Source organism: Syngnathoides biaculeatus, chromosome 8, assembly GCF_019802595.1.
Source record: "Syngnathoides biaculeatus isolate LvHL_M chromosome 8, ASM1980259v1, whole genome shotgun sequence".
NCBI classification, from domain to species: domain Eukaryota; kingdom Metazoa; phylum Chordata; class Actinopteri; order Syngnathiformes; family Syngnathidae; genus Syngnathoides; species Syngnathoides biaculeatus.
The window spans coordinates 29,539,085-29,611,173 of NC_084647.1; the positions used below are offsets into that span (position 1 = coordinate 29,539,085).

General features: G+C 41.7%; 1 long non-coding RNA gene across 1 annotated transcript; it reads left to right on the forward strand.

The window, feature by feature from the left end:
- Positions 1-5,742: 5,742 nt before the first annotated feature.
- On the forward strand, positions 5,743-46,505 carry LOC133504357 (uncharacterized). The gene is made up of 3 exons (XR_009795936.1): positions 5,743-5,825; positions 8,073-8,114; positions 46,384-46,505. It is a non-coding gene; the product is annotated as an uncharacterized LOC133504357 (long non-coding RNA).
- The last annotated feature ends 25,584 nt before the right edge of the window (positions 46,506-72,089 follow it).

The following is a 72,089-nucleotide window of genomic DNA, read 5'->3' on the forward strand; positions in this document are numbered from 1 at the left end:
TTGACATTTTGGAGCAATACTTGGAAGAAAAGTGAGTGACCCAGATATATAAAACTAATTTGTATTAAATGTGCAACAGTTAAGATTAGGGTGCATTTTAGTGGGGAGTGGGAGGGTGGCAAATGTGGGGGTTCACCTTGCTGACTACCAGCACGTGTTGAGACTTTTGTGCCCAAGTACATGTTTCAGGAAATTTGCAAAACAGTTGAAGATACAAAACATGAGGAGGACACAGTTGCACATTATACTGCAATACACATGGGTGTAGTGGGTGTATCGCATATACGCACACACACAGCAGGCCTGTCCACAAAGAGAGTTAGTTATCATTATTATATTTATTTCCAATATAGGTTGACAAGTGAGCATAGTGGGCAACTGGTTAGCGTTAGCACATCTACCTCACAGTTGTGAGGACTGGGGTTCAAATCTTGGCCTCAGGCGTTGTGGCATTTTAATGTTCTGTGTGCGATTTTTCTGGAAATGGTTGGTTGCACTTTATTCTTCAAACCAACGTACGAGCTTATGACAAAAAAAAAGCTAAATCTTTACTGTAGCAACTTTACATCATGATAAATTGAGTTAAAATTCACGTAAACATTGCCTTACAGTATCGGAAACGCTAGCCTTGTTGCTCACCACTGGATATTGGAAAAGGAATCAGTCTTTTATAGAATTTGGTTCCATCCATTAAAAGGAAAAAAAAAATCCAGTGTCATGTGAAGTCTTTTGTGCCAAAATCCCAAGTCCTGGTGCATACACTTCAAAATAAACAACTTTAAGCTTAAAACAAAAAACTTGGACAACCATATGAACCATTTGATGTGATAGGATAGTCACATATGACTATTTTAGGTGCGTTATATTTAACTTTTAGCTGAAGCAATTGATAAATATTAAGTTAATAGGGTTAATTCCACACACGTTGCCTTTAAGTTCAAAGGTTTAATATTGTCCGGGTTACAAAGAACCCCATTTCAAAGGTTAATTTTAGTCTATGCTGTGAGCTACAAAAAATGGATGTTCATTATTTAGACTACCTTTATTTAAACCATGCAGACTTTTTTTTTTACCTACCATCTAAAAGAATTGGAATAAGGAACAGGAATCACTCAAATTCAAATAATGGCCAACCCTCCTTAGAACCAATCACTAAAACGTCTGTTTTATCCTGGTTAAACTGGAGAACGTTTTCTGACATATAAAATGGAGTTGAAAAAGAGTATCCCTTGGACTAGTGTCATCAGGAGACACAGAAATGTAAAATTGTGTATCATTAGCACAACTATGGAAGCTCACTCTGTCCCTCCCGATGACACTGTGAAGTGGGAGCATATAGAAATTGAATAATAAAGGGTTTAAAACTAATGCCTGAGGTGCACCACGTTACTTCATGGACTTTCACAGTATATGTACCTAAATTTACTATAAGTTCATTCAGTGATATAAGATAAAAAACATTTGTGTACAGCACCATAGAAGCCGGGAAGATATTTCAGTCTAAAAAACGGTGCGGTCTCCTGTATCAAAAAGCAGTGCTGAGATCCAGCAGGACTATCCGTCCACCCATTTTCTTAGTCGCTTATCCTCATAAGGATCGCGTGAGTGCTGGAGCTGATCCCAGATGTCAATCAGCCAATCACAGGGCACATAGAGACAAACAGCAGCACTCACAATCACACCGAGGGTCAATTCAGAGTGTCCAATTAATGTTGCATGTTTTTGGGTTGTGGGAGGAAACTGTAATGCCCGGAGAAAACCCATGCAGGCACGGGGAGAACGTGCAAACTCCATACAGGCGGTGCCAATATTGAACTGGATCTCAGAACTGTGAGGCCAGCGCTTTTCAGCTGCTCCACTGTGCCGACCCAGCAGAACTCACACCATGAATATGTGATGGTCAGGTTTTCCTTTAAAATCCCTCATATGAAAACTTGTCTGAAAACCAGACTGATCGTTTGAAAAAGATATAAAAATTTGCTTTAAAAAAAACGGTTAAATTGAATAAACTTTTGCTTATAAAAGGAATGTTTGATACTGATCAACAATTGCCAAGCTTGTTAAAATCTAAATGGCTCATATTACCACTGCTGTTTTGAAGGGAATGTGCTTATCTGAAGATAGCAGTTTATAATATTTAAAAAGCTCCTTTCAATACCCTCCAACCACTGTTTTTAAAAGAGATGACATAATAGGGTCAACAAAACATGGTGGGCTTCATTGAGAACTTTGTCCACCTCCTCAGCACTAACCAGGGCAAAACTGGCCGGGGGGCGCTGTCGAGCAGCGAAACAAGATGGCGGCATAAAATCGAGGCTCCGCTCAACTCCGCATAAAAACATATAACTACCCGAATACAAGTGTAAGAGTGACTTTGAAAAATGTCTGAGACCACATCAATGACCAGTGCTTAAAGCTATGGCCGGACTCGTGGCACGCAAAAGCCAAAATCTAATCAGCAGCACGGAGAAGAGCACGAGGAGGCCTGTGAAAGCGTGGCAGACATGGCGGCTGTGGTAACGGAGCTAAAAGCCCTCCACTCGGATCTAACAGGGCTAAAAACCCTCCGCTCAGATCTTGTTTTCAAGTTTGACACCACAAACTGTCATTTGAAAGACATGAACAACTCTATCAACGCTTTGGAGCAAAGCATGGTTGAGATCAGGAACAACGTAGCCTCCAACACAGCGCGTGCAATTGAAGCCGAGGAGTGTATATCATCCCTGGAAGATGATTTGGAGGTGACTAAAGCAGAGCTAGCTACTGCTGCCAAACGCATCGCTCTTTTAGAAACCAAGGCGGATGATTTAGAGAACTGGAGGCGCCGCAAAAACCTTCGTCTGTTTGGCCTACGTGAAAATGCTGAAATGAATCGGTCCTTGTTGGAGTTTGTGGAGCACGAGTTACCAACATGGTTGGAACTAGGCGATGACAGGAGCTTAACTCTTGAGCGTGTACACCGGACTCTGACGCGGCCAAAACCAGGGCAAAGTAGAGCTGTAATCATTCGATTTCTGAAGTTTCAAGACTGACAATTTGTTCTACGCACCGCTAGGCAGATCAACATTACCCATGAAGAAAAGTAGCTCACATTTGCACCAGATTTGTCGGTCGAAACCATGCGCCAACGCAACGAGTTCAACGTGGTGAGATAGAAGTTTGTGGAGAAAGGGCTTTACCGTGGATTCCAGATTTACCCTTGGAAATTGAGAGTCCTACATGAAGGAAGAATACAGCTGTCTGCCACGCCTAGAGAAGCTGATAACTTTTATCAGAAAATCACTTGAACGTTATGGTCAGATTCATGAGACACTCTTATGTCAGACCTTTATAAGTTGTGCCCCTTTACCGGTTTTTGGTTTAGCTTATATAGTTATTGCTTAGTGTGTGCTTGGTCAAAATTGGTCATTTTTAGTTAGTTTGACCCATTACTTTTTCTTTTGATTTTATTCATTTATTTATTCTCGTGGAGGGGGAAAAAGAGTAGTAAGTTTCGTGTATGCTAGATTTGCTATCATATTATGTATTTATTTTTTTGTCGGGTTGTGTGGATGCCACCATTTATGTTTCTTTACGTTTTTCATTTGCTTGAATAGTTTTACCACTCCTCCTTAAGGTGGATTGGTGATAATCCCCATATCTGTTTTATTTAGAGTAAGGTGGCTTGGAAATGTACTATATGCATCATACAATAATTATGCACGGGGTGTTTTAATTCTTATTCACAAAACTATAACATTACAAATCACTAATACAATTCAGGATCCAGCAGGGTGATATGTGATAATCGAGGGTACTATTTTCTCTCTCGCATTAAATTTGGTATGTGTATATGGTCCAAATGAGGACAATCCTAAATTTTTTGAAGACCTTTTTCTCACAATTTCTGCTTTACATGGCTCAGTTATAATTGGTGGTGAGTTTAATTGCACATTAAATCCTGTGTTGGATCGTAATACAGGTTTAGATCCAAGTAAAGCGAAAACAAGGACAATTTTAAAACAATATAGTGATAATTTAAATTTAGATGAAATTTGGAGATATTTTAATCCTTCTAAAATTGAATTTTCATGTTATTCAGACTCCCAGAAATTTCAATCGCGCATTGATTAACTTTGTCTCTCAAAACCTTCTGTCAAGGGTTAAAAACTGCTGGTATGACAATATAGTGATTAGCGACCATGCACCAATATCTATGAATATTCAAATAGACAAACTTTGTCACTGCCCCTGCAATCGGCGATTTAAGTCTATATGGCTGCCGAATGAGAACTTTGTTTCCTTCATAAAAAGTAAAATGAATATATTTTTTGAAATTAATACAGATCAAACAGGAGCCTGTACAAGATGGGAAGCATTCAAAGCTTACATTCGAGGAGAAATTATTAGTTATACAAGTTCCAAATCTAAACAACAAAAAGCAGAGATGTGTGATTTAGAGAAGCAAATAAAGGAGTTAGAAAATGATTTAGATCAGGGAGATGATCCACTTAAACATAAAGAATTGCTATTTTTAAGAAGTAAATATAATAAATTATCTACAGATAAAGCGGCAAAAAGTTTATTATGGCTTAAGCAGCGTTATTACGCTCAAGGTGAAAAAGCGGGTAAAGTTTTGACTTGGAGGATTAGGAAATTACAAACAGAACGGGGAATTAATAGCATAAGGACATCTAATGGAGATTTGACTGTTTACCCTCAAGAAATTAATAGTACTTTCAGGGATTTATATGAACAATTGTATAAATCTGAGATACAACAGACTTCGTTTGAGAGGGATGCATTTCTTGATTCACTTGTATTTCCAGTGCTATAAGAGGAGGCAAAGCAAAACTTAGATAACCATTTGACAGAAGAAGAAATTTCTGCTGCCATTCGAAGTATTAACACTAATCGTGCTCCTGGGCCCGATGGACTGACTATAGAATTTTATAAAGCATTTCAAAAACAATTACTGACTCCACTGACGGACATGTATAAAGAATCATATAATAAGGAGACTCTTCCTCCTACATTGAGACTTGCGCTGATTACCCTGATCCTCAAACCTAATAAGCCTTCCACAGAATGTTCCTCGTACAGACCAATAAGCTTGATGGGGTGCGATACAAAAATACTTTGCAAAGCCCTGGCAATACGATTGGATCAGTATATACCTAGTTTAATACATAATGATCAAAACGGTTTTGTTAAAAAACGTCAAAGATTTCACAATATTTGAAGAGTTTTGAAAATATTACATGAAAAGGCAGAGTGTAAAGACACAGCACTGCTGTCGTTGGATGCACATCAGGCCTTTGACAGAATTAAATGGTCATTTTTATTTAATAATCTACCGCAGTTTGGATTTGGCAATAATTTCCTTATATGGTTAAAAATTTTATGTACAAACCTTACTGCTAGTATTATCACTAACAGTATTTCTCCTAAACCAATTGTTTTGGAAAGTTCCACACGCCAGGGCTGTCCTCTTTCCCCAATGTTGTTCATTTTTGTCTTAGAACCCCTGGCCATGTCAATTTGTATGGATAGAGGCTTGACGGGCATCCAAATTGGTGATCAAGATCACGGAATCTCTTTATCTCTCTTTATGCTGATGACGTCATTGTCATGCTCCTGGCTTCCTGCCCAGGCTGGGCGTGGCTAGCCAAATAGTCAGCGCACACCTGCACCTTGTCCCATCTGATGCCTCCCAGTATATATAGGACCCGGACGACGACTTGTCCTCCGCCAGATCGTTGTGCTTGATCCCTCGTTCGCCCACTCCTGTTTGCCTGACTTCTGCTCTCCGTGTACCGACCCACTCCTGTCCACTGACCACCCTCGTAAGCCTGCTGTACTATTACTTCTGATTGTTTGGACTGTCTGCCTGATCCCAGACCTTGGACCGAATAAAGGTTTCCTCTGCACTGTCTGCTTGTCTCTGGAGTCGTGCATTTGGGTCCACCCTTGAGCCCCGTTCATGACAGGCATTCTCTTTTTGACTAAGTTATCCACGAGCCTTCCAAATTCATTGGAGCAAATTAAAAAGTTTGGTAGTTTTTCAGGTTATGTGATTAATGATACAAAGTCATCCATTTTATTTTTAAGTACTGAAGAGAGACTTAATACTGTGGTTAACACTCCTTTTTTGAAAGCAAGAGATGGATTTACTTATTTGGGGGTCAATATTTCCCTTGATGTTAACAATATAGTTCAGGTTAATTATGACCCTTTAATCTTGGAGGTACAACAGTTATTAGACAGGTGGGTGATTATGCCAATTTCAATGTTGGGACGTATAAACATAATTAAAATGAGCGTTTTGCTGAAAATTTTATATTTTTTTCAAACCATACCTCTTCCATTACCTGACATCTTTTTCACTAGACTCAACAGAATGCTCCTGAATTTTATTTGGAACAATAAGAAAGCCAGATTAAGACTACGGATGCTTTATGAAACTGAAGGGTTACAATTTCCAAACTTTAAATGGTATTACTGGTCTGCTCAGCTATGTATTATTTTTCAAGATCACCATCACCCTCTTGGGTAAAAATAGAGCAAGCAACAGTACCACACCTTCTTTTAAAGTATTATTTATATTCTGCTGAGAATAGAGTATTAAAACGGCAGACCAAGAATCCATTTTTGAAAAACACTATAGATATCTGGTTTAAATCACACAAACTTATAGGGGACACTCCTTTACTTTCACGCTTTTCTCCCATAAGGGGTAATGCGACTTCTAAAGCTGGAGGAGCAGATGGGGGTTTTAAATTATGTGCAAATAATGGTATAAAATCAATAGGTGACCTTCATGTAAACGGTGAAATGTTCACATTCATTCAAAAATGTTCTATTCCCAATAAGCATTTTTTCAAATATCTGCAGTTAAAACACTTTATGTCAGCACAAATCAAAAACATAATGTATGAGCCCCTTTGTCCAGTTTAGAAGATATTGTCCAGTCAGGTTTGCATGGATGTAAGCAGATATCTATGTTCCATAAATCTCTAGTCTCTCGATACAGAATCAAGTAAAAATAGATTGGAGGCATGGAAACTAGATATTAAAGAAAATGTTGAAGCAATTGATTGGGAACATGCATGTCTTAAAGCACAAAAACGTACAATAAATACTAGAATGAGGCTATTACAATACAAATGGCTGATGAGGACTTATGTGACTCATGTTAAACTTCATCAGTGGACCCCTGACATTCCAGACACATGTAGTAAGTGCTCTAATGACAAGGGTACTTTAATATCATTGTTTATGGGATTGTTGGAAAATCAAAGATTATTGGAAATCTATTGTTCAGACAATTTCGATAATAGTTGGAATTCAGGTTCCTCATTGCGCAACACTCTATCTTGGGTATATATCCCAAGGATTTTGCTATTAATAAAAAGAAGGCCACGCTTATAGACTTTGGTCTCCTGCAGACCAGGAGAACAATTGCATTATTTTTTAAAAAAAGTGGATGTGCCTCCAATAAAAGTATGGATGTTGGAAATGGCATCTTGTGTTGCACTGGAAAGACTTACGTACATTACGAAAGGAAGAGCTCAGGAATTTGAGGACATATGGAGACACTTAGTTTTTGAAAAAAATTTGAATTATTTGTGATTTGTGTGCTTTTTACACTATTATGTCTGTGCATACTGTTTTTTTTATTTTTTGTTCTACTGTTATTGTGTTTTTGTAAAATTATAAAATCTAAAAAATATATTGTTTAAAAAAAACAGGTCAAAACTGTTTCCTCTGTGAAAGACAATCACTGACCTATTTAAAACAGTATCGTAACTAATCTGATGGTATCCATCTTTTTTTCTAGTCTGTGAAATCCTCACCAAGAGAGTTTGTTGGGGTGAAAGGCAAACTGTTAGAATCAGGATTACAAAGATAGTTAATAGTGGAAAATAACACTAGTTGTTTTTGTGATCACTGATCATTTCGGAGAAATGTGCATTCCCTGACAGTTTCACAGCATTGTTGTAGAATTTTAGGTGGTCACAGTGTATTTGGTAGTTAACTGAGCATTTATTCTTTCTCCATTTTCTCTCCACGACACTGCTGACCCAACTGAGTATGCTGTTGAAGTCATGAAGCAGAAAATCCACACGGAGCAGGTAAGATGGGATAGAGAACATTTGGTTTAAGCAGTAGCAAAGCTCACAACCAGTTCCCAAGTAAAAGGGTGTTTCGCTGCACTTTCACACATGAAAAAAAAAAAGTTATATGACAAAACACACACACATTAGCGGTCAGACACAGCCACTTCAAAAACAGAAAACAAAAATATGGACAGTCCATGGGAACTAATCAAATCCAAGTTGTGTCCGCTGTGACGTATTGGCTGCACAACATGATTAAAAAAATATAGTAGGTTTAAAAAGTCAAGTGGATCCAAAATGATACCCAGGTGTAGAATTAAATCCCCAGTTAAAACAATTATGTCATACTTACAATGAATGAAATTCAGATAATTGTCATTAAAACCAGAATACTACTATGAAGGTATGTTTTCTGTCATGCATAAAAGTGGGGAAAAACAATCTGGCACAGAGAAAAAAAGATATAATTTGGTGGGCTGGCCTCTGCAGATGCCTCAGAACTCAGCCAGGTCTCAGTAAAGAACAAGCAATGACGTTAATTGTCCACCAGGCCAAAGAGATTGCATATCAATTAGTGGGGACAGGGCCCTCTAGAATTGCACAAGAAACGTGTTTTCTGTCTAACTGGCTCGAATTTGTAACCTTTAACGTCTTTATCAAGCTCGAATTCTTCTGTTCATGGGACACTTCAGAAAGATGTTCATCGCTCGAATTATCTGAAAATTCATCGTCATTCTCACATTGGAGTCGCAAAGCTGCCATATTTCTCTCCAGCTCTGACGTCATGTCCCTTCTTGGGATTCTCCGTTGTGTGGTCGTGTATTTCCACTGTTATGCGTGTGTTTATTTTTATTCTTTATTCTCTTGATTTTCCTTTGATTCTTTTAAGTCATTATGGCGCAGGTCTTTTGTGATTGTACAGCCGATGATGATGCAGGCGTCATTGACAATGTTGATGATGTTGTTAGCGATCTCAAGTTTTATGATTTGATTGATGCTTCACCAAAGTTGTGCAATTCTGATGTGCTAGCTCACCTTGATGAGAAATTGACACATTTGTCAGTTGATCAGAAAGTTGAAATGTCACATTTGCTTTATGAGTTTTTTCACCTGTTTCCAGATGTGCCTGGCTGCACATGCCTGATTAGTCATGATATAGATGTGGGTGATGCTGTGCCTATGAAGTAACACCCATATTGAATTAATCCTGCAAAGAGAGAGATTCTGCGGAAGGAAGTGCAGTACATGCTGGACAATGACATTATTGAACCCAGTGAAAGTCCGTGGAGTTCACCTAGTATACTTGTGCCTAAGAGTAGTGGTGGTGGTTGGTGCTGCTGCGCTAACATGAAAACTGTCAATGCACAGTCACAAACAGACTCCTACCCTCTGCCGAGAGTGGATGATTGCATTGAACACGTTGGTCAAGCTACATACAGGAGCAAGTTTGACCTTCTGAAGGGCTTCTGGCAGGTGCTCCTTACGGACCATACTAGGAGAAAATAACTACTAAAACTAAATGATGCCGTTTGGTTTAAAGAATGGCCAGCAACGTTCCAAAGACTCATCAACAACGTGACATCGGGTCTGGAAGGTGTCAAAGCCTACATGGATGATGTCATCGTTCACGCCATGGAATGGGACATTCACCTGAAGAAGATTTGGGATTTCTTCAAGTGACTGTCAATCTTGAGAAGTGCGAGTTTGGAAAGGTCCAAATTGAATTCTTGCAGAATGGCCTGGTACAACCAGTTGGTGCTAAGGTGCAGCTAATTGCATGTTTCCCAGTTCCTCAGTGTCAGAGAGTGCTCATGAGATTGCTGGGCATGGCAGGCTATTACAAGAAAGTTTACCGAAAATTCTCTGACGTTGTGTTTCCACTAACTAACCTTTTGGAGAAAAGGGTTAGATTTTGATGGAATGGCAGTTGTCAAACTGCATTTGAAAGGGTCAAAGCCAGACTCATGAAATCTCCAGTGTTACAGGCACCAAACATTGAGAAAGCATTTTAAATTGCAAATTGATGCAAGTGATGTAGGTGCAGGTGATGTCCTGATGACTCATTTTTATTCTTTATTCTCTTCATTTTCCTTTTATGGCATACTGCGGGATAGCGCACTGATAAAAGGTAAGTATTTGGTCTCCGGCACGACATCAACCAAAGAGAGCATATTTTGATTTATCTCATAATTGGTTGGACATCATGGAAGCCTCACCCAACAACTTCTATTCCACCCTTTCCTTTGTCCTTTCCGCCATTTTCGTCTTCACTGTTGATCCTGTGCGATGACGTCTCATGTTCACAATGCCGGTGAAGCGTTGCGCTGATGCAAAAGCTTCCTCTGAAGCACCCAACAGGAAGAGGAAGATGAGGATGATCAGCAAAAAAAGTAAAACTATTGGATATGATCAAAGTTGGCAGAGGTTACGGTTTTGTGGTGCACCATTATGGCGTGAATGACTCCATTGTGTGCTACATAAAGAAGGATGTGGCAAAAATCCATGAAACTGCTTAAATAACTTTTAATAAGGAAGCGAAACATGTGGTGCCTGTGTGAAATAAGAGGATTGTTCAAATGGAAGCTGTGTTAGCTTTTTGGATAATGGATTACAGAAAAAAGGCAGTGAGTTTGGAAACCAACACGATCAAGACAAAGGCTAAAGCCCTTTACGATCAAATCCTGCCTGATGATGATGATGAAGAGGCTGAAAAAAGTGCTGACAAACCTCAAGGCAGCACTAATGCTTCAATCAGCGATTGACCTTCTCGAGGACGAGGCTTTTTGGCAAGCAAAGGTTGGTTTGAAAAAAATGAAAAGTGGTACGGCCTCAGAAGTGTGCCTCTGTATTGTGAGGCTTCCTCTGCAGCTAGTCATATGTGGAGGAAGAAAATGCACAAGAGATTGATGACAATAAAGTATGAGCTGTCGAGTTTAGCACTTGTGTTGATGGGGTTATGTCCTTGTACAGGGGAATGTTGAAGCAGAAGAAAAAACTAAGAAAACACCCCAACACCATGTTTTTCCTCAAAGAGAAGAACCTCACTTACACCATCAGTAGCTCCAGCAGAAGAGTCTCCGAGTGAGGAATGTCACGTCAATACTGCAATAAAAGTTACTGTGCAGCCAAGGTTTTATCAATAAAGATTTTACTAGACACTTGTACTGTTGTAATTTTGTATGTAAGTATGAAAAGTATAAATACTGTACTGTTGACATATTTTAAACATTCTGGTACCCACATACAAAGACACGTGCACACGCACATGCATACACACACACACACACACACACCACACACACACACACCACACACACACACACACACACACACATATATATATATATATACACACGTAACACTCACAATCTCAAAGGTAAAAAAAACAGTTACAGTGAAGAAAATAAGTATTTGAACACCCTGCTATATTGCAAGTTCTCCCACTTAGAAATCATGGAAGGGTCTGAAATTTTCATTGTAGGTGCATGTCCACTGTAAGGGAGATAATCTAAAAGGGAAAATCCAAAAATCACAATGTATGCTTTTTTAACGATTTATTTGTGTGATACAGCTGCAAATAGGTATTTGAACACTTGTCTATCATCAAGAATTCTCACCCTGAGAGACCTGTTAGTCCGCCTTTAAAAGTCCACCTCCACTCAATGTATTATCCTGAATCAGATGCATCTGTGTGAGGTTGTTAGCTGCATCAAGACACCTGTCCACCCCATACAATCAATAAGACTCAACTTGTAACATGGCCAAGACCAAAGAGCTGTCCAAAGACACCAGAGACAAAATTGTACAACTCCACACGGCTGGAAAGGGCAATTGAGAAATTGCCAAGCAGCTTGGTGAAAAAAGGTCCACTGTTGGAGCAATCATTAGAAAATGGAAGAAGCTAAACATGACGGTCAATCTCAATCGGAGTGAAGACCCATGCAAGATATCATCTCGCGGGGTCTCAATGATCCTTAGATAGGTGAGGAATCAGCCCAGGACTACACGACAGGACTTGGTCAAAGACGTGAAAAGGGCTGGGACCACCGTTTCTAAGGTGACTGCTCGTAATACATTAAGACGTTATGGTTTGAAATCATGCATGGCATGGAAGGTTCAGATGCTTAAACCAGCACATGTCACGGCCTGTCTTAGGTCTGCCAATGACTATTTGAATGATACAGAGGAGTCATGGGAGAAGGTTTTGTGGTCAGATGAGACCAAAATGGAACTTTTTGGTCATAATTCCATTAACCATGGGGGAAGATGAATGATGAGTTCCATCCCAACAACACCATCCCTACTGTGAAGCATGGGGGTGGTAGCATCATGCTTTGGGGTGTTTTCTGCACATGGGACAGTGCGACTGCACTGTATGAAGGAGAGGATGACCGCGGCCACGTATTGTGAGATTTTGGGGAACAAGCCAGAGCATTGAAGATGGGGCATGGCTGGGTCTTTCAACATGACAATAACCCGAACCACACAACCAGGAAAACCAAGGAGTGGCTCTGTAAGAAGCATATCAAGGTTCTGGTGTGGCCTAGCCAGTCTCCAGACCTAAATCCAATAGAAAATCTTTGGAGGGTGCTGAAACACCCTGTTTCTCAGCGACAGCCTAGAAACCTGTCTGATCTCGACAAGATCTGTGTGGAGGAGTGGGCCAAAATCCCTCCTATAGTGTGTGCAAACCTGGTGAACAACTACAGGAAACGTTTGACCTCTGTAATTGCAAACAAAGGCTACTGTACCAAATATTAACATTGTTTTTCAAATACTTATTTGCAGCTGTATCACACAAATAAATCGTTAAAAAATTATACATTGTGATTTGTGGATTTTTCTTTTTAGATTATCTCTTTCACAGTGGAGATGCACCTATGATGAATATTTTAGACCCCTCCATGAGTTCTAAGTGGAAGAACTTGCAATATAGTAGGGTGTTCAAATACTCATTTTCTTCACTGTACTTTCACACACCAGTTTCACTCTTTTTGAACAAATTCATTTGCTTAGCACCGTTTACTCTTCTCTCTCTTTTTTTTTTTTTTTCAAACATATATAATTTACCCTGTTGTCTTCCCTTCACATCTCATCCGGTGGGCTGGAGACCAGTCCCGGAAAGGGTCGTTTGACTCAGAAGGAGTCTGCTTTGTCCACAGTCTTTCGGGTACTCAAGACACCCAACTGCTGGAATCCTCAGGTGTCTTGAGATCTGGCTCGAAGGACCAAGTTAATGTCAGGTTTACACAACTGATTACAGTTGAAGTACGATATCAGAGATTACATCAGCAGTGTGCCGGGTTCGCACAACCTTTAATAAAGAACACACACGGAAGGAAGACAAGAGACTTATATTATTTTACTCATGAGAAGGCCAGATAGAAGTGGTCATTTAATAGTCTCCTACCATTCTGAAAGAACAATATGAGCCTTCACATTTTATTTCATCAAGGTGATTACATCAGCTGTTTCCACATTCATTGCTCGCTCCAAAGGTCAGTGAATCACACGACAGCAACAAGCTAATGATCACAACAAAAATCAATGGAAACAACTCGAAGCTGCTTCATTGTGACAAGATAGGGGCAAAGTTGTTGCTTCCCTCAGCTTTCATCAGCACGGATTTTGCGTTCAGCTCCCTCCACAGACAGCCCCAATCCACATGACACAAACAACGTTATACTGCTGAATAAATCCTTTGCAACACTATAAGGGTAAATATTGTATAACCTACATACAATTATTCTTACAATTGCCTTTTACCATCTGAAGAACGTATCTAGAGTGAAGGCTTGTATGTGTCAAGGAGAACAGGATAATCTCATCCATGCGTTTATCCCATGTAGACTTGACTATTGTAATGTTCTTCTGACTGGGCTCCACATAAAGAGCATTAAACTGCTCATGTTGTGACCAGAAAAGCAGTCAGAGCATATAATTCCAATTCTAAAGTCTTTACTCTGGCTTCCAGTCAGTTTTAGAATGGATTTTAAAGTTCTGCTGCTGGTTAATATATCACTAAATGGTTTAGGTCCTGAATAGATGAAAGAAATGCTAATGGAATACAAACCCAGTGGTACTGTGAGATTGACTGACTCCGGTCTGATAATGGAGTGCAGAGTCGAAAGCAAACATAGTGAATCAGAATTTAGCAATTATGCTGCAAAATAATGGAATAAATTACCAACAGAGGTGATGTCAGCCCCATGCATGAGTGTTGTTAAATCCAAATTAAAAACTTTTTTGTCTCTTGTTTTCGAGTAATTCTACTTTTCAGTGATATTTCTTGCACTAAAAGCTGTTTTATTTATACTTTTCAAATGTTTTTATGTATTTGAATGCTTGCAATCCTGTAAAGCAGGGGTGCCCGGACTTTTTTTACCACAAGATCGACTTTTGAAGCAGCCAGTCTCTTTTGATCGACCGGTGTGGGGGGACGGGATGGCGGTGACGTCTTTTTTTGGGGGGGTAGATCTAGCCACTATAAAAATGAAAAGCAGATTTATTTTAAAGTATATTGAGGATTCTTTATATGCAAATGTAAGTTTGTGTGCCTTGCATAACCGCATGATGCAATATTGCACAACACAACATAATTATGAAATTTTTTTGTCACTATCTGAGTTCACGTTGATGATCATTAAACATCACACAAATGAAAATGCACATTTGAGCCGTGTCACTCACGTCAGTAAACCTGTCCAACTACAGTGAAAAACACTCACAAGCTCCGATGTCCTTCCACACATCTTCCATGGCTTCACAGTGGCGTGTAACTGTACTCCTTGACAGTGGTAGAGCTTTTTTGGAAGATAATATTTCCGCTTATTTTTAAAAGATCAGAACAATGAGTTTTACCATCACTCTGTCTTGGAAGGACTTCTTGCTATTAACGATGATGTGATGGACCCAGAACTATGCTTCAGTGGCGGCTTTTGCTGTTGAACTATATTGTGTGAAAAGTGACTGCGGTGCGGCCAATTGGGATTTTTAGTTTGTTCACTTTTCTCATTCTCAGTCTGTGTTTCGATGGAATGTCAGCGTCGTATTTTCCATAAACAGTTTGAAAATGCCGCTACACATTTCAGTCCACTGGCAGATGAGGCAAACGCATTTCGAAAATGACATTGTGGAAAATAATCCGCCTCCCATTCTGTATGAAAGTGATATTTTTGTTTTCTTCTTTACGCGAGCATCCATACACATGTTTAATAAGATTACTTAAGCGAGTGCTTAAAGGATGGAGATGGCTGTAGTGAACACTTATTTCCAGAAGAGGGAGGAACATATAGTGATCTACAAGAGCGGAGGGAGAAGCACGCAGGTGGATTATATTTTGTGGAGATGATGTAATCTGAAGGAGATTACTGACTGGAAAGTAGTGGTAGGGGAGAGTGGACCTCGACAGCATACGATGGTGGTGTGTAAGAAGATTAAGAAGACAAAGATAGAGCAGAGAACCATGTGGTGGAAGCTGAGAAAGGAAGAATGTTGTGCGGCCTTTCGGAAAGAGGTGAGACAGGCTCTCAATGGACAGAAGAAGCTCCCGGAAGACTGGACTACGACACCCAAGGTAATCAGAGAGACAGGCACGAGAGTACTTGGTGTGTCTTCTGGTAGGAAAGGGGAGAAGGAGACTTGATTGTGGAACCCCAAAATACAGGGAGTCATACCAGGAAAGAGATTAGCGAAGAAGAAGTGGGACACTGAGAGGACTGAGGAGAGGCGAAAGGAGTTCATCGAGATGCGACGTAGGGCAAAAGTCGAGGTGGCAAAGACTAAACAAGAGGCATATGAAGACATGTACACCAGGTTGGACACAAAAGAAGAAGAAAATGATCTCTACAGGTTGGCCAGACAGAGGGATAGAGATGGGAAGGATGTGCAGCAGGTTAGGGTGATTAAGGATAGAGATGGAAATGTGTTGACTGGTTCCAGTAGTGTGCTAAATAGATGGAAAGAATACTTTGAGAAGTTGATGAATGAAGAAAATGGGAGAGATGGAAGAGTTGAAGAGGCAAGTGTGAAGGACCAGGAAGTGGCAATGATTTCTAAGGGGGAAGTCAGAAAGGCACTACAAAGGATGAAAAATGGAAAGGCAGTTGGTCCTGACATACCGGTAGAGGTATGGAAGCAATTTGTAGAGATGGCTGTGGAGTTTTTGACCAACTTATTCAACAGAATACTAGCAGGCGAAAAGATGCCTGAAGAATGGAGGAAAAGTGTTCTCGTTCCCATTTTTAAGAACAAAGGAGATGTTCAGAGCTGAGGGAATTATAGAGGAATAACGTTGATGAGCCACACAATGAAGTTATGGGAAAGAGTCATGGAGACTAGACTCAGGACAGAAGTAAGTGTCTGCGAGCAACAGTATGGTTTCATGCCTAGAAAGAGTACTACAGATGCATTATTTGCCTTGAGAATGCTAGTGGAAAAGTACAGAGAAGGTCAGAAAGAGCTACATAGTGTCTTTGTGGATCTAGAGAAAGCGTATGACAGAGTACTAAGAGAGGAACTGTCGGATTGCATGCGTAAGTTTGGTGTGGCAGAGAAGTATGTTAAAATAGTACAGGACATGTATGATGGCAGCAGAACAGTGGTGAGGTGTGCCTTAGGTGTGACAGAAGAATTTAAGGTGGATGTGGGACTGCATCAGGGATCAGCTCTGAGCCCCTTCCTGTTTGCAGTGGTAATGGATAGGCTGACAGATGAGGTTAGACTGGAATCCCCTTGGACCATGATGTTCGCAGATGATATTGTGATATGCAGTGAAAGCAGGGAGCATGCAGAGGAACAATTAGAAAGATGGAGACATGCACTGGAAAGGAGAGGAATGAAGATTAGCCAAAGTAAAACTGAATATATGTGGGTGAATGAGAAAGGTGGAGGGGGAAGAGTGAGGCTACAGGAAGAAGAGATAGCGAGGGTGGACGACTTCAAATGTTTAAGGTCAACAATCCAGAGCAATGTTGAGTGTGGTAAGGAAGTGAAGAAACAGGTCCAAGCAGGTTGGAACAGCTGGTGGAAGGTGTCTGGTGTGTTATGTGACAGAAGAGTCTCTGCTCGGATGAAGGGCAAAGTTTACAAAACAGTGGTGAGGCCGGCCATGATGTACGGATTAGGGACGATGGCACTGATGAAGAAACAACAGGAAGCAAAACTGGAGGTAGCAGAAATGAAGATGTTGAGGTTCTCACTCGGAGTGAGCAGGTCGGATATGATTAGAAATTAGCTCATTAGAGGGACAGCCAAAGTTGGATGTTTTGGAGACAAGATTTGAGAGAGCAGATTTCGATGGTTTGGACATGTTCAGAGGTGAGAGAGTGAGTATATTGGTGGAAGGGTGCTGAGAATGGAGCTGCCAGGCAAAAGAGTGAGAGGAAGACCAAAGAGAAGGTTGATGGATTGTGTGAGGGAAGACATGATGGCAGTTGGGGTTAGAGAGGAAGATGCAGGAGATAGGCTAAGATGGAAAAAGATGACATGCTGTGGTGACCCCTAACGGGACAAGCCGAAAGAAAAAGAAGAATAAGAAGCGAGTGCTTAAAATAGGGGGGAACTTGCTGACTCGCGTGTTTTCCAGTACTAAGTTTCAGTTTGCACATCCGCGGTGAGCTAAAGGTCAGAAAAATATGGCTGTTTTTTTTTTCGGCACGCCTTCGCGATCGAGCCAAACTGACGACACATCGAGCACCCCTGCTGCAAAGCGTATTGAGTTACCTTGTGAGTAAAATTTGCTACACAAATAACTTTGCTCTGCTTTTCTTTTCTTTTCACCATTGTTCTGTGTTCCTTGCTGTAAAATGAAGTGATAGATTGGAAATAAACTTAATTTAAATTTGCATCAGTAATTAGCTCTGAAATTAGCAGCAAAACGTGCCTCCACATATCAGTCCACCCTCTGGGGACGCCTGCAGGTCCAAACAAGCCCCATTTCCAATTATTGCCTTGAATTGTTAATTTTGTTTTTGCGCCAGCCATAATTGTGATGGCTAATGGGTGTGCAATTCATTTGAAATATTTCCAAGCTGTGGATTGGTAATGGACATGACCTGTCTGTTACGCAGAAAAGAAAAGGAAGAAAAACAGAAAAAAAAATCATTGTCATTTGGTTGAGGATGTTAAAACCGGAGTGTTGTCATAAATGGCCATAACCAAATTAGAGAGTGTACAGACACCAATGAATTTTACCTATAACAGAACGCCGAAAAATAGTGGTATGCACGATAGCCAGTGTTTCTTCTGTCGATGTTATATGGTAATGTAGGAAATATTTCATTTATTGTATAATATAGACTTTATTTTGCCACCATTTCAAAAAGTTAAGGATAGATGGTTGGAGCGCGTTATAATCCAATCAAATTAAAAGTACTTAAATCCCCATTAAAAATGAAAAATTTTGGTTTACTGCAATGTGTATTTCATTACTTTTGATACAAAATACTTCTATCTGTATTTTGAAAATACTACTACCTGTATATTGTTGTAAGTACAGATACCATATAAAGAGTGCATTCAAACAAATGGTACTGTGGAGATGTTAATTCACAGGAATCCACACAAATCTATTCATTTCCAGTTTTTGTTTGGTCTAATGAACTCTATCCATCACTGTTTTTCTCTGAGTTTTCTAGTCTTCATTTTATTTTTCATTCATTCATCTTCCATTCCTCTTATCCTTACTCGGTGTAACCCAGTTAAAGAATTGCTACAGTTACAAGTTCAAATAGAGTAGCAATAGGGTTATTGATTTTCTTTATACAAGGTGGGGGAATATTTGTTAACGTGTGCGCTGAATATATTTTCTTTTGGAGGGATTTGTATTTAAATGTTTTATTAATTTGTGAGAAGAAATACAAATTACAAATCCAAAAGTAAACTGCCCGTAGAGTTTTTATAAATATAATTTATAACATTTGAAAAAGCAACTAAACAATGATGGATGTCAGGCTTTAAGGAATGAAAACTGACCTAGAGAGATATTTACCTTCATGCTATTTACTTCAAAACTGAAGCATAACATCTTTTTATATAGGATAGAAGTACTACAATGCCTTCTGATTCAAGACAAGATTAATATAATCTCACATTAATATACTTTATTGTGCTGTATCATTGCTACTTCAAAAATAGTACTTGTGAAATTAGCATAAAAACAAAAAAAGGGTTTCTATGGTTAATTTACAACTAACACTTTGTGGTGAAAGAGGAATCATTGGACACAAGCCATAATAATTAAATAACACAGAACCAGAAGAAATAAATATTTTATATATATATATATATATATATTATATATATATATATATATATTATATATATATATATTTATTTTTTGCCACTCCTGTTCAATTAGGTCAAGCAGAAAGGAGAAACTATAATGCTTTTATGCTCGGACTGTTTTATTCTGCCACAGTTGAGTTTTTAAAACTGCCGCTTTGTATTATTTTCATGTGATGATCCAAATTGAAAAATCTGATCGAACAAGATTGAAAAAGGAAGTTAAAGAAAGAAAAGGTAATGACAGAAAAACAACTAAACAATGAAGGAAGAGAAGGCAAGACAACAAATGACAAGACACTAGCTGCAAGAGCGATAAGCATAACAAACCATTATATACATCATGCAAAACCTGGGCATTGTATGGCCTACAGGCAACATTCGGCCTGATGGCTGAGCCTGTCCGATCCTGAGGCTAATCATAAATTAGAAAATAAATTTAAAGTTATATGTATGCCTCAGCACAGTGGAGAAGCTGTAGAGTCTTGGCCTCACAGTTCTGAGGGGTTCAAATCCTGGCCACACCAGTGTGGAGTTTGCTTGTTCTCGCATACCTTCATGGGTTTTCTCCGGGCACTCCGGTTTTCTCCCACATTCCAAAAAAATGCATTCATTGGCGACTATAAATTGCCCCTAGGTGTGATTGTGAGTGCGACCGCTATCTGACCCCGCCTCCTGTCTGATGACAGCTGGGATTGGCTCCAGCACTCCCGCGACCCTTGTGAGGATAAGCAGCTCAGAAAATTGATGTATGGATAGATATGTATGCTGTGCATGCAATACGGCTGTTTTGCTTTTATTTTGAAGAATTTTAAATTTGTATGTCCCAATGTGTAGACGCACGTGCAAGCAGTGGGCCACGAGTGTAGATAAATAGCAATAAGTGATGCCAGGTGGTTACACTCAAGATCTCACCTCTTGGCACGAAAAGAAAAATTCATAAAAGCTGTGTTTTCAACAAGACAGGGACTGCCAAGTATTTCTTTACAGAAGTCAAAGGTAAAGTTGTGTGACTGTGTTAAAAGACTATGATTTGAATCGCCATTACATGACCAAACATGAGGATAAATACAGAATTCTGTTTGATGAAGAAAGGGAAGGGAGTCTGATGTGTTGGTAACAAAACTGCAAAGCCAACAATGATTTTTTTTTCAAAACGTTGCACACCCAGAGATGGAACTGTCAGGTAATGTATCACAACCCCCCTCCCCCCCCAAAAAAAAAACAAAACATTGCCATTATCAGACAGAGAGTTTATGTTTATTCAGGGGTCTTTATTGGAGTCTGTTGCGCTAACATGCCCAGAGAAAAAGAAAGCATTTGAGAACGTGTCACTCTTTTGATGCACTGTATTGAGGCGGGCTGGAAATTTGGAGCTTTAGCTAATGAACAGAGTGGCCAACTGTGACGATTTTTTTTTGGGCGTTGGATAAGAGGTGCGCTTTACGCGAGCATGCCCAGCTGTCCATTTTCTTCCATGGGATAACTGCAGACTTTCAAATCACGGAGGGACTCGCAGTCATGCAATCAATGAAAGGGACCACCATTGGGAGTGACTTGTTTACAGAATTAACTGCATGTTTTGATAAGTTAAAACTGAAATGGGACAGACTTGCAAGTGTGACAATGGATGGTTGTTGAAATCCGACTTGGAAAAATGTTGGACTTTTAAAGAGAATGCGGGATAAGGTGACAGAAAGGAAGTGTTGTGTAACTCAATGTTAAAAATTAACCATGTTGTTGGTGCTGGAGCTAGAATAGTTGATTTTATCAGCGTGAGCGCATTAAATCACAGTCTTTGCACTTTGGGAGGAAAATGAGATAGAACATGGTGAGTGATGTCAGTCTCACTGCTGCATTTCTACTCTTCCTTCAAAGAGAACATTTCCCACCTGAGAAGGCATATGCTGACAAGATTCTCGTCTTCTTTGGCTCAACTTACATATAAGGACAGACATTTTCAATGATGAACTTCAATAAATACAATCACAGATCCTCTATCACTGATGACCACCTCGTAGCTCTCCTTCACATAGCCACCTCGGACGTTCAGCCAGATTTAAACGCCCTGGTTCAACTCCAATACATGCAGGAAAATTCTCACTGAAGCGGTAAAATGAAGTGAAAAGAATTTACAAGTTTAAGTTTATGGAAATTAATAAGTTAAAAATAAGTTGCACTGATGTGATTGTGTTTCATTGCTTCAATAGGAGTATTTTCTAATTTGTCATATAGACCACAATTTCACTTAGCCCATTGAAATAAATATTTACAGAATCAGGATAAGAATCTGCTTTAATGGCCAAGTGTGTAACAATACACTTGGAATGTCTTTGACAGTCAGTGCCGCCCTGGTACGACATTCAGAACAAACAAACTAACATGAACAAAGAAGAAGAGACATTCAGTTAATAGGAACTATTTAATCTAAGAGTCACAGATGTATAAGATCCAGAGTCTTTTTTATTTAGAGCAGTTAAGAGTGCGTCAACACCCAACATTGTGTTAATCTTATTGTTACGCATGTCTATATTTAGTTATGTATAACATTGTATTACATTTGTTCTGTATTCATACTTTATTCTTTATTCTGTATTTTCTATGTGCTTTATTACATACACCCTACATGTCATGATCCTGCCGCTCCAGCCTGGGCTGGGCGGGTGTCCGCGGTTGCTCTGATTGGAAGGTGCACACCTGCGCCTCATGCAGCCTGATTATGCTATGGATTTATATGACCGCGATGACAACTGGCCGGCGCCAGTTCGTATGATCTTCATGTCCCGTTCGTGTGCTCCGGTATCCCTGATCGAACCTGTGTGTACCGACCTTCGTCCGTTCTCCGACCAACCTTGTAAGCTGACTCCTTTGATACTTCTGCCTGCGTTGATTGTTCTCCCGTGTACCGACTCCTGCCTGCCCGCTCACCTACTCTCTTCGCCCGACGTCCCAACTACCGCTGCTGCACCGGACTGCCTGCTCGATCCCCAACCTCGGCATATAATAAACGCGTCTCTTCTTGAACTACCTTGCATCTTCCGAGTTCCTGCATTTGGGTCCTACTCTCGTTCCGATGGGACGTGACACTACATCGTAATTGGATGCGGAACCTTTGTTGAATGATCTGAAAAAGGAGAGTCTATTACTTCGTCGGATACAGATCTTTGTGGAATATTCAAGAATTGCCTTTATAAGGACGGAATGGGTTTTCAACGTGGGTTCTTACAGCCACCCACTGCTTTGGACAAGGAACGGCACGTCTTCCACAACCCTGCCTTCCGCCTCGCGTCTTTTGGACTTTTCTGGATTTATTCCTCCATCGCTGGAAGCAACATTCGCCTCCAGGCAATATTCCCTTTAATTTTTCAAATGTCTGGGCATACAGAGAAGCTCACTGAGCACACTGAGGACCACTGTGAGCAACATCAGAAGTGCTCACTGTAGCCACACACCAGTATCACACCTGGGATCATAGAAGGTTTCATGGTTTATAAAAAGAATCAAATTGCAACAGCAATTTCTATTAGTTTATTTTAATATAACCCATTTGACCCACTTAAAATGAAAACGACAAAACTCATTGAAGATTGTTCCTGAGATTTGTAGTGTTATGTGACAGTACTGCTTTGGCTGAGGTCGGTGAGGTCTGGTTTTGGCCTGGGTGAGTGTCTTGCCTTGGAAGAAATGAAACACACACCTTTCAGACTTAACATTTTCTTAATGTTAAAACATTCACATTTTCCAAAATGACATGTGCTGCAGTTTGTGATACAATCTTTTATGAGCATTTCTAGTACCCACAAATGATCTAGTCATAAAAGCATTTAATAATTGAAATATTGTGACAGAAGTGTCTCTGCTAGAATGAAGGGCAAAGTTTATAAAACAGTGGTGAGGCTGGCCTTGTTGTATCGGTTAAAGACAGTGGCACCCAAAAAACAACAAGAAGCAGAAATGGAGGTGGCAGAAATTAAGATGTTGAGGTTCTCGTGAGGAGTGAACAGGTTGGATAGGATTAGAGCGACAGCCAAAGTTGGATGTTTCAGAGACAAGGTTCGATAGAGCAGACTACGATGGTATGGAGATGTCCAGAGGCGAGTGAGTGAGTACATTGGTAGAGGGGTGCTGAGTATGGAGCTGCTCGGCAAAAGAGTGAGAGGAAAACCAAAGAGAAGGTTGATGGATGTTGTGAGGGAAGACGTGATGCCAGTTGGGGTTAAAGAGGAAGATGCAGGAGATCGGCTTCGATGGACATAGATGACACGCTGTGGCGACCTCAAGCAGGACAAGCCGAAAGGAAAAGAAGAAGATCCATAAATAAAACGTCTGAATAAATGTCACTAGAATATGGACAAATTTGACTTAAAATTTACTTTATTTTTACATCTGTCCTTCTCACTTCTCCAATGGTTGTACACTTTTTCCAGGTTGATGGCGCTTGTCTACTTCTTCCTTTGACTTTCCAGTAAAGAAAATAAGTATTTGAACACCCTGCTATATTGCAAGTTCTCCCACTTAGAAATCATGGAGGGGTCTGAAATTTTCATCATAAGTGCATGTCCACTGTGAGAGAGATAATCTAAAAAGAAAAATCCGGAAATCACAATGCATTATTTTTTAACGATTTATTTAGTGATACAGCTGCAAATAGGTTTTGAACACCAACAAGTATTTGAACACTTGATAAAATCAATGTTAATATTTGGTACAGTAGCCTTTGTTTGCAATTACGGAGGTCTAACGTTTCCTGTAGTCGTTCACCAGGTTTGCACACACTGCAGGAGGGATTTTGGCCCACTCCTCCACACAGATCTTTTGTAGATCAAACAGGTTTCTGGGCTGTCGTTGAGAAACACGAAGTTTCAGCTTCCTCCATAGATTTTTCCATTTGGTTTAGGTCTGAAGATTGGCTAGGCCACACCAGAACCTTCATATGCTTCTTACAGAGACACTCCTTGGTTTTCCTGGCTGTGTGCTTCGGGTCATTGTCATGTTGAAAGACCCAGCCAGGACCCATCTTCAATGCTCTGACTGAGGGAAAGAGATTGTTCCCCAAAATCTCACAATAGATGGCCGCGGTCATCATCTCCTTAATACATTGCAGTTGTCCTGTCCCATGAGCATGCTACCACCCCCATGCTTCACAGAAGGGATGGTGTTTACGGGATGGAACTCATGGTTCATGGTTAGTGAAAATATGACCAAAAAGTTCCATTTTGGTCTCATCTGACCACAAAACCTTCTCCCATGACTCCTCTGTATCAGCCAAATGGTCATTGGCAAACTTACGTCAAGCCTTGACATGTGCTGGTTTAAGCAGGGGAACCTTCCGTGCCATGCATGATTTCAAATCATGACGTGTTAGTGTGTTACCAACAGTCACCTTTGAAACGGTGGTCCCAGCTCTTTTCAGGTCATTGACCAAATCCTTTCGTGTAGTCTTGGGCTGACTCCTCACCCTCCTAAGGATCATTGAGACCCAATGATGTTATATCTAGCATGGGGCTCCACTCTGAGATTGACAGTCATGTTTAGCTTCTTCATTTTCTACTGATTTCTCCAACAGTGGACCTTTATTCACCAAGCTGCATGGCAATTTCTCCGTAGCCCTTTCGAGTCGTGTAGACTTGTACAATTTTGTCTCTTGTGTCTTTGGACAGCTCTTTAGTCTTCGCCATGTTACGGTGGACAGGTGTCTCTATGCAGCTAACAACCCCACACAGGTGCATCTGATTCAGGATAATACATGGAGTGGAGGTGGACTTTTAAAGGCGGACGAACAGGTCTCTGAGGGTGAGAATTCTTGATGATAGACAGGTGTTCAGATACCTATTTGCAGCTGTATCAAAAAATAAATCGTTAAAAAATCATACATTGCGATGTGTATTTTTCCTTTTAGATTATCTCTCTTACAGTGGAGATCCACCTACAATGAAAATTTCAGACCCCTCCGTGATTTGTAGGTGGGAGAACTTGGAATATAGCAAGGTGTTCAAATACTCATTTTCTTCACTGCATGTGCATCAGTTTGTGCAAATGTGTCACTTCAAAACAATTTCTGGATCTGTTTTGCTAGGATTCATCAAACTAAAATATATTTCACAATCTGCACCGGAATTTTGAAATGTTGTAATGTTGAAATGAGATCAATGAGAACTTTTACTTGCTCAGGGTCAGATTTCTTTGTATGACAGTTCGTTCTTTTTCTCCCATTTTTTTGTGCTCTACCGCAATAATGTATCAATCCCTTTTCCCATCTTGAGTCTTCATTAAATTCCAACAGCATTCAAATGACTTTTCTCCTGAATGTGTCACTTGAGGTAGTCCAGCTTCCATTTAGTCCATATTTTTCCATCGGAAAACTCGTTCACAACTTAAGCTTCACTGCATGTTTTGCAGAGCAGGCTATTCTCACTCAAAAAAGAAAAGATCTCACCCAGTTTAACCGCATGTTTTTCCATATGCACATCGTCCGACAGCCATTTCATTTTAAAAGAACCGGAGTTCTTATTTAGGTGGGTTTTAGGAGTCGACATATCACATTCACTGCCCGCTTGTTTTGCCATGATAAGGGGTTAGCATTAGCGTTACTCAACTCTGCCGGTTGTTATGGAGTGTTTACGAGCAGAGCACATACGCAAGTACTGTCAATGCCATGATTAGCTGTGCAGCGTAATTGCATCGTATCGTATGATTAGCTGGACACCTGTCATTCACTGAATTACATGGCAAAATGAAACAGAAAAAAAGTTAAATGTGTAATTCATTTGAAGTGCGTTCACTGCGCTGGATCAGATTTTTGAGAGTGTGCGACCAGTGCCCGATTGTGAAGTTGTGCAATTGAACATTGCCTACAGGAATTAGTAACATTCACCGACGAGGACATTCGTTCGGACTTACTGGTTTAAACAAGGGGATTTCATTAGAGTAATTCTAAATTTACACGTAAAACTGATACAGAATACCGTAACCCGGTTGTGGTTCCCGTTGTAGACCAGTGCAATGACAATTGTGCAAAGGGAGCAGTTTAAAGTGACAAATCGTGCAATAGTCTACAGTATACAATATATTACTACCACTAATACTGATTGGACCAGCAGGATGTGAGGGTGTGTCCCAACAACAGCACAAGGTAGAAAATAATATGTCCGCTGATCAAAATGACTTAATTGCCAGAGGAAAAAAAAACAATTTGAATGCCTGCTAGTTTTTACTTGCATTGATTGGTAGCGCTTACCCAAAAGAAGGAGCCGGAAGAGCTGGTGGCCATAATGTGGAGGGTTCGAAAGGATCCTGCCTGCTATGGACCACTTTCGAGTGGTGTGCAAGTCTTCAAGGGTGGGTAGGGTGGTGTTGACAATCCATTCAGCGGTTTTGATTCTCCATTGCAGTCTGAGTCTGTCCTGTTTTGTGGCAGTCCAAAACCAGACTGTGATGGAGGTACACAGCACTAATTGGATGACCGCTGTGTAGAACTGTTTCAGCAGGTCTTGTGACAGGCCGTGCTTCCTCAGAAGCCGCAAGAAGTATATCCTTTGCTTGGGTTTTTGAGGATGAAGTTGATGTTTGTCTCCCACTTCAGGTCCTGTGAGACTGTAATTCCAAAGAACTTTAAAGGTCAAGTGTCGTCAAACTGATGATTTTTAGTATATTATTAATGAAAAACCCACAGCCAATATGGTCCCATGTGTTTTTTCACTACAAAACATGATTTTGACGTATACAGCTTTTTGTAACTCCCACCATGAAAATCCTCTCAGGGGTTTGTTTTCGGGAAGAAGCAGGAAGTGACATAAAAGACAGCGGTGCCCCCTCGTGGACTCGTTTGTTTCCATTAGTTTTACCTCCGGGAAGGTTGCTCGTTGTTCCTTCGTGTTCGCCAAAATGCCGGCTCATTGCATTGCTGGACATTGCTTGAACACTCGGGAGAATGGAATTACCCTTCATAAGTTTGAAAGAGACTGTTTGTTGTGAAAAAGGGATTGCACGGGTGCAGAGGACGAGAGCTTCGTGTGTTCCAAATAACAGGTAGATGTGTATACAGCTCCAAAAAGAAAATAATAGTTTAGGGCGGACCACGTAATCGGTCTCTCTCATAACATAAAAGATCCGCGCATGAAATGTGTCGATGTGCACGTCTCTCAGCCAACAATGTCTCGATAGTGTTTATCGCGTACTGCGGCGACTTTGAACATATCCCTAAAAGCAACCTAGCTCAGCTCCACCTCCTCCTTATATGCTACCACGGGCGCCGAAACTCTGCCACACCGGCTGAGGCGCCACGTTCGGCGGTCACAGCTTCTGAGAAGGCTGCGCGTCGGGCTTTGCGACTAGGGCGGCTCTGAAGCACCCAGCCGAGAATTTCTTACACAGTCGCGTGCGCACATAAAGCGCCCCGGCTCGACTGCGAACACCCACCTAAAGCACCACCGCTCGGCTCTGTCATAAGCCACACCGGCCGGCTGTGATGAGCTGTGATGGCTCATCTCTGCCGCGGGAGTGGATTGGACGGGATGCGGTTTGGCCGTGATCGGATATCATCTGAATATGGCTCGAAACAATAGTGTAATATTGCCCTGAGGGCTTGAAACAACAGTGTAATATACTTCACGGTAACTTCACTCGGTTGTGTGATGTTGTCCTTTTCGAAAAAAGCTTTGTGTCAGAAGGGTGTCGGAAAAATGCGAATATCTCTGTTGTTCGGCTTCCATAGTAGCAGGCACTGCGCGTTTTCAATGGCGGAAGTGACAATGACGTCAAGGACAGAGGACGCGACTAATATGGCGACCACTAGGATGTCGAGTGACACTCAATTGCGCAACTTTGTGCATGGATGACGCGCTCTTCGCTCACTTTTTTTTTTCGTATAGACATTGAAGGGAATACTGTTACATCTATTTTTCATTACAATATCTATTTTAGAATGTTTATAGGGATGTCAGTCCCACTTTAAGGTATTGACAGTTGACACAAGACAGTTGGATGGCATGAGGGAAAGTTGTGGTCAAGGATGCCTCCTGAAGTTCACAATCATCTCTACAGACTTTAGAGCAGGGGTCTCAAACTCAATTTACCTCGGTTCCACTGGAGCCAGCGTCCGGCTGAGACTGGGCTGGAGTCTTGGGGCACAGGCAGTTGTGGCCAATTTCAATTAGAAATTTAAAAGAAATTTCACTCTTCTCAAACATCTATAAAAAAAAAAAAAAAGTAAAACAAATTAAGATAAACAAGGAGGTAGCATGGTGGTGCAACTGGTTAGACCATTGTCCTCACAGTTCTGAGGTCCAGGATTCAAATCCCGGCCCTGCCTGTGTGGAGTTTGCAAGTTGTCCACATGCCTGTGTGAGTTTTCTCCGGGCATTCCAGTTTCCTCCAACATCCCCAAAAACATGCATTAATTAGGCAGTCTAAATTGGCCTTAGGTGTGATCATGAGTGCGACTGTTGTCTGTCTCTATGTGCCCTGTGATTGGGTGGCAACCAGTTCAGAGTTTACCCCACCTCTTGCCCGTTGATACCTGGGATTGGTGCCAGCACCACCGCAAACCTGGTGAGGATAAGCGAAGCAGAAAATGAATATATGAAAAAAGATAAATAAAGATGCTTCTGTCAACAAGTTGGGTACAAAACTATTAGTAAAACAGTACATGGCAACGCTGCTGTAATTTTCTCTCAGAAAAATATTTCTCTCTTTGCATGTGCCCGAGAGCCATATACCCCACCACGATTGGTTGGCAATGCACACAACACTATAAAAGTGCACTTCATGTAAAACTCGAGGGCCGCACTAACATTAAACTTTCATATTAAGGTGGGGGCCACAAAATATGCAGCCCACAGGCCGCCCATTTGACTACTGCTTTAGAGTAATCAACGCCAGGTTCTGTTGGCCACACCAAAGCTCCAGTCTCGCCACTTCCTGTCGATATGCAGACTCGTCACCGTCTTTAATGTCCGTCTTTATTATATTAATTGGAATAAAGCTAGGAAGATCTTTATTCCAATTACCCTTGCCAGTAAATACAATTATAGACTTTAATGCAGGAAGGGTGGAGGAGCAAAAGCTTCTAGATGGGGAAACAGCTCTGATGTAATAAATCCTTGTCCAATGTCTCCCAGACCCTGCACCAGATCCCAATGAAATCCTGAAATCCGCATATGACTTGTAAAACATATTTTCAGTGATTGGTGTGAATGCCTGCGAAATCAACGTTTTTAAAAGGCATGGATCCTGAAGGCTGGGCCCATCTAGCACGTCTAGGTAGCTGAGCTACAGTTCTCTGCTACACCACTGCCTTGACAGCGTGTAGTTCTGTTCTGACTCTCAACAAACCTTCCTGATCATCCTGTTCAGCCGCTGTTTGTTCCTTTTACCTGTGCAGTTGCCAAAGCTCACAACAGCATAGAATAAGGCAGCAGCAACGACTGACTAGTTGAACATAGGGTCATTTTCATATAATTTGACCAATAATGGTAAAGACACACAAAAGCAACAACTGAAAGCTTTTTATGCTACTTCATTATGGAATGGGTAAATGTCTCCCATACGAAAAATGCCAGGCTTAAATTCCTCTTTTCCCCCAAAAGTCATAGATTGAAAATGTTACCCATTCATAGTAAAGACAATCCTTAGAGACACAGTAAATGTTGGTGGCTTATTCAAATACATTTCTTTCTCCAACTGGAAAGAAAAACGTACAGGCAATCCTGATAGAGAGTAAATGGTAGTGACTCATCCAAATAAATTTATTTGTATAAATGTAAAGGAAAAAAAGTCAATTACAGAAAAGACCAACAGTTACATAAATATTGTATGTTTCACAATTTACCTGTTTCCCTTCAACTTCTTCAGATACAAGTGTACAAAAAAATCCTAAACAGGGTTAGGGTTACATTACATTACACATTACACACATTACACTGTTGTCTTGATACAAATTGATGCATATTCTTTCATATCAAAGAAATAATACCATTTAATTTGCTGTCCGGTTTTCATCCCAGCAGTCAGCTCACAGCCACCAATAGTATATTGCAACAACATCAATGAGGCATTTGCCAATGGCCTTAACAATAAGACAGTGTAAGTTAGGAAAAGAAACAAAAAAAAAAAAAAACAACTCTGAAGACACAAAGAGACATTTGCATTATTTATTTTTTATTGAAAAAGTATATCAAGCAATAGAAGAAAAATCCTATACCGCCCCAAAAATATCAGCAGATCATGAAACTTCATTTTGGCATGAAAAATAAAAATATATATACCATAATTTCTCACATAATGTGCAATTTTTTCCCAAAATATTTTTAAAAAGTCATTAGAGCGCATTATTTTTAGGTATGGATGAAAAATAAAAAATACAATCACATTGTATAATCTTATGTAATCTTACACAATCTTATATCATGATATTTCATGTTTTATGTTACATTTACATATATATTACAGGAATGTGCGCCCCCAACGTAATGGGCTGCATTGGGGCCCAAACTATGGGGGCACAAACCAGTGCAATCTGTAGGCCGGTCCCAACCCCGGATAAATGCAGAGGGTTGCGTGTGGAAGGGCATCTGGCGTAAAAAGTGTGCCAAACAAATATGAGCGTTCATATAAAGGACAGGAAAAGGTCAGGAGTTGGTTAACATGATGATTAGGAGAAATGTTGATATACTGTGCATCCAAGAGAGCAGGTGGAAAGGTAGTAAGGCTAGAAGTTTAGGAGCAGGGTTTAAATTATTCTACCACAGAGGAGATGGGAAGAGAAATGGAGTAGGGGTTATTTTAAAGGAAGAGCTGGCTAAGAATGTCTTGGAGGTGAAAAGAGTATCAGATCGAGTGTTGAGATTAAAATTTGAAATTGAGGGTGTTATGTATAATGTGGTTAGCGGCTATGCCCCACAGGTAACATGTGACCTAGAGTTGAAAGAGAAATTCTGGAAGGAACTAGATGAAGTAGTTCTGAGGATCCCAGACAGCGAGAGAGTTGTGATTGGTGCAGATTGTAATGGACATATTGGTAAAGGAAACAGGGGTAATGAAGAAGTGATGGGTAAGTACGGCATCCAGGAAAGGAACTTTGAGGGACAGATGGTGGTGGACTTTGCAAAAAGGATGGAGATGGCTGTAGTGAACACTTATTTCCAGAAGAGGGAGGAACATAAAGTGACCTACAAGAGTGGAGGTAGAAGCATGCAGGTGGATTATATTTTGTGCAGACGATGTAATCTGAAGGAGATTACTGACTGTAAAGTAGTGGTTGGGGAGAGTGTAACTCGACAGCATAGGATGGTGGTGTGCAGGATGACTCTGGTGGTGGGTAGGAAGATTAAGAAGACAAAGGTAGAGCAGAGAACCATGTAGTGAAAGTTGAGAAAGGAAGAATATTGTGCGGCCTTTTGGTAAGAGGTGAGACAGGCTCTCGATGGACAGCAGAAGCTCCCGGAAGACTGAACTACGACAGCCAAGGTAATCAGAGAGACAGGCAGGAGAGTACTTGGTGTGTCTTTTGGTAGGAAAGGGGAGAAGGAGACTTGGTGGTGGAACCCCAAAATACAGGGAGTCATACAAGAAAAGAGATTAGCAAAGAAGAAGTGGGACACTGAGGGGACTGAGGAGAGGCGGAAGGAGTTCATCGAGATGCGATGTAGGGCAAAGGTAGAGGTGGCATAGGCTAAACAAGAGGCATATGAAGACATGTACACCAGGTTGGACACGAAAGAAGGAGAAAAGGATCTCTACAGGTTGGCTAGACAGAGGGATAGAGATGGGAAGGATGTGCAGCAGGTAAGGGTGATTAAGGATAGAGATGGAAATATGTTGACTGCTTCCAGTAGCGTGCTAAATAGAGAATTAAAGAATACTTTGAGAAGTTGTTGAATGAAGAAAATGAGAGAGAAGGAAGAGTTGAAGAGGCAAATGTGAAGGACCAGGAAGTGGCAATGATTAGTAAAGGGGAAGTCAGAAAGGCACGACAAAGGATGAAAAATGGAAAGGCAGTTGGTCCTGATGACATACCAGTGGAGGTATGGAAGCAATTTGGAGAGATGGCTGTGGAGTTTTTGACCAACATATTCAACAGAATAATAGCGGGCGAAAACATGCCTGAAGAATGGAGGTAAAGTGTTCTAGTTCCCATTTTTAAGAAGAAAGGCGATGTTCAGAGCTGTGGGAATAATAGAGGAATAAAGTTGATGAGCCACACAATGAAGTTATGGGAAAGAGTAGTGGAGGCTAGACTCAGGACAGAAGTAAGTATCTATGAGCAACAGTATGGTTTCATGCCTAGAAAGAGTACCACAGATGCATTATTTGCCTTGAGGATGCAAGTGGAAAAGTACAGAGAAGGTCAGAAGGAGCTACATTGTGTCTTTATGGATCTAGAGAAAGCCAATGACAGAGTACCAAGAGAGGAACTGTGGAACTGCATGTGTAAGTCTGGTGTGGCAGAGAAGTATGTTAAAATAGTACAGGACATGTATGATGGCAGCAGAACAGTGGTGAGGTGTGCCTTAGGTGTGACAGAAGAATTTAAGGTGGATGTGGGACTGCCACACCAAACTTACGCATGCAATCCCACAGTTCCTCTCTTAGTACTCTGTCATACGCTTTCTCTAGATCCACAAAGACACTATGTAGCTCTTTCTGACCTTCTCTGTACTTTTCCACTAGCATTCTCAAGGCAAATAATGCATCTGTAGTACTCTTTCTAGGCATGAAACCATACTGCTGCTCGCAGACACTTACTTCTGTCCTGAGTCTAGCCTCCATGACTCTTTCCCATCACTTTATTGTGTGGCTCATCAACTTTATTCCTCTATAATTCCCACAGCTCTGAACATCGTCTTTGTTTTTAAAAATGGGAACTAGAACACTTTTCCTCCATTCTTCAGGCATCTTTTCACCCGCTAGTATTCTGTTGAATAAGTTTGTCAAAAACTCCACAGCCATCTCCCCAAATTGCTTCCATACCGCCACCGGTATGTCATCAGGACCAACTGCCTTTCCATTTTTTCATTGTCGTGCCTTTCTGACTTCCCCCTTACTAATCATTCCCACTTTCTGGTCCTTCACACTTGCCTCTTCAACTCTTCATTCTCTCTCATTTTCTTCATTCATCAACCTTTCAAATTATTTTTTCCATCGATTTAGCATAATACTGGCACCAGTTAACACATTTTTATCTCTATCTTTAATCATCCTTACCTGCTGCACATCCTTCCCATCTCTATCCCTCTGTCTGGCCAACCTGTCGAGATCATTTTCTCCTTCTTTCATGTCCAACCTGGTGTACATGTTTTCATATCTCCATGTACTCCTTTCGCATAGCCTCAGTCCTCTCAATGTCCCATTTCTTCTTCGCTATTCTCTTTCCTTGTATGACTCCCTGTATTTTGGGGTTCCACCACCAAGTCTCCTTCTCCCCTTTCCTACCAAAAGACACACCAAGTACTCTCGTGCCTGTCTCTCTGATGACCTTGGCTGTCGTAGTCCAGTCTTCCGGGAGCTTCTGCTGTCCATTGAGAGCCTGTCTCACCTCTTTCCGAAAGGCCACACAACATTCTTCCTTTCTCAGCTTCCACCACATGGTTCTCTGCTCTACCTTTGTCTTCTTAATCTTCCTACCCACCACCAGAGTCATCCTACACACCACCATCCTATGCTGTCGAGCTACACTCTCCCCTACCACTACTTTCCAGTCAGAAATCTCCTTCAGATTACATCGTCTGCACAAAATATAATCCACTTGCATGCTTCTACCTCCGCTCTTGTAGGTCACTATATGTTCCTCCCTCTTCTGGAAATAAGTGTTCACTACAGCCATCTCCATCCTTTTTGCAAAGTCCACCACCATCTTTCCCTCAAAGTTCCTTTCCTGGATGCCGTACTTACCCATCACTTCTTTATCACCCCTGTTTCCTTTACCAATATGTCCATTACAATCTGCACCAATCACAACTGTCTCGCTGTCTGGGATGCTCAGAACTACTTCATCTAGTTCCTTCCAGAATTTCTCTTTCAACTCTAGGTCACATCCTACCTGTGGTGCATAGCCACTAACCACATTATACATAACACCCTCAATTTCAAATTTTAATCTCAACACTCGATCTGATACTCTTTTCACCTCCAAGACATTCTTAGCCAGCTCTTCCTTTAAAATAACCCCTACTCCATTTCTCTTCCCATCTACTCTGTGGTAGAATAATTTAAACCCTGCTCCTAAACTTCTAGCCTTACTAACTTTCCACCTGCTCTCTTGGATGCACAGAATATCAACCTTTCTCCCAATCCTCATGTCAACCAACTCCTGAGCTTTTCTTGTTATAGTCCCAACATTGAAAGTCCCTACACTCAGTTGTAGGGTCTGTGCATTCCTCTTTTTCTTGTGACGATGGATCTGGTTTCCTCCTCTTCTTTGTCCTCCGCCAACAGTAGCTGAATTTCCACTGACGCCCTGCAGGTTAGCAGTGCCGGAGGTGGGCGTTGTTAACCCGGGCCACAACCGATCCAGTATGGGATTCTTTAGATGAACGCTCATATTTGTTTGGGACAGTTTTTACGCTGGATGCCCTTCCTGACGCACCCTCTGTATTTATCCGGGCTTGGGACCGGCCTACAAATTGCACTGGTTTGTGCCCCTACACACACAATTGTTTAAGTATCATATTATGCTCTTGCTTTATTAAAACAAGTAGTCTCATTTTAAAGGGATAACACATTAACTATAATTCTGGGAACACAGGACACTGCCACCCAAACTTAGGTCTGGCCATCTTAACCACATTGGCTTCAAAGATACAGGCGAGGGACAAAGGGGTGCAGATGCAGGCGGAGTAAACAACTCTGTCAGGTTAAAAACCAATAAACCTTTGAAACTCTTGTGATGTTTTCATCATTTTCTATGTAATCTCATGTTGACTTCTGTATTGATTAACCTGTGTGATTCTTAATAAAAGGCTCAGGTTGAGTATGAAGCTACAGAGATGAGGCCAACTCAGTGACTTCATCTCTCCTGTCCAGAATCTTGCCTTTGATGTCTCTATCTATTGTCTCAAAACTTCCTACTTGTGGCGATGGTCACTCCTCAACTCAGGATGTGATTCTCCCATAACAAAAGGTGTGGGTGATTTTGCTGCTTCTGGTGTTGGTAGGGTTGCGTGAATGGCTTCGTTATGCTTTGGAAGAGGTACATTTATGTGTACAGAGAGTATAACAGAGGACTGAGCACAGAACCTTGAAGGGACCCGGTGCTGATGGTGATGGAGGATATAGAGGCATAGGCCAAGTTTGACAGACTGTGGATAGTTTGTAAGTAAATATTTTAATCTAGCATCAGGTGGAAGGAGATAGTCCAGGGAGGGAGAGTTTGTCAACCAAAATACCAGGGATGATGGTATTAAAGACCAAGCAAAGGTTTATGAAAAGCATCTTCACATAGTTCCCTTGGTGTTCAAGGTGGCTCATTGCAGTGATAAGAGCTTTTGGGAGAGCATCCTTGGTGGACCGGTTTCCTCTGTAAGCTAACTGGTGGGAGTTGAGTGAGGGATAGAGTGAGCCCCTCATGTGACATGCAACTAGCCATTCAAACCATTTCATGATTACAGGCGTGAGTGCAACAAACCTATTGTCATTCAAGCTTTCAATGGCTGGCTTTTTGGGGATGGGGATGATTGCTGCAGATTTCAGGCAGGGTGGGATGATTGATTGTTGCAGGAAACAGTTGATTTTTGTAAAAACACCAGTCAGCCGATCACCATCGGCTTTCAGTACCTTCCCAGGCAATACATCTGGGCCAGTCCTGAGGACACATCTCAATTAATGTTCCTGAATTTTCAGTGGGCTTCTGATTGGATGTTTTAGAAATGAGACTGATCTGTCAGTCTCAAATTTGGCAAACAAATGGTTTAGTTCCTCTTTCCATTTTTCTGGCACACATCTGGCTATTTTTGTTCCATCCATCCAGCCATCCATTTCTACCGCGTTTCCGGATCGGGTCGCGGGGGAAGTACCTTAATTAGAGATTCCCAGACCACCCTTTCCCCAGTCACTTCTTCCAGCTCTTCCGAAGGGATACCGAGGTGTTCCCAAGCCAGCTGAGATCCAGGACATGGTCTCTCCACTGTGTCCTGGATCGTCCCCGGGGTCTCTTTCCAGTGGGATGTGCCCGGAACACTTCACCAGGGAGGTGTCCGGGAGGCATCTGAATCATATGCCCAAGCCACTTCATCTGGCTCCTCTCAATGTGGAGGAGCAGCGGCTCGACACTGAGTCCATCTCAGAGAAAGCCTGTGGAGGAAACTAATTTCGGCCACTTGAAACCGGGATCTTGTTCTTTCGGTCACAACCCACAGCCCATGCCTATAAGTGAGGGTAGTAACGTAGATCAACTGGTAAATTGAGAGCTCCGCCTTTCGACTTAATTCCCTCTTTACCACAATGGACCAATACAAAGTCCGCATCAATGCAGACACTGCACCGATCTGTTTGTCGCTCTCCCGCGCCATTATTCCCTCACTTGTGACCAAGACCCCAAGATACTTGAACTCCTCCACTTGGGGCAGAATCTCATCCCTGACCCAGAGAGGGCACATCACCCTTTTCCAACTCAGGACCATGGTCTCAGATTTGGAGGTGCTGATTCTCATCCCCGCCGCTTCACACTCGGCAGTGAACTGGTCCAGTGAGAGCTGGAGATCACGCATGAAGCCAACAGAACCACATCATCTGCAAAGAGCAAAGATGCCTTGCGAGGACATCAAACCGGACACCCTCTATGCCTCGGGTGCACCTAGAGATTCTGTCCATAAAAGTTATGAACAAAATCGGTGACAAAGGGCAGCCTTGGCGGAGTCCAACTCTCACCGGAAATGAGTCCAACTTATTCCCGGCAATGTGGACCAAACTCTGACAGCATTCGTACAGGGGCCAAACAGCTCGTATCAGGGTGTTTGGTAACCCATACTCCCGAAGAACCCCACACAGGACTCCCCCGGGGACACGGTCGAAGGCCTTCTCCAATCCACAAAACACATGTAGACTGGTTGGGCGAACTCCCATGAACTCTCCAGGGTCCTGTCTAATGTGTAAAGTTGGTCCACTTTCCACGGCCAGGACGAAAACCACATTGCTCCTGAATCCGAGATTCAACTTTCCGATGGACCCTCCTCTCCAGTACTCATGAATAGACCTTATCAGGGAGGCTGAGGAGTGTGATTTCGCTTTAGTTGGAACACACCCTCCAGTCACCATTCTTGAAAAGGGGCATCACCACCTCAGTCTGCCAAACCAGAGGCACTGTCCCCGATGTCCACAACATTCAGAGCCTTTAAGAACTCTCTGCGAATCTCCTCCACCCCTGGGGCCCTCCCACCAAGGAGCTTTTGAACCACCTTAGTGACCTCAACCCCAGAGATAGAAGAGCCTGCCTGAGAGCACCCAAACTCAGCTTCCTCATGGGAAGTGTGTTGGTGGAATTGAAGAGGTCTTCGAAGTATTCTCCCCACCAACTCATAACATCCCAAGTTGAGGTCAGCAGCGCCCCATCCCCCACTTTACACATATTGACAGTGCACTACTCCTCCCTGAGAAGCCGGACAGTGGACCAGAATTTTTTCCAAGCCGTCCTGAAGTCGTTCTCCATGACCTGACCGAACTCTTCCTACGCCCGGGTTTTTGCCTCAGCGACCACCAAAGCTGCAGTCCACTTAGCCAACTGGTACCTATCAGCTGCCTAAGGAGTCCCACAGGCCTAAAATGCCCTTCTTCAGCTTGACAGCATCCCTCACTATTGGTGTCCACCAACGCGTTCACAGGTTGCCACCACGATGGGCACCGACCACCTAACGGGCACAGCTCCAGTCAACCACCCAGCGCCGAACATTATCCACGCTGATTCAATATCCCCTGCCTCCTCCAGGACGTGAGGAAAGTTCTATAGGTGGTGGGAATTGAAATTGCTTCTGACAGGGGAATCTGCCTGCCGTTCCCAGCAGATCTTCACAATACGTTTGGGCCTGCCACGTCAGTCTGGCATCTTCCCCAACCATCAGAGTCAACTCACCACCAGGTGGTGATCAGTTGAACCACTCCAGTGAGAGCTGGAGATCACGCATGAAGCCAAAAGAACCACATCATCTCCAAAGAGCAAAGAGGCCTCTTTACTCTCTTTACCCGAGTCTCCAAGACACGCGATTGCAAGTCCGATGACATGACAACAAACTCGATCATCGAACTGTGACCTAGAGTTTCCTGGTGCCAGGTGGACATGTGGACACCCTTATATCTGAACATGGTGTTCGTTATAAACAGTCTTTGATGACCACAGAAGTCCAGTAACAGAACACCACTCGGATTCTGATTGGGGGGATCAGTTGTTCCCAATCACGCCCTTCCATGTCTCACTGTCATTGCCCACGTTGGCATTGAAGTCCCCCAGCAGAATGATGGAGTCCCCAGAGGGTGTGCTCTCCATCACTCCCTCTAAAGACTCCAAAGGAATAAAGTGTGACCGGTGGTCTTCTGTAGTGTCTTGGTTTCCAGAAAGACACCTAGACCTTTTTGGAAAGGATCTCCTTTTATTTATTTATATCATTTTTAGAACAGTAAAACCTCTGGATAAATTTAGACTTTGCTCAAGCTCCTCTCCCAGAAGAAGAATGTCGGGAAGGTGGGCATGACTACGTGGTAAAATATAGAAACAACAATAATTTAATAAAACATATCTAACGGAATAGAAAAAGCCCCTTTAGACTGTCCGCCCAAGCTCCTACAAAAAGAAAATAGGGACAAGATCAGCAATCCGGGTGTCACTTTGGCTTGTCACAGCATCATGCCTATGATCCTCAACTGCTGGAAAAATATCCTTTTTAGATGTAACTCAACAGAATCCTATAGCTCAGTGGATAGAGCATTGGTTTAGTGAACCAGGGATCGTGAGTTCATTTCTCACTTGGGGCCTCCACTCCCCAAGAGGAGTTGCGTCAGGAAGGGCATCCGGTATAAAAATTGTGCAAAATAAATATGAGCGTTCATCTGTGGTGACTAACGGGACAAACCAAAAGAAAGTAGATGTAACTCAACTGACATACCCACTATGTGACCAGAAAAGACAAAGTTGCATTGAGATTAAAAGATGCATAATAAACAGAAACATTGGGATGGATCAGGGATTGCCAACTCACAAATACGGTCACCCACCTCTCCCAGATGTGCTACTAAAAATCAGACTAAAACTAATTTCATGAAATTAAAGTGAGAGAGACAAAACAAGATATACAGTTGTATACACATGGAGCTGGCAGGAACAACATCACATGAGAAACAACCTGACCGGGAAAACTAGAAGTCACAATCGGACAAAACTTGTTGAAGGTAGAACTAATAGAACCAATATTCAGTATATTTGTAAAACAATCTGCCAACACAGTTTCCCCCCTTTTGATTAATCTAACCAAATCAGTCTACTACTATTACAAGTACAACATCAGTTTACTTTACTAATTAAAACCCAAACACAAAAAACTGTCAGCCAAAAAAATAAAAACAAAACCAAACAAGTAACTAAGTACCAAACATTAATGATCTAAAAGAAAGTAAAAACTGAATACCAAATATTAACAAGTTAAAATCAAGTAAAATAAAGTAAATTAAAGGTAATGTATAAAAGACACACCAAATCATCATCAGCAATAATCATCCCCTCCTCGAGGCGTCACCTTATCATGGTGGAGGGGTTTCTGTGTCCCGATGACCCAAGGACCTAAATTGTCTGGGGATTCATGCCCCTGGTAGGGTCACCAATGACAAACAGATTCGAGGTGAGGGACAAGCAAAAGTATGGCTCCATAAAACCCTATGACAGGTAAAAATAATGGATTTAGGTTTCCCTTGCCCGGACACTCGGGGCCCCTTCCGCAGATAGGCCTGGAAATAGGGCTCAAAGGCTCGCCGGACACAGGCTGAAAGGGTTATATGGGTCCCCTACCCATGGGCTAATCACCTGTGAGAGTGGCCATTGGGGTTGGTTGCAATGTGAACTGGGTGGTAGCCGAAGGCAGGGACCTTAGTGTTCTGATCTCCGGCTACAGAAATGAACTTTATGGACATTGTATGTCACCTCTTTGGGAGGGAAGGAGCCGGAGGTTTTCCGTGAGGTCAAGAAGTTCCGACTCGATATAGTCGGACTTACCTCCATGAACCGCTTGGGCTCTGGTACCAGTCCTCTTGAGAGTGGTTGGACTCTATTCCACTCTAGAGTTGCCTACAGTGAGGGGCGACAAGCATGTGTGAAAGAGGGGCAAATCTGTCAACTGATCACCACCTGTGATGTGTTGGGTCCAATGGTGATGCCCGTCTGACATGGCAGGCCCAAACATATTGTAAGGGCCTGCTGGGAACGGCTGGCAAATTCCCCTGTCAGAAGGACAATTTAATTAGCCCAACATCATGCTTACTGGTAGCCCACAGTTTTGATGGGTATTGCTTCAGGAGAGGAGAAATGTCTGGAGGAGTTTGTGTGTGAAATTACTGAGATTGGAACAAGTTCAACTTCAATGTGAGATAAAAAGAGTGCAGGGGATGTATGTGCGTACAAAATGTATTTCTTTGTGCATTTACAGATTGGAAAAATAACAGTCGGATCTCATGTTGGTGCCCAATAAGTTGCGCGTTGACATTGACAAACAAACGGTCCTATATCCTGCCTTTTTTCTGCAGGTTGTTTTGCCAAAGAAATATGTGATGCTGAACAGACAACATCAAAGACAGACTGTTGCACTGGTGTTGGTGAGACAGGCACTGCACAAAAGTCTTGGATGAAAATGGGTCACTGTAAAAAGTCTCCTCAAAATGTTTGTATGGTCAATCATGCATGTCGCACAATAAAATTTGTGGGTGCTCATTATTTCAGAACCATGAGAAAGAACTGAGCTGCAAATCTCGTCAGATATGTGCTAATTGGACCACTGATGAAGCGCAAAGTATCTAAAACAGTGGTGAGAAGAGACAACAGGGTGCGGAGCTGGAGGTGGAAGAAATCAAGATATTGATGTTCTTTCTTGGAGTGAGCAGGTTGGATAGGATTCGAAATGAGCTCATAGAGGGACAGCCAAAGGTAAATATTTTGGAGACAAGGTTCGAGAGACCAGATCTCGAGACACGAGGGCAGTTGGTAGAAGAAGATACAAGATATAGGCTTACATGGAAGAAAGATGACACACTCTGGTGACCCAGGACAAGCCGAAAGGAAAAGGAAGAAGAAGATTCATCCATCCATTTTCTTAGCCGTTTATCCTCACAAGGGTTGTTGGAGTGCTGGAGCCTATCCCAGCTGTCAATGGGCAGGAGGCAGGGTACACCCTGAACTGGTTGCCCGCCAACTGCAGGGCACATGGAGACAGATAACACAATCAGGATGGTGGTGGTGGCTTTGAGAAATGTGGGGAAAACAGCTTGTCAAAGATATCCATGAAAACAACTCTGGGTTCAGCTGCACAGTCCTTAAGAACATGACCAGGTTTGTTATCTGAGTTAAGGCTTTTCATGTGTTCATCCTGTTAAGTGATCTTTTCATGCTGTCCCGGGTCAGCACTTGGTGGGGTGGAGTCTTGTGTGCAGCAGTGCTGATGTGTGCCTCAACCAGAGTAAAGAAGTCATTTAGCTCAATTAGTAGGGAGGTGGAGCTGTCGCAGGTCTGTGGTGAGGGTTTATAGTCCATAATAATCTAAATACCATGCCACAGATTTCTGGTGTCACTGAAGCAGTGGGGAGTATTCCTGGAGTACTCCCTTTTGCCTTCCTGATGCTACAGGACAGATTATCCCTGGCTGTTCTCGGGACCTCTTTACCTCTAATCAAAAAGCCATTTTCCAGACCCTTAGTTGTCTGTAGACCTTCCTCAACAGCCGTGGCTTCTGGTTAGCACAGACGGTGATAGACTTCACAGTGATGACATCATCCATGTGCTTGCTAATGCAGACAGCAACAGTTTCTGTGTTCTCCTGAAGGTCTGTGATGGAGTTGTAGATGCCAGCCTGTTTTAACATGGTTGTATTGTGACTCAAGAGAATCTGGCCACACTCATTGCTGTTTCTTAACTTGTTGTCAGACTTTAACTTATGGTTCGTAAACTAAGATTACCATGATTTCTTTTTTTTTTTTTTTTGGATGGCGGGGGGGGGGGGTGTCTGAGGCACTGAGGTAGTGGAGGGGAAGGACCTTGGAAGGCCCTCTCAAGGGTGTGACATTTCCCTGTGTTGGAGAGTCAATATTTGGAGAGAGTTTAGGAAACAGAGCATGAGGTCAGCATCCCCAGCTACAATGAGGAAAGAATGAGGGTGGGCTGTCAGTTGTTCACTGATATTGTCATAGGCAGAACAAAGGAGAGGGCCCAAAATGCACAACTCCATTTCAAAGTTTAATAAACGGGCATAGGTCAGTACCCAAGCAGGCAATATGCAAAGGCAACAGTGTCCATAACATGAGGCAAAGGGAAAGTTCAATGATCAAAACATAAACTATGCTTACAATGAGTCAGTGACGTGGAAACAAAGAACACTGGAGCGTATTAACAAGGTACAACGAACTGGCAACCAGAAAGAATGAGACATGACATGAAATTCATTGGGTAAGTAGGCCAAATAAGGCACAGGTGGGGAGGATGCTCTTTGGAGCAGGTCTGTACAAAGCAGGGGGACGATAAAAACCATAACAGCATCCCCTTAGTGGCCAGCCCATGATAACGTCGGAGCCTCAGAATGTGCAATCTGGATATCCAGATTGAGTGAGCGGTCAACGATAAAGCTAGAAGGCACCCAAGAATTTTACTCACACCCACAGTCCTCCCACTCCACCAGATATTACAACCCACCTCCCACTCCGACGAGACGACAACAGCCGCTTTACCGAAAGAACAGGGCGCATGTCCTTGAATCAATGGGAGGAATGTGTCTGGAAGACGGGACCAAAAGGGACTCCCAGGCAGGTTAGAGCATGCTGACATGAAATGCTGGTTGGACCCGCACCAACCTTGGGAGCCTAAGCTTCATGGTGATGGGATAGACAACCTTAGTGATAGGGAACAGTCCAATGAATCTAAAAGCAATCTTCCGGGACTGGAGTGGAAGGTGCTTGGTGGGTAGCAAAACTCAGTGACTGACTTCATAGTCCAGGGCCTGTGCCACTAAACCATGGTCTTGGAGGACTGTCCTTGGTGTAGCAGCATTTGGCAATCTCATTCATGGGTCCTCCTGCAGCATCTCACCAAGGTCAATGCAGATGGATCCATGAACTTGGGGACTGTGGCAGGAAACAGATTGTTGGTAACCATGAACAATGTGAAAAGGTCATAGATCAGTGGATGCAAAAGTGAGAAAATTATGAGAGAACTTGAGCCAAAGCATCTTCTGAGTACAAGATTGTGTTTCCTGTGAAGCGAGACATTGAAGCCCAGTGTCTAGGTCCTGGTTCAGCCTCTCAGTTTGTGCTGTGGTTTCAGGATGAAACCCAGAGTACAGACAGTGCCACCAATTAAGATGCAAAACTGTTTTCTCAAATTGTGAAACGGACTGGGCCAGAATCGGTCCCTATATGAAACCACATTCTTAGGAAAACCATGAATTGTGAACACATGGTTTATCATCAACTCGGCAGTTTCTTTTGCAGAGGGGAGTTTTGGCAGTGTAATGAAATGCATCTTAGAGAACCTATCAACAACAGTAATAATGGTGGCATTTCCTTTAGAGGCCAGTAATCCAGTCATGTCTACAGAAATGTCTGACCACTAGCATTGTGGTATTGACAGGTGTCACTGTCCCACTGTTTGTCCAAATGTCTTGTGACAACCGTTGAGACCTTCAAGTTCTTGGGAATTACAGTCTCAGAGGACCTGAAGTGGGGGGCGAACATCAACTCCATCCTCAAAAAAGCCTAGCAGAGGATGTTCTTCTTGCGGCTTCTGAGGGAGCATGGCCTGTCACAAGAGCTGCTGAGACAGTTCTACACAACGATGATCCAATCATTTCTGTGTACCTCCATCAGAGTCTGATTTGGGGCCGCCACAAAAAAGGACAAACTCAGAATGCAACGGACAATCAAAACGGCTGAACGGATTGTCGGCACCATGCTACCCACTGTCGAGGACTTGCACACAATGCAAACTATGCCCAGAACAGGCAAGATCCTTTTGGAGCCTCCACATCCTGGCCACTTGCTCTACCAGCTCCTTCCGTCGAGAAAACGCTACAGATCAATGAAAGCCAAAAGTGCTGGCATTAAGTCATTAAATTCTTGATCAGCGAACCTACTATTTTTCTGCCTTGTGCCATGGTTAGGACACTCACTAACATCCTGCTGGTCCAATCAGTATTATTAATATATTTATAATTATATATGTGTATGATTTTTTATTTTATATTTATTTTTTTATATTTTGTAGACCTTATGATTCTTCACTTTAAACTGCTCCCTTTGCAAAATTGACATTGTTAACACACTTAAATGTATAGATTTTACATCTTGCAGAAACAGAAATGTCTCCTATTCTTGTTCATGTTGCTATGTTGTTCATTGTTCTTTGTTCTGCAACTCGTAACAGGGCAGCACCGACAGCCGGAGAAAAATTCCTTGTGTGTTTTTACACACTTGGCACTTAAAACTGTTTCTGATTCTGAACTCCTATGACGGACCTTGGCGAGAGGGCTTGTTAGCAGCGCATACCTAGCAAGCATTGACATAATTGATAACAACCCTCCTAACATTGGGCTGATGCACTGTTCGACGACAGATTGCATTTTGGCAATGCCACTGTGACATACAGTCCTGTTTGTGTGATCCCAGTGGATGACCCTTCCCCTTACAGATGGGACCAGACAAAAACAGTTTGAAGACAATCTTCGGGGCTACGAGTATTATTCAAAGCCCTCTTTTACCACGGATTAATTTTTTCAAACAAATGCAGAAATAAAGTATGACAATTGGAAAATAGTTTTAGGGTTTGAACACAGATTGTTCTCTGCAGAAAATGTGTGATAGAGCATCTGGTTTACCATTTGTGGAAGCCAGACAATAGGATAACATGAAATTAAATCTTGTGAAGAATAGTGCCCATCTATCCTAAATTGCATTAAATCTTTTAGCCAACTTAAAGGGTATGTAAAGTCTTCAATGCATCTTTTGCTGACATTATACAGTTTTTTTATGGTGAATTTGAATCTGAAATCTGCGATGAAGAAAACATTTTTATTTTTCGATTATCGGCAAAAATTGATCACACTTTGCAGGATTCGCCGGAAATCATGACCACACAGTGGAAAAACCCGAGAAGGGACGTGTCGTCAGAAGTTGACATAAACATCATGGCAGCCAATCGACTATTGGAAGAATGATGCGAAATTTTCTGATAATTCGAGCGATAAACATGCTTCTGAAGGGTCCCACGAAGACAGTGAAGAATACAAGTTTTATAAAGGCATTAAAGGTGATCAATTTCAGCCAGTTAGACAGAACATATGTTCAAATGTAAATGAAATAGCTGGCGATGAAGATGCTGAGCAAGTACTCAGACCCAGGGAGGATGACATGCCTCGTGTTGGAAACACTGACTGCTAAGAATTTATTAAGTTGTTGCTTTGTTTATTTAGCCATGAACTGATAAATAGTAATGGCCCGGATATCCTGAATGTATATCTGAAGTTTTCGGTCTTGTTTTAAAATTGTACAAATGCCCTGTATTTGCTCTAAGTTGGTGTATTTTCACAAATAAGGATTTTAATAAATGAAATCAGTTCATCTCCATTTTAGTCACAATTTTCCCAAAATGTCATTAGCAAAACCGCTAAACTTTTTACTGAAAGCTGTAAACCGGTAACTTGTGGTTTTATTTGGGCACTAAATGCTTCAAATAGAAATGTAAATGGGGTGGATGGTTGTGTGTACTGGAATGATATAGGTCTTTGAGCTGTAGAAGTTTGTAAATGTGAACATATTTTTTTTATTATTTTCACAGGTGTGCATGTAAATCATCCACTGTAGTGCACCTGGTTTTATTGCCAGCTATCTGAACTCATGTGTACTTGAGGTTGCTGATCTCCAATTCAGGCAACAGTCTCGGCATTGACTGAATTTTCCACAACATGAGTAAGAGCTATTTTAAAAATTATTAATATTTCTCCAAATCAACCCAGCTTTTTACCTTGTGCATTCTGATTTTTGAAAAGGTTTATGGATGTGGTGAGGGATGACATGAGGGCAGTTGGGGTTAGAGAGGATGATGCAGGAGATAGATTAAGATGGCAAAAGATGACACGCTGTGGCGACCCCTAACGGGTCAAGCCGAATTTGGATTTTTGAAAATAAAGAATTGTTTACATTATTGTTCCTGCTAAAAGCAGCATTTGTCCAATCATTGCTTCTTCAAACAAGATGGTGTTTGTCACGACCCATCGGAACGGAGGTAGGACCCAAATGCAGGACTCGGGAGATGCAAGGTAGTTCGGGGAAAAATGTTTATTATTAGAAGGTCGGGGATCGGGCAGGCAGTCAGGTGGAGCAGCGGTGGTTGGGACATGGGCGTAGAGAGCAGGTCAGCGGGCAGGCACGAGTCGGTACATGGGAGATCGATCAGAGCAGGCAAGAGCATCAAAGGAGTCAGGCTTACGGGGTTGGTCGGTACACACGGGTTGTCGATCAGGGATACGAGAGTGCTGGAACCGGACATGAACTTCAACGATCTGGCGGCCGACCAGTCGTCATCGGGGTCCTTTATATACACAGGAGATAATCAGCCCGCATGAGGCGCAGGTGTGTGCCTCCCAATTAGCGCGACCGCGCTGGCACCTGCACAGCCTGGGCTGGAGCGGCAGGATCATGACAGTGTTGTGACATTGTAGGTAGAAAAAAAAAAAAAACGCGTGCCACTTCCATCCTGCTGTGTGTCTAATATTTCTGGCAGATGGCCAAGAGTACACAGGATTTACATGGTCTACATCCAAAATGTTTTTGTTTGTCTTCGTGTAAATGTTGATGTATATGTTTGTTTATGAAGTAAACATACACCACAGAACTAAAATCATCACATTTTTATTGAACTGTATGTTTACATTCTGTAAAAATATTTTTTCTCAAAACATTTTCACTGAATGCTTATTTGGTCTGTCAATATGAGCATCTTGAAGCCACCTGAGGTTGAAATACATGTAGTATTCTCTCTCCTGTCGGAAAGATATGTGTTCCTTTCTCATTAACAGGCACATCATCAGTTTGGCAACTTTTGGAATGTACCCAAGATGGAGATTCAGCATCAGCATCTGGTGGTTCAATGTCAACCTCTTGTGCAGAAAATGCTTGCTGCAACATCTGTAATTAATAGAAAAAAATAAGGTTAAAAGTTTATGGAATAAGAAAAAATGTATGGAAAAAGCACAGGTTTATTTCATTCTATTTCATGTTGCCCAAATTATTTTTGACAAGTTGAAAACAGGTCTTCTATTCTGTGAGTGACTGTATGTAACACTGCTTGTTTTAATGCTATGTAGTATTTTATTAAAATAAAAAAAAAACCTGCACACATAAATAAACAAATAAAAGGTTTGTATCCATCTATCCATTTTCTTAGCCACTTATCCTCACAAGAGTCACAGGAGTCCTGGAGCCTATCCCAGCTGTCAACGGGTAATAGGCAGGGTACACCCTGAACTGGTTGCCAGCCCATCGCAGGACACATCGAGACAAACAGCCTCTCTCACAATCACACCTAGGGCTAATTTAGAGTGTACAATTAATGTTGCATGTTTTTGGGTTGTGGGAGGAAACCCGAGTGCCTGGAGAACTCCCCTGCAGGCACGATGTTGAACATACAAACTCCACACAGAGAGGGCTGGGATTGAATATGGGTCCTCAGCACTGTGAGGCCAACGCTTTCCAACTGCTCCACCATGCCACAATTTGTACACACTTTTAACCTGCTTGAGCTTGTCCAACCGTGTCCAGGTTCAGTTTGCGTTTCGTCCCTTTAACAACACCGATCTGTTCAGGTGTCGGAACCGGCTGTATGGTAGGCACTGATCCAGGTTTTCACAGTTTTTTACATTTAAAATCCATCTCAGAGATGAGTCCACCAGTAAAAGGGTCCGGGGTGAAATGTTCACTGCATATGACAGACTGCTGACCGGGTTTGGAAAAATTAGCTCTCTTCATTTGCTCAAACCTGACCCACTATCTTCTGACGCTTGGGTCTTTGGGAAAATAATGTGAACTCTGAACACAATAATTTGAATTGCTACAAAACTGAACAACACACATTTTTACCATTTTTACCGATTGGCTTTAGCTTAAAATCACTGAGGAATTCTTGATACAAATAGGTTTATCTTCAGCGTCAACAGGCAATGCCACAACTATAAACTAGACCCACAACAGCATGTCTCCTCGCGGTGATGTCAGGGGTTTTTCAGATGCGGGAAACTAGGTCAAGGTTTGTGGATTTTCATTCCTAGATACTGTATTTATATTTAAGATAAGCATTTTATGGTACAGTTGAACATATATTTTCATCTAGATGAGATAATTTGCGTTAAAAAAATTACGTTACATACACTATAAGATTGTAAAGGTTCTAGTGTTGTGTCCATATTAAAAATGGGGTCTGAGCTCCTTCGAGCCACTGTCTCCACTCTACCAAAGCCACCTCTACAGCCAGCAGTTCACAAGTCCCTCTGTCAGAACTTCTCTCAGCTGGAGTCAGTTTTTTAGAGAGATAATCATAAGGATGTAACTTAATATTCTTGAGCTGAGATAAAGCTTGATTATAGTTTCTCAAAAGCTGCTTGACAAACCAAGTCCCACACAAGGGGTCTGTGTGGCGAGGTAAAATCACGCACAGACATAGCTAATGGACTGAAATTTCTAATTAACTTTCTAGTGAAATTTGAAAACCCTAAGAACCTTTGTATGTCCTTGTGTGGTGTGGGAGTGAGCCAATTAGTCACTGCATCAAAATTGCAAGGGTCCATTTTAATTTCAACTTGAGCCAGCAAAGAGTCTCCAAAAAAAAAAAGATGCCTTGTGCCTCTCACATTTCTCTGTCTTGACATATAGTTCATTCTGCAGTCACTGCTGCAACACAGAATGGATTTGAATTATGTGAGTTTCTTTGTCCAGGGAAAAGCTTAAAATATCATCCAAATATTCAAAAATCTTCACATTCAACAAGACAACTATCATGGGCATCTCTTTCTTCAACGCGGTGTGCACCTGCTCTGATTAGCAGACGCGCCCACCTGCTTCTTGTTGCACTGGTCGAGATATATTGTCACGCGTGCGGTCTTGTCTCTGCCTGATTGTTGTACTTTCATGTCATGTTCCCGCAACTCCTTGTACTGTGCTTATGCTCTGTGCACCGAACCCTGCCTCATTGAGGACCTTGGTTCTCCGTCTAGTGATTACGACACTCCTGCCCGTTTGGACTGCCTACCTGTTTACCAACCTTGGACTGAATAAATACGGTCCCCGAACTGTACTTGGTCTCGTGAGTCATGCATATTGGGTTCAGTCTTGTGTTTTGGTCATGACACATCTTTAACAACGTTTTGGAAAACTGCTAGAGCATTACTTAGCCAGGTTGTTACAGTCATTGTGGTGGGCATGGATCTGTGTCTGGGGGCGGTGTATTGAGGGATGGGCAGCAGGGGGCTATGGTGGAACTTTGGGATGTCAGTTTTGAGACTAGTCTTATTAAAGACCCCGGCATTAATTTGAACACTTTCAGTGTGGGCCTGCTGCTGTTCATTAAAGACGGCAGGAGAGAGAGGGCATTGATAGTGTTAGCATGTGGTGGGATGTAAACTGCCATGATGATGGCTGCAGTTACTTCCCTCAGGAGGTAAATGGGCCGCATTTAATGGACATGTACTCAATTCAGGTGAACAGTGTCTCTCAATAATCACGTTTTTGTCGCACAAGTCATCATGCTTGTACACACAGAGTACCACACCTCTGCTTTTACCAGACTCCTCAATCCAATCCCAGCAATGCAGTATGGCGTGCTGGCTGCACACTAGCATTGGGAATATTTGTGTGAAGCCAGGTCTCCATTATGATGAAGACACAGCAGTTCCAAAGACAGCGATTATCCACAAGTTGAAATTTCTGATTGTTCATTTAGTTGGTGATGGATCTGGCATTTGTGAGCTACAGGTTTGGAATGACTTTGTGGACTTTTCTTTAGCCTGAGCAGGAAACTGGACTGACGTCCCCACTTTTGCTTCCCCTCCCTCCTCTGCCTGTGCTGCTTTGCCGCCCCGACATCAATCCACAGTAAGCTTGCCATTCTCGCTATCTCATCTGGAATGTTATGTTGGTGTTCAAAGTCACTTGAAACTGGTATTTTGTTTCCGTATCCAATACCCAACAGATCCTAGCGAGTGGCGCAGCTTAGTACCAAAGCATACATGGGCAAAGTGCCCAGAAAAAGAAAGACAAAATACACTGATATGGAGAGCCATAAACCACGGCATCGATGCATGCCACCATCATGAATGTTTTTTTTTTTGTAAAAGCACCACCTTTCCCTCAGCTGGCGTTGAACCTGCCTAGTTGCATGAGTTTATCTGTGGTGGCACTAGCCAGTGGATTGAGACTGGCAACATGGAAATAACAACCGCGTTATTCCACTGACTCTCAGTTGCTTGAATGTGAAAACCAATTGCGTAATCTGACACCCTGCGCTTGCGTTGTTTAAAGGCCGGGGTCAGGAACATATGGCTTGCAAACCATATCTGACTCTTTTGATGGTTGCATGTGGCTCGCAGAGCCTTCGTCATGATATACTCTACATGTCATTCCTGTCATGCAGGCAACAGAAATGATGCAGACAGTTTGTCCTAGTGGGGTTGCCGTAGTTTGCTGTGGCAGTCGATGTGCACAGGAGCAGAAGGGACAAACACAGATCACAAGAGTTATTTTCCAGATTTCATGTTAGTCAGCAGCAAATCTGTGTTTGGACCCAACAAGGTGAATGGAATTCAGATAGCTTTGCTGGTGCTTTAGCAACTGTGAGAAATGCAAACCCATTCACCCATGAGGAGTATGCCAAAGCATTCGTACCTGATGTTGCCAATAAACATTTTGGCACCTTTGCATCAAAGACAAGATAATCAAATGAATAAAAGACAATTAGACATGTCTTTGTTGGCAAGAACTGTTCACTATCGTACCGTCATGATGACAAATCAAACTGAATTACGTTCACAATTAACAGATGGAAGTCTCAACGCCTGCATGAAGCTTAATTTAACGACATATGAAACAGACTATAAACCCATCAGCAAAACCATGCAGCACCAGAAGCCACATTAATTGTAAGAAGTACTTTTGTCATCATTGTTTAGCAGCAGCGTAACAATGTGATTTAAAATAATTCTGAGACTTATTGTACTCTAAAAAGTGTTGGCCTTACATAAATGTGAAAATACACCTGCATTTAAAAAAAAAATAGTATATGGCTCTTTTGATATTACATTTTAAAATATTGAGCGCTTATGGCTCTCTCACTCAAAAAGGTCGTTGTTATAAGGTAAGAAGGGAGTCAGCTGGCTCACCATCTGGTGTGATACTGAAAATACTGCTGCATAATCTTCACAAAAGATCCCCAAGAATAATGTGTGACAGAATTGGGGATCCATTCAGCAGAAGTCGACGCCTCCGCAGTCACGTGGGAAATGACAAAAGCAATCTTTGCCCGGTGAGTGGGGAAGGCATCTGCCTACACCTTAGAGTGGAGTTTGCACTGAGTGATGAACGGCTTGATATTCCCGGAATTTTCAGAGAACGTCTCCGGTCACGAGAGTTGTCGCCAGACTGGAGCAGAGGTGGCGACTTGGTGACTGATTCACATGGAAATGGTGGTACAGTGGCAGCAACAGGTGTTCTGCCAGCTGATTCCTTCTTCTGAGCTATTTTATTAGAACTTCAAATTTTGAATCCCCTGTCCCATCATAATATCCTGATGCTCTGACAGTTCCTTTTGATGAAGGTGGAGGGCAGCAAATTGTTCATTCTGCTTCGAGATGTGTTGACCGTGCACCTTAAAGTGCCACGGACATGCCGATATATATTTAAAAAAAATGTTATGAAAACGTCATATAATATTATTAACGTTAATGTCAACATGAAAAAAATGGGTGGAGAGTTGTCATTCATGTGCAAAGTTGCGGAAGTCTCACTCAACACCCCAGTAGTAGCCATATTACCTGCTACGTCATTTACAGCTGTCACACTGGAACAGTCGCCAATGAGAAGACACTGTGCCACCTGCTATGGGAGACACCCAACACAGATTTGGACAGATGATGTGGTTCTTTTGTTACTTCTGAGAGGATTACGTCCTCCCCCCAACTAAATTTTTTTTTAATCGTTCAATACACACCTACCTGTCATTTGGATCCTACAAAGCTCTTGTCCTTTGCACCTGTGCAATCCATTTTTCACGACGAACCGGGTGTTTTGGAAACGTGTGAAGAGTAAATCAATCCTCCCGAGTGTTTGAGCAATATCCAGCAATACAACAAACCAGCATTTTAGCTAACACGCAGAAAAAAACAGCTACTTTCCTGCCAGTAAAACACGTATAAACCCGGGGTGTAGTCTGCCTCCGCCCGAAGTTACCTGGGATAGGCTCGAACTCTCTCTCCGAATAAATGTGGAAGGGTTGCGTCAGGAAAGGCATCCAATAAAATAATCAAAAAGATTGTTTATACCGCACCACCATGTCAATGGCACAAAAATAGTTTTCCACATCAATGCTGATAAATTTCCCAGTTTGTTTCCAGTTCCTATCAATTTTGATGCATGTGATATTTCATGGTGACACGTCATGAGAAAACGATGTTTTTTGTTTTTCAAAAGAAGTTAATGGATACACAGAACCCCCCCCCCCCCTTTTTTTTTTTTTTTTTTGCATTCATTATCAGGTAATAGCACCGGTAATATCTGTGGACCCGTGCAAACAACACAATTTTTTTACACATTTTTTGCTGCTTGTTTTACTATTTGGAGCCGATTAATATTCTTTCCCGAAATGCCTGTTGCGATTTGAAACTAATTTTCAACATCTAATTTGTGTTTAAACAAGCAGTCACTCCCTTAAACCTCAAAACTTTTTCAAAGGCAAGTTATTGTAGTTTGTGACCTGCTCAAGTCTGCACAGGGAGTTTAGGATTTTTGGAAAACACATCAGCCCTAGTTCCATTCGCAGGTACACATTTTGGAACATTTGCAACTCTTATGGCCTGATTATTGTCACACGAATGTGGTTTTACATTTACTGATCTATTGTGTGTTCTATTGTGTATCAAATTCTTTTATTTTTTGCATGGAGTTATCCATTTTTTTTTTTTCTGGGACCTTGGGTGGTTTCCACAGGTACCACTCAAACATAAAAATTTAGCCTTGGCGGCACGGCGGATCAGCTGGAAAAGCAGTGGCCTCACAGTTCTGAGGACCTGGGTTTGATCCTGGCCCCACCTGTGTGGAGTTTGCAGGTTCTCCCCGTGCCTTCATTGTTTTCTTCGGGCACTCCGTTTTCTTCCCACATCCCAAAAACATGCAACATTAATTGGACACTCTAAATTGCCCCTAGCCAGGATTGTGAGTGCGGCTGTTTGTCTCCATGTGCCTGCAATTGGCTGGCAACCAGTTCGGGGTGTACCCTGCCTACTGCCCATTGACAGCTGGGTTAGACTCCAGCACTCCCCGTGACCCTTGTGAGGATAAGCGGCTAAGAAAATGGATGGAGGGATGGATGGATGTGTAGCCTGAGGAAACTGACCACGTTTTGGATGCACATTCCCTTGTGGATTATGTCGAGCACAGATCAAACAAGCCCTACACATTTTTTTTTGCATACAAATTAAATCCATGGGTCATGTAATGCCTTTATACCAGTGCTACCATTCCCCCTATTGAGCCTTGAGACTTCCCAATACTTAATATTGCCTCCCACTTAAAAAGATTTTTTGGTAGAATGGGTTTTGTATCAGTGCTGACATAAATCCCATTTTGTAATGTAGCACCTTTATTTTCCAGATTTTTAGTTCTGCTGGTAAGCTTTGTTGTTTGCATTTTGTTTAACACATCATTTGAAAGTATGTCTTCATTAGTTGCATGGTCAGCTAATTCCATAAAGGTTTTGGCTGCAACTTCTTTTGCTGTTTTATCTCTATATCCATTTCCTAATGATACTTTGTATTTGATGTGTGTACAGCACATTTACATGGCTATTTCTTTTGGTAATTGAACTGCTTTGAGCAAATTTTGTAGTAGCACTGCACGTGTGACTGTTTTTCCTGTAGTTGTTACCATTCCTCTATTTTTCCAGTATTGTCTGTGTTATATTTTGATACCACTGTGAATACTCCAGCGTCTGGTCTCAGATTGTTAAACACTGTCCAATAAGGTATTGTCTGTACAGTTTAGTCGTCCCAATCCAAATCTGGTTCTTTTTCTGTCCAATCAGGAACATTTTGTCCTACCAATACAAATTGTCCCAAACTCTTCCACTCCTGTTAAGTTTGTTTGTGCAATGACGTGTGTGGTGGTGTCCATTCCTTTCTTCTTCTTTTCCTTTCAGCTTGTCCCATCATCTTTTTTCCATCCAAGCCTATCTCGTGCATCTTCTTCTTTAACACCCACTGTCCTCATGTCCTCCCTCACAACATCCATCAACCTTTTCTTTGGTCTTCCTCTAGCTCTTTTACCTGGCAGCTTATCCTCAGCACCCTTCTACCAAAATACTCATTCTCTTTTCTCTGAACTTGTCCAAACCATCTAAGTCTCCTCTCTCTAACCTTGTCTCCAAAACATCCAACTTTGGCTACCCCTCTCATGAGCTCGTTTCTAATCCTATCCAACCTGTTCCCTCCGAGCGAGAACCTCAGCGTCTTCATTTCCGCTCCTCAAGTTCTGCTTCCTGTTGTTTCTTCAGTGCCACTGTCTCTGATCCGTAAATCATGGCCGGCCTAACCACTGTTTTATAAACTTTGCCCTACATCCTAGCAAATACTCTTCTCTCACATAGAACACCAGAGGCCTTCCGCCAACTGTTCCACCCCGCTTGGACCCATTTCTTCACTTCTTTACCACACTCCCCATTGCTCTCTATTGTTTACCTCAAGTATTTGAAGTCATCCACCCTCGCTAACACTTCCACTTGAAGCTTCACTTCTCCTGCTCCGCCTCTCACATTAATACACATATATTCTGTGGTGTCCATTCCTTTGTGTAATGCATTTAGTTTGTCAGTCAATTTTGTTCATGCCACTTCGACTGATATACCATCTGAGTACAGATAATCAATCATGTTTTTGGCTGGTCTGGGCTGTTATAAGTTTACAGTATCTTGTACTACATAGTCAAATGCAATTAGTCACTTCCTACGTCATTTTGTGGTTGTTCAATCATGTCTCGAGCTGTTTGCAGGAAGATATATTTTGTTCTTGTGAGAGGTTTGTTTGGAATATCAAAGGCAGGGATCAGCAACCTTCTACTACTTCGTGAGCACCAATCGTATGAAGGGCTACGTGACCTGTTTGCGTCAAATTTCAGACTCAGTTCATTACACATACATAAAATATATATTTTATTGTATTAAATGACATTACAGGTATTTTAAAATATTAATTCACGTAAGCAAGTCAGATTCAGAATTTAAAGCACAAATAATAGTAACAACTTGTGGCCTATGGTATTTTTAGAACATACCCCACGGGTGCCTTATATGGTCTTCGCGGGCCACTATTCACCTGCGGGCACCGCGGTGGTGACCCCTGATCTAAGGTGCAAAAATACAGTGCTAGGTTCCTTTTTTGTAAGATATTTAACTGTCCTCCCAGTAATTCCTTTTTTTCTTTTTACTTCTATATTTCCTGTCAGAGAGGGAATTAAGCCCAATCGTAGTTTCAGCAAGCCATCTCTTCCAAACAAACGTATGGGGCAAATTAAAAAGTTGCATTTCGGAAGCATTAGTTGTGACATTTTTGATGGGGAGATGGCTGCTCTAGTTATGCGGTGGTCGATGTTTTGTTTTTAGGGCAGTCACGTGAAATGTGACATTTTTCTCCACAACACCAGCAAATAATTTCTTTTTGATCAAATTTGCATACCCTCCCCATTACTCTTCCCCCGGCTCTTCCTCATCTGCGGCCACTATTATTCAATGTTTCACATAAATCTCCATAAATTTCTTCTTTCTCTGTCAGAAAGGTGTGAACTTTCTCTTTCTGCATGTGGTGCTTGGTTAACGTATTGTTAAAGGCTGCCAGTTGGTTTGTCAACTCATTGTTTTTTAATCCATTGTTTTGTAGGATTATATGAATTCGCAGGAATTGCTCTTGATATACACTCCCTGGAGTGTGATCTTCAGGAATGCCACTGTTTGCTTTAAAACATGCACTCATTCCATTTATACATTCTTCAAATGGTTCATTGTTGTTTTATTTTGCTGTTCCAGTGACAGAATTTCTTCTTTTTTTTGGTCTAAATCTAGCAGAAGTGCGCTATATTAACGCTTGAACTCCCTGCTGCTGTCAGAAAGTACTTTGCTGTCATCCAAATTTGTTGTGCTTCCACATCATTTAAGTGGTAAGATTTTCTCATGTCTTCCATTCCCTGGACGAATTATGTGACTTTAACTTTGTGAGATGTGATACATTTCATGGGCGTTTTCACATCATCTTGAGTCCTGTTTTTGTGTGTGTTTCTCTTATTTTATCCTGCATTTTAACTATATATACGAATATATATATATATATACATATATAATTTATGTGTGTGTTAGTACGTTAGTAGGACATTGGCTTTCTACAAGCGTCTAGTCCTTACACATGAATTTTTTTTAAGATGTTCTGTATCAACTATTTGGCTATTTGTTTTTCCCCTGTTGGAGTCAGTGGTTCACCTCGGGTGACTATACTGACTTCTCCCTGAACAGGGTGACAATTAGTTTCTGTTTGAGGTCATTCTCTACTTCTTCTTCTACCACAACTGGCGGAGAATTCTTATCTCTGCATCCTCAAACAGTTGTCACTCAATTTCCTGTTCAAATGAGGTAACGAACCTCGACTCACACTTTTACACGTGCACACATTTCACAGAGCTCAAGTACGTAAAGGACACATCTTGCCCTTTTCTCACTTTTATAGACTAATTTGTTTACTCGATAGGGACTAGTATTCACAATGTTTGGTTCTGTCGCAGTCACCCAGACACACATTCACTCATTCCTCATGAGTGTGTGAGTGTCCTACTTACCAGAGAAGTCTTTACTTCCTTCGGCTTCTTCTCAACTCTCAGCCTCCAGATGCAAAGTCAAGTCCCAGTCCCGGAAAGGGTCTCGAGTGCCGTGGCCATGGTCTTTTCTTGGACGTCAACTCAGCCCCTGGAAACCTCAGGTATCTTGAGATTCAGCTCGAAGGACCAAGTAAATGTCAGGTTTACCAATTAGACATTCATTAAACAAAAAAAAGGAAACAAAGACACGAGTTCAAGTCTCGCGAGGAGAGAGGAGAGGAACTGCCTCGTACAATTCACCACTGCACTCTCTGATTAGCCTCTCCTCAGCGCCTCTATTTATTTAGTTTCAAGATGCCCCTTATTTACTTGGATGTCACAAAAAGAGACGGCAAGCAAAAAATAGTTAGAAACAAAGTGACCACGATGATAAAGTTATGACTTCTCTTCCAGACCTGTTCTCTGATCCAGAAGTTGACAATTACTGCTATATTTTCCTCCGAGTGTAACTATGAAGAATAAAGCCGAAAGGGTGATCTATCAAATGATGTGAGGATTTGAGCAAATGTAGCATAAAAAGAAGGATAATGTAGAAATAATTGGAAATAGAATTAAGTAACAGCTTTTGCCTGCAATGAAGAAATGCTTTGCTCTGCTCCAATTCAGTTACTGTTCCTACCCGTAATGAAGAAATGCTTTGCTCTGTTCCAATTCAGTAAATGTTTGTGGCTGCAATGAAGAATGTTTTGCACTCCCTGCAATGAAGCATGCTTTGCTCTGCTCTAGAAAATGTGGTAGCAAATGTAGGATAAACAGGGGGGAAATGTAGGAATAATTGTGAATATAATTTTCATACATCTGCTGCCAGTGAAGAAATGCTTTACTCTGCTCTAGATCACGTGGCAGCCGCCTAGCAGGGGATAGCAAGAACAAAAACATCGAATCATCAGAACTGTTAGAACTGCTGCCTGTTAAAGAAATGATGACCACACATGTACTCAGCAATATTTCACACACATGCACACACACATGAACAAACAAGTACACTTTGTTTCCAGCTATGTTTTGCTTGCCGTCTCCTTTTTGTAACATCCATGTAAATAAGGGGCATCTTGAAACTAAATAAATAGAGGTGCTGAGGAGAGGCTAATCAGAGAATGCAGTGGTGAATTGTACAAGACAGTTCCTCTCCTCTCTCCTTGCGAGACTTGAACTAGTGTCTTTGCTTCATTTTTGTCCAGTTTAATGAATGTCTAATTGGTAAACCTGACAGAGTTTCATGCCATTGTCCTCTGTAAGTCTGCAGTTAGGACAGCACTTGTGGCGATGAAGACTGTGAAGAAGGCAACTCTGGTTGAACCCATCAGTGAAAAGTAGGCCTTATATTGTGGCAAACGTTGTTCCAGCCAACAGGGTGGCCCGGGTCCAAGTGATAATGAAGTGATCTTTGACTTGGTGGAAGTCGGGAGTGTTGATATGATGATGGTGAAGGCATTGAACAAATGATTTATGTGATTTATGTGTGACATGTTGAATCACTTCTCGCTGCATAGCTTGCCCTGCGTCGCTTTGTACTTGAACTACTACTATTACATGCGCAACTGGCATTGCTGACTGGTGTGCAGTAGTGGGTGTTGTGTCCCTTTGTCCTGCTCAGCAAATCAATCAATGAATATCGAAGGGACTGCTCCTGGATTGAGGATAGGTTCCTTCAAAAAACTAATAGAGTACTGAACGATACTCTCTGAATAATCGTCTGGGCACTGTTGTTGCGCTATTGGAGTAACAACAATTTCAAGATACTGTACATATGACTGACCGATCGGATTAAGGGTTTTCATTTTTCAGTGAATGACCGGAGCTTTCCTTTAAACTTAAAACTGTTTGGGAGCATCATTCACTCTGACGAAAATAATAGGAATGGGACCACACTTTAAAAGTTAATAGATGAGGGTTCAGTGTTTCTTTTAATGCCAAAATTATCCACAGATTTTACCTAGAAACATTTCTTAATTGGAAAAGTGTTATCGAACTTCCTCTCTTGTTCAGAGATTCCAATGACCCCGGCTGACAGCCAACCAGCATTTGCCACGCCTGCTGTGCTTCCTATTCTGACACGCCATTGCTAATGGATACGTTTCACCGAACAGAGAACGTCCACTATCTGGGATTTTGTGGCTGTTTTTTGTTAAAAATATTACAAACAAACGAAACGAAAATAACATAATCTACAATCTTCAAGCCTATGCGTTTGAGCCAGAATAGACACGGCTCCGTAATAAGCATACCAAGGTTCTGGCGTGGACTAGCCAGTCTCCAAACCTAACCCCAATAGAAAATGTTTGGAGGGAGCTGAAACTCTGTGTTTCTCAGCGACATCCCAGAAACCTGTCTGATCTAGAGAAGATCTGTGTGGAGGAGTGGGCCAAAATCCCTCCTGCAGTGTGTGCAAACCTGGTGAACAACTACAGGAAACGTTTGACTTCTGTAATTGCAAACAAAGGCTACTGTACCAAATATTAACATTTGTTTTCTCAGGTGCTCAAATACTTATTTGCAGCTGTATCACGCAAGTAAATTGTTAAAAAAATCATACATTGTGATCTCTGGATTTTTGTTTTTAGATTATCTCTCTCACAGTGGACATGCACCTACAATGAAAATTTCAGATCCCTACATGATTTTTAAGTGGAAGAACTTGCAATATAGCAGGGTGTTCAAATACATATTTTCTTCACTGTATACTGTATATTTGCTGGAACACTGGTTTCTGCCTGAATAAAGGCTCTAAAACTCACCTGTAGCTTCATTTTAAACTGTGTATTATATGAAAAAACATAAGCCAGGTGATGAGTACATTTAACAATTGAGTTGCAACCAAGACCAAAGAGAAGGATTATGGATGTGGTGAGGGAAGACATGAGGGCAGTTGGGGTTAGAGAGGAAGATCCAGGAGATAGGCTAAGATGGCAAAAGATGACACGCTGTGGCGACCCCAAACGGGACAAGCCGAAAGGAAAAGAAGAAGAAGATTCCATTTGTGATTTGAACACACCGTATGACTCCTGGTGGCACGTTGCTTCGGCTGGTAAAGCATTGGCCTCCCAATTCTGAGGACCCGGGTTCGATCCCGGCCTCGCCTGTGTGAAATATGCGTGTTCTTCCCGTGCCTGCGTGAGTTTTCTCGGGGCACTCTGGTTTCCTCCCACATCCCAAAAACATACAATATTAACTGGACACTCGTAGGTGTGATTGTGAGTGTGGCTGTTTGCCTCAATGTGCCCTGCAATTGGCTGGCAACCAGTTCAGGGTGTACCCTGCCTCCTGCCCGTTGACAGCTGGGATAGGCTCCAGCACTCCCCACGACCCTCATGAGGATAAGCAGCAAAGAATATGGATGAATGGATGTATGACTCCAACAGTGGCAATTTATGTGTGTTCCAGCATGTGGTTGTCAATGGGAGTAGAGAGTCATCCAGGAACTCGATTTCTGGAGGTAGATCAAAGCCAGATGGAGGAAGTGTTAAGAGCCCAGTTGCAAACATAATGTCAACCAAAGACACATACGTTTGACCATCTGCAAAAGAAAAATTATGATTTCACCTATCGTAAGTTGTTCTGAAAATTACAAACCTTCACAATCAAGGAGATAGTCTCCCTAGAAGGATAAGGTTTGAGTGTCTTTATGTCGTCGGTTACTTCCTGAAGGATTGAGGTTAGGGTTGTACAGTCTCTCAAGTTCTAAACCACTAAGTTGCTTCTGGGAGTGGCATGGGACTTGCATATTCTCTATTCTTTCAGTTGGTTCATTGGCAGAGTAAAAAACTCTTGTCTTCGACCAAGCATGTCAACTCCCTCCTCAGCCACATCTTCTCGGCTGCGAGTATTTTACTCAGTTTATATCATTTTATTCTGCTGGATGTTGGAAATTCTCCATATTGACTGCAAGGACATCCTCCACTTCATTCTCCACATGTGGTGAAAACAGGGTTGTGTATCTGCTGTTTAAATATTAAAATTGAAACATTCAAATATATTCAATATTTTCCCTCATCAAGTGAATGACATTAAAAAATGTCAACTTTTTTCATTTTATTTACCTATAGCAAGAATGATTGTCTGGATTTGTTTCAGACAAAGGTTAGTGTTATTCAGTATCAACATCTTCAGTGTGAGATATTACTATCTGAAAAACAAATCAAAATGCGCAATAAAATGTACTACATATAATAATGTATTGAAATGTATGCAAAAAAATAATTTATCAATGGGAAAAATTAGACATTACCAGGACAGGCTCAATTGTTGATGAAGGTACCTGTGTATCTCTGAAAAATTATTCAAATTGTCACATTATTCCACCAATTGTTCCAGTATAAATGTATTAGGTTATGCAAAAATGTAAACATTGTAAACACCACACAAAATGATTGCGTTGGCTATATAGAACCAACCATCAACAACCTACTATACAACCAAGTGTATGGCAATGTAATTTTGCTTACGACTTGGTTAATTCAATACTTAACAGGTGATGTATAAAATACAACATTTATTTTGCCTCTGTATTCAGAAGCTGATTGACACAAACACACACACACATATTTTATATGTACACTCACACACATATACATACAAACACACACACGCACACACACACCAAAATGTATAAAGGTTAGAGTGCCATATATGATTTGTTAACCATTTCCTATGATATAAGTCAAATTTGTACACAGAATTAGAGGTTTGCTCTTTTACTATTTCCTAGTCTTATTGAAAATGTACATTTCCATTGTTTACATTTTAACTTTTGTCTTTCTACTGGTTGTTTCTCACTAGAAAAGATTAAGGACTGAAGATCATTGTCTCTCCATCTCTGACTACCTAACAAAAGATAGATTCTGAACTGCTTCTTAATTGCATGCCTATACCTCCTGAATAAATGCATGTAATTGTTATACAAGGGTTACAACCTACCGGCCATCTTCAGGGTGAGGCTTGGGAGTGCTTTGGTTATGTGGTTGAAAAACCTGAAAGGAAATTAATCCATTCATAAAATTTCAATGAATGGAATTATATTATAATATATATATATGTGTGTGTGTGTGTCATGGAAAGGTATTGCATATTTCACAAGTTTTATATTTTTAGATAGTTTCTAAACTTTAAGATCAGCAAACAAATGTAACTATCAGAATCAGAATCAGCTTTATTTGCCCAAGTGTGTAAAAAACACCAGAGGGATTGGTGCTGCCCTGGTAGGACATACAGAACAAAGAACAACAAAGCAGCAAGAACAAAGAACAAGAGACATTTCTATTTGTAGGAACTATTCCTGATAAAAGTCGTGCAAGATGTAAAATTTTCTTTCTTGAGAACATAAGTGTTTCAACGTCCCACATTGTGTAAAACTTGTAGGGTCCCTTTACCCGTTTGCGGTTCGTAGACCAGTAAAATGACAGTGCAATGACAGTTTTGCAAAGGGAGCAGGTTCAAGTGACGAATCGTGCAAATGTCTACAAAATAAATTACTGATACTGTTTTTGATTAGACCACCAGAATGTGAGTGTCCCAACAATGGCACAAGGCAGGAAATCATAAAATTGCTGATTATGAATGTAATGACTTAATTGCCAGAGGGAAAAAACTGTTTGAATGCCTATTACTGGAGGTGCTCAGTCTCAGTAAATGGCAATGACCTATGGGGTCCCTCAAGGGTCAGTTTTTGGACCTCTACTGTTCAGCCTGTTTATGCTAGCTTTGGGTCAAATTCTTCAAAACTTTAATTTTGACTGAGAAAAGAGATTGCTTTTAGTAAACTCCTGGACTCTCTGTCTTGAAAAAACAAAGACCAAGTCCAAAACCTTGGTGTTCTGATGGATTCCGACCTGACTTTCAACAAACATATCAAATCAATCACAAAAACTGCCTTCTACTATCTGAAAAACATATCTAGAGTGAAATCTTGTATGTGTCAAGCAGACCAGGAAAAGCTCATCCATGCTTTTATCTCAAGTAGACTTGACTAATGTAATGGTTTGCTGACTGGACTCCGCAAAAAGAACATTAAACACCTGCAGCTCATTCAGAATGCTGCAGCTCACATTCTGACCAAAACAAAGTGGTCAGAGCATATAACTCCATTCCTAAAGTCCACGCACTGGCTTCCAGTCAGCTTTAGAATAGATTTTAAAGGTCTGCTACTGGTCTATAAATCACAAAATGATTTAGCTCCTTAATACATGAAAGAAATGCTTACGGAATACCACCCCAGTAGACCTCTGAGAACTCAGGTCAAACAGTGGAACGCAGAGTCCAAAGCAAACATGGTGAAGCAGCATTTAGCTATTATGCTGCACACAAAGTTTTTATCCCGTTTCAAATGTTTTATCTCTTTATTTTTAAATGCCTTTAATTATGTAAAGCACATTGAGTTACCTTGTGTATGAAATGTGCTATACAAGTAAATTTCCTTTGTTTTGCTTTGCTTTACTAATTTTGACTTGCCTTGATCTGTAGCGCTTTCCCGATGGAAAGAACTAGAAGAACTGGTGGCTAGGATGTGGAGGATGCGAAAGAATCCTGCCAGCTCTGAACCTAGTTCGCATTGCGTGTAAGTCCTCAATAGTGGGTAGAGTGGTGACAATAATCCGTTCAGCTGTTTTGATTGTTCGTTGCGGTCGGAGTTTGTCCTTTTTTCTGGCAGCCCCAAACCAGAGTGTGATGGAGGTACACAGTACTGATTGGATGACCGCTGTTTAGAACGGTCTCAGTAGCTCTTGTGACAGGGCGTGCTTCCTCAAAAGCCGCAAGAAGTACATTCTTTGCTGGGCTTTTTTGAGGATGGAGTTGATGTTAGTCTCTCATCCCTGGTCCTTGGAGACTGTAATTCCCAAGAACTTGAAGGTCTCGACAGTTGCCACAAGATAGTTGGACAGCGTCAGGGTCAGCAATATCTGACCAATGTAACCCAAGTTAACTTAAAATGCTGTTTTCCAATGTTAATTTCATTTATGAAGGTGGGAAAAAAAAAACTTCAGTTACTTGGCCCTGTGTGGAAAAAGTAATCACCCCTCTTGTTATATCACGAATTAATTGTAGCCAATACTTTTTCATAGAACCGCATAAATGGTGAAAGGTTGTCATTGTTCCTAACAGTAACGATAAACTTAAATAATAATAATCCTTCTCTAAATTAGTGACCACAAAATACTGGTAGATTTATATTAAAAATTAAAGTAATAAAATAAACGATGTACCACAGTGTCAGCTCAATTGAATTCAACTGTGCTCCTTGATGTGATGACTACCTCAGAATCTGAGTCTTAGGTACTATCATTGGAACACACTGGGAATTTAAAAAAAATTAATTACAAAATAAACCCAGAGATTTATTACAGTTGATGCAGACTGTCAGGTTCACCAATCAGACATCCATTAAACAGGACAAAAAAGGTAGCAAAGACACCAGTTCAAGTCTCGCCAGGAGAGAGGAGAGGAACTGTCTCGTACAATTCACCACTGCACTCTGATTATCCTCTCATCAGCACCTCCCTTTATTTAGTTTTAAGACACCCCTTATTTACATGGATGTTACAAAAAGGACACGGCAAGCAAAACAGTTAGAAACAAGGTGTACATGTTTGTTCATGTGTGTGTGCATGTGTGGAAGATTGCTGAATACATGTGTGGTCATCATTTCTTTAACAGGCAGCAGTTCTAACAGTTCTGATGATTAGACGTTTTTGTTCTTGCTATCTCCTGCGAGGAGGCTGCCACATTATCTAGAGCAGAGCAAAGCATTTCTTCATTGGAAGCAGATGTATGATAATTATGATCACAATTATTCCTACTCAGACAATTTAAGGACCAGTTAATCATGAGATTCACTAACCCCCTCTTTGTCTGTTTCCCGGCAGATGAAAAAGGTGATCCGTGCATATAGTTTCCCAAGTTCTTTTCAAAGTCTGACAAGGTGAATGGGCTTTCTGTCCCAGGGACATGAGTCACCTCTGTGCACTCTGAATATCACAGTATTCTCCCATGTCCTTGTTGAATGTCATTTTCTGGACAGCTTGTTTCTGCAATTCAGGCCCCATCACATCTCGGTCTACATGTAATGATAGTGTTTTCTCTCTTAGGGGTTTTAACAAATTTCCATGTGGAATCATCAGGCTGTGTACTCTCTGAATATTTTGTCATCGTGACAAAACTGCTGTACAGTACAGCAAAACCAATGAAAAAAAATTGTATTTTATTTACAATAAATGTAACTCCACTGCAGAGGTATTTGGTCTATTCACCCTTAATATAACAATAATGGGGTACTCTTTACCTTGAGTTCTTCTTTAGCCTTCAATCTTTTGGTTGCTCTTAGTCTGAAGTTAAACGACTGTCGTTCTTTTGACTTCGAGTTTCCGAATTCCGTAAATAGATTCCGGACTTCATGAGAGCGTCCTCCTGAAAGAAACCAGAGTTCCGTTTGAAAAATTCTGAAAGATTGCACTGGGACTACAAAATTTGCATCAAAATTAATAGCGTACCCATACTGAAGCGTATTGCTGTCACAAAAAAAAAAAAAAATCCAGTTTTTTGGGCTATTATTTTCTGTTTTTCGGCCTAATATTTTCCCCTCTGTTTTTTGGAGTAATTGTTCCTTCCTGTTTTTTGGACTATTTTTTCTGTTTTTCGAGCTATTTTTTTTTCCCTCTGTTTTTCGAGCAAATTTTTTTCTGCGTTATCGGGACACATCGAACTCACGTGAGAACCTGTGAACAACAAGTGACTTTTGGTGGACTCCCTAATAAGGAGAATGATAATCTTATTTGTGTTGATGAAATTTTATTTTGACATGGGATCAAGACACTGGGAGATACTCTTGTCTTTGAGTCACATAGATGGTATCATTATTAGCTTGGCGACTTTACGCTGGACCTGCGGACTTTGTGTTTGTTCAGGAGGAAAGCCAATTCAGATGTACTCAATGCAGCAATGTTTGTCCAGAATCAGTTGGACAGATATGGCATGCACGTGGTAATTCAAGAGACGATTAGGAGACTGATGAAAATACTGGACCCACATGGTGTGCAACTGAGGCGCCGGAATCGGCTTCGTATGTACCAGAATTCCGGCCCAAAAATTTGGGCATGTCGACTCCTATGACAAACTCAAACCACATGGGATCTGGATCAATGGTACAAAAGATGGGTTCTCACACATGGTGATGTGGCTACACGCTTACTCAACAAACAGTGATCCAAAGATAATTGCTGGATACTTTATTAATGAGGTGTCATCAAGGAATGGAACTTCTGTCCGAATTTGTTTCGCACCGTTGTTCCTGGACAAAAGTATCCTTCAGTTCACATGTCTTGAATTAACATAGGTAAGGACTGCAACCACATCCTCCCAATTGTCTTCCGCTTCACAAAAAGTAGTAAAAAGTAGTAGAATACCAACCTCTGAGATAGTGTCGGTGTGGTACAAATAGATGGACATGAGGGTCAAGAGCTCACTCTAAACTATATTCTAAACCTTAAGATGACAGTATTGTCAGTTTAATATAATTACTTAAATGAAAATTGTAAAATTAAATCAAGTTTGCCTTCTTTTAATTAATATTTAATCATAGAATTGCACAAATGTGTAAACTGGCGCTGATTTGTACAACATATTGGCTGGTTAAGTGCAACATATGTACTCCAATTGGTTTATGAAATGTGCGAGCTGATTTCATCACTATTTTTATTTAGAGAGGACTGGACGAAGTTGTTCACCTCTGGAACACTCACAGAATTTGCCCATGCAGAAATGCTGCATCTCCAGGTTGGCGCCCAGTGATGATGGACACCTTACCTGAACTTTTTGGAGGCAGAGAGTACTTGAAAGAGGTATTGCAAGAAAAGATAGATAGGTAGGTCTGTAGAGGGGAATGCCTTCAGAGTGGACCATACCCCTGTGATGATACAGTGCATGACATCTGTTGTCTTGCCGTGGCAGAAAACAGCCTTCATTCACCTACCTCTGCAGAGGAAGCCATCGAGCTTTACATGTTTTTGCGTGCTTACATACGAAAGCAGATTTCATGATCACAATCTGCTCTAAAGGATCAAATGACAGGCTCATGGAACCCTCCAAAAATGGTCAAGCTCAGTAGTGAATTTGCTCCAAATGGACAACTCCACGTTGTCCCCCGTCCCACTTCCAATTTGTGCATGAAAAAATATGTAAAATCTTGGGTGTATTGTCTATCATTTATGATTAAAACTAATACACTGTCTGGTGGTATGTAATGTAATGATCGTAATACTTCTTCTTCTTCTTCTTTTCCTTTCGGCTTGTCCCGTTAGGGGTCGCCACAGCGTGTCATCTTTTGCCATCTTAGCCTATCTCCTGCATCTTCCTCTCTAACCCCAACTGCCCTCATGTCTTCCCTCACCACATCCATAAACCTTCTCTTTGGTCTTCCTCTCGCTCTTTTGCCTGGGAGCTCCATCCTCAGCATCCTTCTACCAATATACTCACTCTGTCGCCTCTGAACATGTCCAAACCATCGAAGTCTGCTCTCTTGAATCTTGTCTCCAAAACATCCAGCTTTGGCTGTCCCTCTAATGAGCTCATTTCTAATCCTATCCAACCTGGTCACTCCGAGCGAGAACCTCAACATCTTCATTTCTGCCACCTCCAGTTCAGCTTCCTGTTGTTTCTTCAGTGCCACCGTCTCTAATCCGTACATCATGGCCGGAATCACCACTGTTTTGTAAACTTTGCCCTTCATCCGAGCGGAGACTCTTCTGTCACATAACACACCAGACACCTTTTGCCAGCTGTTCCAACCTGCTTGGACCCGTTTCTTCACTTCCTGATCACACTCTCCATCACTCTGTATTGTTGACCCCAAGTATTTGAAGTCCTCCACCCTCGCTATCTCTTCTCCCTGTAGCCTCACTCTTCCCCCTCCACTTTTCTAATTCACGCACATATATTCTGTTTTACTTCGGCTAATCTTCATTCCTCTCCTTTCCAGTGCACATCTCCATCTTTCTAATTGTTCCTCTGCATGCTCCCTGCTTTCACTGCATATCACAATATCATCTGCGAACATCATGGTCCAAGGGGATTCCAGTCTAACCTCATCTGTCAGCCTATCCATTACCACTGCAAACAGGAAGGGGCTCAGAGCTGATCCCTGATGCAGTCCCACCTCCACCTTAAATTCCTCTGTCACACCTAAGGCACACCTCACCATTGTTCTGCTGCCATCATACATGTCCTGTACTATTTTAACATACTTCTCTGCCACACCAGACTTACGCATGCAGTACCACAGTTCCTCTCTTGGTACTCTGTCATAGGCTTTCTCTAGATCCACAAAGACACAATGTAGCTCCTTCTGACCTTCTCTGTACTTTTCCACGAGCATCCTCAAGGCAAATAATGCATCTGTGGTACTCTTTCCAGGCATGAAACCATACTGTTGCTCGCAGATACTTACTTCTGTCCTGAGTCTAGCCTCCACTACTCTTTCCCATAACTTCATTGTGTGGCTCATCAACTTTATTCCTCTATAGTTCCCACAGCTCTGAACATCCCCTTTGTTCTTAAAAATGGGAACTAGAACACTTTTTCTCCATTCTTCAGGCATCTTTTCGCCCGCGAGTATTCTGTTGAATAAGATGGTCAAAAACTCCACAGCCATCTCTACAAATTGCTTCCATACCTCTACCGGTATGTCAGGACCAACTGCCTTTCCATTTTTCATCCTTTGTAGTGCCTTTCTGACTTCCCCCTTAGAAATCATTGCCACTTCCTGGTCCTTCACACTTGCCTCTTCAACTCTTCCATCTCTCTCATTTTCTTCATTCATCAACTTCTCAAAGTATTCTTTCCATCTATTTAGCACACTACTGGAACCAGTCAACACATTTCCATCTCTATCCTTAATCACCCTAACCTGCTGCACATTCTTCCCATCTCTATCCCTCTGTCTGGCCAACCTGTAGAGATCCTTTTCTTCTTCTTTCGTGTCCAACCTGGTGTACATGTCTTCATATGCCTCTTGTTTAGTCTTTGCCACCTCGACTTTTGCCCTACGTCACATCTCGATGTACTCCTTTCGCCTCTCCTCAGTCCTCTCAGTATCCCACTTCTTCTTTGCTAATCTCTTTCATTGTATGACTCCCTGTATTTTGGGGTTCCACCACCAAGTCTCCTTCTCCCCTTTCCTACCAGATGACACACCAAGTACTCTCCTGCCTGTCTCTCTGATCACCTTGGCTGTCGTCGTCCAGTCTTCCGGGAGCTTCGGTTGTCCATCGAGAGCCTGTCTCACCTCTTTCCGGAAGGCCGCACAACATTCTTCCTTTCTCAGCTTCCACCACATGGTTCTCTGCTCTACCTTTGTCTTCTTAATCTTCCTACCCACCACCAGCATCATCCTACATACTACCATCCTATGCTGTCGAGCTACACTCTCCCCTACCACTACTTTCCAGTCAGTAACCTCCTTCAGATTACATCGTCTGCACAAAATATAATCGACCTGCGTGGTTCTACCTCCGCTCTTGTAGGTCACTATATGTTCCTCCCTCTTCTGGAAATAAGTGTTCACTACAGCCATCTCCATCCTTTTTGCAAAGTCCACCACCATCTGTCCCTCAAAGTTCCTTTCCTGGATGCCGTACTTAGCCATCACTTCTTCATTGCCCCTGTTTCCTTTACCAATATGTCCATTACAATCTGCACCAATCACAACTCTCTCGCTGTCTGGGATGCTCAGAACTACTTCATCTAGTTCCTTCCAGAATTTCTCTTTCAACTCTAGGTAACATCCTACCTGTGGTGCATAGCCGCTAACCACATTATACAAAACACCCTCAATTTCAAGTTTTAGTCTCATCACTCAATCTGATACTCTTTTCACCTCCAAGACATTCTTAGCCAGCTCTTCCTTTAAAATAACCCCTACTCCATTTCTCTTCCCATCTACTCCGTGGTAGAATAATTTAAACCCTGCTCCCAAACTTCTAGCCTAACTACCTTTCCACCTGCTCTCTTGGATGCACAAAATATCAACCTTTCTCCTCATCATCATGTCAACCAACTCCTGAGCTTTTCCTGTCATAGTCCCAACATTCAAAGTCCCCGCACTCAGTTGTAGGCTCTGTGCATTCCTCTTTTTCTTCTGACGCTGGATCCGGTTTCCTCCTCTTCTTTGTCTTCGACCCACAGTAGCTGAATTTCCATCGACGCCCTGCAGGTTAGCAGTGCCAGGGGCGGGCGTTGTTAACCCAGGCCACGACCGATCCGGTATGGGATTCTTTAGATGAACGCTCATATTTGTTTGGCACAGTTTTTACGCCGGATGCCCTTCCTGACGCAACCCTCTGCATTTATCTGGGCTTGGGACCGGCCTACAGATTGCACTGGTTTGTGCCCACATAGGGCTGCATTGATCGTAATACTGTGTATGCTTAATGTCAAATGTAGCTCTTATACTATCTCTTGATACTGAGCATTGAACCCTTTTTCTTTTTTGATAGGGTTGCTGTTTTATTGTTTATTATATAAAGATGAAAGTGGACCTTTGTGAAAATTCCTGAAAAATACAAATGCAAGCACTGAAGGTATGAAGTCTTGCTAGAGGGATCCGGGGGCATGCCCCCCTCTGGGAAATTTTTTGAAAAAATGGATGGCTGTGGTGCATTCTGGCGATATCTGAGAACAATATCCAGACAAAAATTGAAAATAAAATTTCTAAGTCCTGACCAAAAAAAAAAAAAACTTGAGCAGAAGTTCCCCAAGAGCCAAGCCCAGATTTTTTTGCCACCCAAACCCCTATCATTGGATAGCACAAAATCATATTTGTCATCAAAATATGCTTAAAATATGCCATCTTATCTCAGGAGAAATGAATTAATTGAACTATTCAGTTAAAAGACATCTAAAATTGTCCTTTTCCCCACATAATACATATTATAGTATAGATATAGAATATACACAAAAATATATCTTAGAATTTCTACACCATACAGCAAAACATATAAAAGAAGTTGATCTGTAGTAATTACTATTAACATTGTTATGCTCCTGCCGGTCCTAGCCCTGGTGGTGGAGGTCGCCTTCACACCTGCGTCTCATCAGTGATAATGAACCCTGGTATATATAGGACCTAGCCGACACTCTGGCTTTGCCAAATAGTTGCCATCCATGCTTCATTTCCACACTTCCTCGTTCCTGATCCTGAACCCCTGTGTACCGACTTCCGCCTGTCCTCCGACCAACCTCGTAAGGTTGATGCTCTTGATACTGCTCCTCACTCGGACTGACTCTCCGGCATACGACCTTGGAATGAATAAAGATCTTCCTTTAACTGCTTCCCTATCTACCGAGTCGTGCATTTGGGTCCGTCCTAGCGTTCTGGTTATGACA